This window comes from Podarcis muralis, chromosome 14, assembly GCF_964188315.1.
Source record: "Podarcis muralis chromosome 14, rPodMur119.hap1.1, whole genome shotgun sequence".
Lineage (NCBI taxonomy): Eukaryota > Metazoa > Chordata > Lepidosauria > Squamata > Lacertidae > Podarcis > Podarcis muralis.
Genome location: NC_135668.1, coordinates 43,927,389 through 43,999,477, shown reverse-complemented (window position 1 = coordinate 43,999,477; position 72,089 = coordinate 43,927,389).

The following is a 72,089-nucleotide window of genomic DNA, read 5'->3' as shown; positions in this document are numbered from 1 at the left end:
CCCAGCCCCGGCTCAGCTGGTTCTGGAGGCGGGAAATCCTGTGCAGGCTGGGATTCCTCAGGTTCAGCCTCCGAGTCCAAATCCCAGGCCATCACAGGGGTTGGCCTGGGACATTTTGCTGCTTGGAGAAAAACAGAAAATTCTGCCCACCCCCATCACTGCCCCCTCTTCCTCCAATGCCTCACCCCCATGCTGAAGGCAGCAGCGGTACACAAGGAGACTGGAGATGAGTGAGTACATGGCATGGCAACAGGGCATGGCAGTGGGGTGGGGTGTGACACTCCCTGGAGGCTGGATCTGCCACCTGAGGTGACCACCTCACCAGATATCTTCCAGCCCTAGTGCACATCCATTATGTGTTGTGCCATGCCCCCACAAGCATCCATTTCATGGGTGGCACCTACTGCGCTTTCCCAAAATTCCAAATGTTCCCAGCTTGTCCAAAAGGCTGGTGCTCCCTCTACCATCATGGCCAACAATCCTCTTTATATGGTGGAAGAATATCAGTGTGTGAGATGTGTGTCCAGGTGTCAGGCTACGGAGAATCCGATCCCTCCTACAGTAGCAGCCAAGAAGCAGAGAAACAATAAAAGTCCTTACCAAGCAATTTATTCAATCTATTCACAGAGAGAGATGAAGGGATGCAGTCTAACCTAGATAATGGTGTTGCTCCAAGTAAAGTCCCAACCCCTCCGTCTCTCCTATTCTACATCACTCCTGTGTTGGCTAATCTGAGCTTTCTGTTCCACTACTTTCAATTCACGTCTGGTCCTGGGAGGGTGATCTTGGTTAGGAATGCTTTCAAAAAACACTGTGTCTGTCAGCTGTCTCTCCTCTGGTGCTTCTTCTTCTTCCTGCTGTTCCTCTTCCAATATTTCCCAGCTTCTGCCCTCTGCAGCCTCTGAACTATGCCCTTCTGCAAACCACTTTTCTAAATCTATACTGTCCTGTTCTTGGGAAGGTTCGGAAGAAGGGGTGGTGGTAGTCCCCACCATTCCTCCTCAATCCAGCCCATGACACCAGGCAGAGGCCCAATTCATGTTGAAACTTGATTCATTGACTTTTCCATCTTTTTTGGGGTGTGTGTGGGGGGGAAATTCATTCAACTTGAGCATACGTGATACATGTATATAGACCTCTTTGTGCAGGACCTATCTGATGTATTACTTTTCCACCTTGCAAAGGTGACTTATGGTTCTGTGTCTCCTGTTAAAGTTCTGTTGAGGCCAGTCTCCTTTCTTTGTACTTCTGAGTGGGAGTCATTGACATTCAGCTGCAAATGCAGGGCTACACTAAGCCCATATTTACAACACGATGCAAAGCAAAGATTAGGGTGAGCATCATGACAGTCTCGGTGGTGCTAAAATGAGACTTCAGAAAGGGAGTATTATGTTTTTGAAGCACTGCACGGACGCATGGTTTTATGTATTTATTATTTTTGCTGAGCTGGAGGCTTCCTAATAGAAACAATCATTATGCACATTTCACAGACATTACACCCAACGATCGAAATTAAACTTTAAGAAGTCAGTCTCTCTCTCTTTCTCACTCTCTCTTTTACATGCGTTCTCTTCATGCGGGATGTTAAGACACCAATAAATTGAAGCATAAACAGTAAGCTGCAAATGAAAATTAATTCAGCTTGCAAAGTGGATTTGAAAGGGTGTTTAAGCTAGTAAAAAAAGCCCACACATCAACAATTCAGAGGTCATTCTTAGAGAGCCTAAGAGGCAATGATGCTGAAGGGAGAGAGTATCTCAGGAGCTTGCTCTAGGCATAACTGCCCCTAGAGGTAAGCCCCATACAGCTAAATAGCATATAAAGATGTTGAACCACAATGGGCCCAGGACAGAACCCTGCGGCACCCAACATGTCACTTTTTTCCGGGATGATGTGGAACCTTAGTGAGCACTCTTTGGGTTCAGTCAGTCAACCAGCTACAAATCCATCTAACAATAACCTTATCCAGCCCACATTTTACTGGCTTCTCCATAATAATATCATGTGGGACTTTGTGAAAAGTGTTACTGATATCAAGATATACATTGTTCACAGCATTCCCTTGATCCACTAAACTTGTAACTCTTTCAAAAAAGTGAATGAGGTTCACCTAGCATGACTGCGTTTTTGAGAAACCCACACTGGGTCCTAGTAATCACAGCATCCTTTTCTAAGTCCTCACAGACCAACTCCTTAAGTAACTGTTGCGTGGCAAGTTCCTGCCTCCCCCCAGTGGAAATAAAGACACGAGACACCATTATTAAGGTTAATGGGCTAAAATTGGCCACAACTTTATTGATTACAGGTGATGAGCGGTATTGACTTAGGCATTGGTCCTAATCTAATCAACTATCCGGCTGAAGGCCGGGACGGGTTAACACCAGCAGGGGGAGCCCTGCTGATGCACATCAACTAGGCACTCCTCCGGGGTCACTGCTCGGGGGCGTGCCTTGGGCCCTGACCTCCATAGGCTTCGGACAGGGCCACACCCCAGCTGATCGGCGGCAAAGAGGAAGCTCCTCTGCCATGCTTGCCTTAAATGTGGCAAGCCACACCGATTGGCTGGCCAGGGAGATGACACGGCAGAGGATTCCCCAGATCACGCGGGGCTGGGAGCCAGCCTCCGCGCGAATGCTGGGGGTGGGAGCCCACAACAACACCACCTCCTCCTGAGGTTGGAAGTGGCTTTCTAGGACCTTACCTGGTGCTGATATCAAGCTCACCAGTCAGTAGTTACCTGGGTCTTCTCCCCGCACCGTTTGAAGATGAGGACAATATTTGCCCACCTCCAATCTTCAGGGACCTCACCAGTTCTCCACAAAATCTCAAAGATTATAGAAACAGGTTCTGATATTACATTTACAAGCTCCTTAGTGGTAGAGCACAAACTTTGCAAGCAGAAAGACCCAGGGTCGACCTCCAATTAAAACAACCAGGAAGGAGATGATGAGAAAGACTTTGAAAACCTAGAGGTCTGTTGCCAGTTAGAGTATACAATACTGATCTAGGTGGACAGTAGAATTTGACATGAAATGAGACAGTTTCTCATGCATTAGATGGATCACTGTCCTCACGCAATATCGCAGTTCTTAGTTCTTTTCTGTGCTCAGAACTGACACTGGAATTTTTGCTTTCCTCTTCAATTAAATTGGTTATATCTATAAATGATCACTGACTACATGGATGTGTATTTTAAGGTTTGGCCTTTTTGTAAGGATCTGATTGCTTTGCTGCCAATGTGCTGTTTTTCAACTGCACCATTTCATTTGCAGCAAGATCTGAATTGTACGGTTAATATAGTGCTTTTGGTTTGAAATAAAAACCAGTGTTATTATTGTTCCCGTGTTACCACATTTCGATGCTTGCATCTGATGCTGGTCAGGTAATTCTGCACAAATGAAGTAGCTACCATTTTAAACAAAATGAAAGGTGCAGGTTAATGACTAAATTCAGGGAGGAAGTACTTCAAAATGCACATTACACTTCATTTACACACACATACACAAAGATTTTTCTAAAGCAGATTTTTAAAAGTTGCCCAGGGTGGTAGACGCATCGCCCCAAGGGATCCATATTCACATATTCCGTTCTGTGCTAAAATTGTACATTTTTGTGTTTTAAAATACCGGGCTCCTTGATTGAATTGGTTGGAAACTATCTGGATTCAGAAGTCCTTTAGATCCAATCACGTATGTCACTCCACTTCACAATAGCTAAATTGCTTCGGATACAAAACGGTGCCCTTAGGGACAAGAGAGAACCTTCAGTAGTCCTCCCCCCCCCCTTTTTTTCCAAATCTCTTTAGGCCTCTGATGAAATACCAAAAAAAGAGAGCCCCTCTTTTTAGAATGACTTTTAGTCTACATTCTTATTGAAAATAGCTCAGCATTACTGGTAACCTAGCTATGCTTGAGGAATGAAAATAAAGAGTAGAAAGCTAGCTATTTTGCAGGTTGAATAGAGGAAGATACAATGGAATCATTTCAGAGGCAGCAAAGTAGTGTGATTGCAGCGTTATTGTGTCATCTGAAGATATTTATAAATTTCAAAGCTGCGGCAGGAAGCACAGAAGTGTAAGGGAGGCAAAATGTCATATGACAAAGGCTGTAATAATTGGAGATGGATTTGGGGTAGGCTGTGCCAAGAATGGTTGGGTACAGTAGAAGATAAGAGACCCCCGAGAGCCATTTCCACACCAGTGAGTGGTTCCTGTGTTGAATTGAATATCTGTAGCAAGAGTGTTGCCTTGTATAGTTTCAAACTGCCAAATCTTGCAATCATAGAGTGGTATTCAATGGACTATTACTCAGAGCAGACTGAGTAATACTGAAATTAATGGATCCAACTTGGTAATGCTTATTAAATTCAATGGGTCTACTCTGCATAAAACTTAGTCAGATACCCCTCATAGACTAGGAAAGGTTGGCTCAGCCTGTTAATAATAATAATAATAATAATAATAATAATAATAATAATAATAATAATAATAATTTATTTTTTATACCCCACCCATCTGGCTGGGCTTCCCCAGCCACTCTGGGTGGCTTTCAACTGAATATTAAAAACAATACAGCATCAGACATTAAAATCTTCCCTAAACAGGGCCACCTTCAGTTTTCTTTTAAAAGTAAAATAGTTGTTTATTGCCTTGACATCTGCTGGGAGGGCATTCCAAAGGGCAGGTGCCATTACTGAAAAGGCCCTCTGCCTGGTTCCCTGTAACCTCACTTCTCGCAGCGAGGGAACCACCAAAAGGCTCTTGGCGCTGGACCTCAGTGTATGGGCAGAACGATGGGGGTGGAGACGCTTCTTCAGGTATTCAGGACTGAGGCTGTTTAGGGCTTTAAAGGTCAGCACCAACACTTTGAATTGTACTCAGAAATGTACTGGGAGCCAATGAAGATCTTTCAGGACTGGTGTTATATGGTCTTGGCAGCCACTCCCAGTCATCAGTTTAGCTGCCGCATTATGGATTAATTGTAGTTTCCGGGTCACCTTCAAAGGTAGCCCCATGCAGAGCGCATTGCAGTAGTCCAAGCAGGAGATAACTAGAGTATGCACCACTCTGGCGAGACAGTCTGCGGGCAGGTAGGGTCTCAGCCTGTGTACCAGATGTAGCTGGTAAACAGCTGCCCAGGACAGAGAATTAATCTGCGCCTCAATGACTCCCAGGCTGTGCACCTGGTCCTTCAGGGGCACAGTTTCCATTCCATGTCAGTTTCACAGTGCCAAGTCCATTCCAAGTTTTTGGGGACCTTGGTCAAATGTCCTACTGCCTTGTCAGTGGATTTACATAGACCTGGTGATGGGCAGCAGCTTTGTGATCAGCCAGGTGGCTTAGAACTGCATTTTTTATTTCCCACAACCCCCCTGGCATATCAGCAGAAACAGAGGAAGCTGCCTTTTACTAAGTCAAACTGTTGGGACCATCTAGCTCAGTATTGTCTACATGGACTGGAAGCAACTCTCCAGGGCTTCAGAAAAGGAATCAGGTCTACCTGGAAAGGTCAGAGATTGAAACTGGGACCTTCTGCATGCAAGACAGACACTCAACTGCTGAATGACTATCCTTTTCTGTCATGGACTGACTGGATGCAGAGCAGTTGTGGGAGGCAGAAACTGGGGAACCCCCTAAGAAACCCCTCCCCCCAGGTGAAGAAGGCTCAGAGCCAGGAGACTGGTGATGAGTGGCCAGAGGGAGAAGAGGCAGCAGACTGGCAGGAGGAAGTGTTGGAAGCTGAAGAGACAACAGGGTTTAGTGAGCAGGAAGAGGCTGTGGTAGAGGGCAGTCCAGACTCAGAGACAGGAGAGGAGGGGGGAGAGGAGATAGAGATGAGGCAGGCTGCTGAAGAAGCCAGGGAATTGCCTGCTCCTGCTGAGGCCAGCTTCCCTCACCCTGGTCTCCCAGAAAACACAGAGAAATGAAGAGGGCGGATAAAAGAGAAGCAAGACCATGAAGCCTTAGGCTGCTGGGGAAGGAAATGGGAGGGGAGCCTTAGGGAGTGGGAAGGCAGAGAACTTCAGTCCTTGCAACTGCTTCATTGGGGCAAGACCCACAGGGAAGGATTGCTGTGACCACTAGGACTGAGCTGTTTTGTTTCTTTGAATAAAGAGTTAATTTCACGGACATCGCGTGCTTTGTTGTTTTATTGGTGACCTATGCCTGACTCCAGCTCCTGACATTCTCTCAGGGACTTCCTATGGTGCCACCATAACCTCCAACATGTCCCAGTACAAAACTGGGACATACATCTTCTGGGCCACACGCTCACATGAGTGACGTAACCCATGCAAGAGCACAGCGCTCCAAAATGGGATGTCCTGGATAGCTGACATGGACCCCTGGGTGGGTTATGCAGACTTCTTGGGGTCTGCGGACCACCAATTGGGAACCCCTGCTCTAGAGTGCTGGGAGGGACTTCAGTGGTGGCTCCAAGCCATCTGGTGAATGGAGATTGGAATAGAATGTTTGCTTCTAAGTTTGAGAACAGGGAAGTGTTTTCACTGTGCTAGGCCCTGTGGGAGATAAGGGGAGTGTGGATCACCCCTGTTGCTAGGAAGAGAGAAACCCAGATTGTAAGATTATTCAAGTAATGACAACAACTTGCAGTTTAACATGTTGCATTAAGGGTTTTATCTGCTTATACAAACTCCAAAGTGCTGGGAAATTACAACTGCCAGGGGTCATGCCCTTTGCAGACGTGATCTTTAGGACTGTGGGCAATTGCACATACTTATTTAAGGAGCAAGTATTTCTCTGCCTAAACTCTCACTGCAATCCTGATCTCCATCTTAATATCACCCTCAGTGGGAGAAGGAAAAAACGAACTTGAGGAAGAAGCTTTAAGATGACATATATCTATATAGTAATGTGTGGAAACGTAACTGATGATACTTATTGTATTATAATGTATTCCCTACACTTCTCTCTCTCTCTTCTCTCTTCTCTTTTTTGTCACTCTGTCATCTTATAAATGAAACTCTTCTAATAAAATATAATATATACATTTTTTTGCTGAGATTGAAAGCAACAACAGTTGAATGCACTATCCATGTAAAGACTCCCACACTGAACAATCTTGGGAATCCTATTTACCCCTCACAGAACTACAGTTCCCAGCACCCTTAAACTAGAGTTCCCAGGGATCTTGAAGAGGGAGATGTTCTTTAAATGTGCTTTAAATGTATGGTGTGCACACTGACACCAACAATCCAAGTCCTTGTCTGTCAGAATTTGCCTGACCTTCAGTTGCAAATGCGAGAACCTATTTTGTTTTGTTTGGAGTCTGCCATATGCTTTATATTAAATAAAAGATTCTTTTACCATCTGTTTGATGGCTGCCTTTGAGTTACAGCGTGGCAGAACACGGGGCAGCTGTGAACCAAAAACATCTGAGCACCAACGAAGCAGCTTTTAGGGAAACTTGGGAGGTTAGCACAGCCATTTAGGCTTTTAAGGAGGGAGATGTAAAAAGATGTGGCAGGTGTAATGTGGATCTAAAACAGGCAGTTTTGGAAGCTTAAATTATAAAGAAGACTAGTTTCGTGGGAGAGGAAGGAGGTGGCAAACTGTCTTCTTTGCCTGTGTTTCCTCCTGTTGGAGAATCTGCCTTGAAGCTTCCCTCAGCAATCAAGGCTCTACACAATTTTGTTTGGTGACTGTTTCCTTGGTCAATGTGCTGTTTCTCCACCTGGCCATGATTGGTTACAGGGTCTCCCGGAGGATGACCCAAGTTTTGTCTGTCACAAAGGCCCCTGGGAGACCAGCACCTTTCGCCTCCTCCTCTCCCTCCCGTTTTCATCCTAGTTAGCCTAGGGCTGCCATACGTCCAGCCCTTGGAAACAGTGTCCGGGTGGGAAATCGCTGAAATGTCTGGGGAAATCCAGATGTTTGGCAACCCATGTTGGAAGAGTAGATTTTGGTGAATTTCCTTAAAATTAGCTCAAAACTACTTCTTCTTTTAGATTTTGCAAAAATAAAAAATAAAAAAGCGCAACAACTTTGCTCCACCCCAAATGCAGCTCAACCACTTTGCCAAAAAAAGCTAGACATCTGAATACAGTAGACCCTCGGGTTACGTTACTCTCGAGTAACATAAACTTCAGGTTGCGAAAGTGGCAAAGCAGGAAGTCTTTTTCCGGGTTTTGCAGCTTGAGTCTCTGGATACGGATTTTTCAGGGTGCGCACGGACCCCAGGAATGAATTAAATTAATATCCAGAGGGTCCACTGTCTCTCTGTAACCTTAAGAGCGTGTGTCAATAGTTTTGTTTTCTTCCTCCCATCTCCTCCCCTTTGACTTTTGTGTTGTAAGCCTGAGGGCAGGGGCTTTATAATATTATTCTTATTGACATGTAAGCTGTTCTGAAAGCCTTTTCAGCTGAAGAGCAATGTAAAGACACTATAACTAGCTAACTAGCAGATACTGGTAAATCCTTTCGCCATGCCTCAGTATGCCAAGAATAAGAAGCTGACTGCCTTGTTCCACAGAAGAAAAACTGCCTGCTCTTCCACCCCCTTCCAGAGCTCCTTTTGGGTCTTAGAAAAACAAACCAATTGAACTCTCCCTATCTATCCTGCTCTTGTTATAAATGTAGGTCTTCTTCTCACTTGGTCTGGGTTGCTAAGGAATATGCATTGCCTTTGTTGTTTTTCTGAATTATAGTTGTTCAGACTTATCTTTTCCCCCAGCAAACAGTATTCATAGCAAGTTCTTTGAAAGCTACTCCGTCATTTGTACTTGAGACAGAAACTACGGAGGCAGCGGAGACAATTACGGAAGACAGTCCACTTCTACAAAGACGCCTCCTTTCCCGTTTCCTTCTCTTTATTTAATCCTGCAATTTTAGCACACTCTTTCCGCAGTTCAGGGTTGAACAAAACACAATGCAGTCTTAACCGGGAGAAGCTCACAGTGCCCAAAAGTTTATTGCTTATTTGAAATTAACACACGGATTCCAGCCTTCTTAATCTCTGTCTTGCTAATGACATTGTACAAATATGTGGTGCAACTGCACTTGAAATGCTGTTTATAGTTCTGATTGCCTCACCTAAAAAAAAAAAAGGATATTGGGCTGGAAAGAGTCCAGCATAGGGCAACCAAAATGATGAAGGGAATGGGGTGACTCCCCTATGAGGAAAGGTTACAACATCTGGTTCAGAGAAAAGACATTTTTAAAAGGTTTAAAAAGGTAAAGAACCCCTGGATGGTTAAGTCCAGTCAAAGGCGGGTTGCAGCGCTCATCTCGCTTTCAGGCCGAGGGAGACAGCATTTGTCCACAGACAGCTTTCTGGGTCATGTGGCCAGCATGACTAAACCGCTTCTGGTGCAACAGAACACTGTGACGGAAACCAGAGCACACGGAAATGCCGTTTACCTTCCTGCCACCTATTTATCTACTTGCACTGGCATGCTTTCAAACTGCTAGGTTGGCAGGAGCTGGGACAGAGCAACCGGAGCTCCCCCTGTTGTGCGGATTTGAACCGCCAAGCTTCTGATCAGCAAGCCCAAGAGGCTCAGTGGTTTAGACCACAGCTCCACCCGCCTAAAGGCATAAAACCATGAGAAGAACCTACTGGATCAGTCCAATGGCTCATCTCATCCAGCATCCTGTTCTCACAGTGGTCCACCAGATGAAAGAAAGCAGTTTTTCATGGAGGGTCTAGTTTCCAGCGACTGGTATTCAGAGGCGTTGCTGCCTCCAACTATGGATGCAGAGCATCATGGCTAATAGCTATCAATAGTCCTTTCTGTTACGATATTCCGTTCCACCTGAACAGATGTGTGGATTTATTGTATGTCACATGTCTGTTTACATTCCAGCACAGCTTGCTGGGAACTTCCATTGTGTGTATAGCTTTTGCTTATGCTGCTTGCTTAGATACGAAGGGGAGAAGACATGTTTTCCCCTTTGTCCTGATGCTGGAAAAAATACCTGTAAATACTCTTTACACAGCCTCTATCTGCCCTTCTGTTGCAAAGAGTTTTATTCTCTTCTGGCTTGCGTGCTCAGCTTCCGAAGGTTTCTGAAGCTTGAGTTGCACTTACATGCTGATCCAAGGACCAGAGATCGCTCGGCTGCTGGCCAGTGGGCTGGAGCCAGCTGGGGGGCTGCCAATTGCCCCCATTCATTTCCTTGTACGCATCCCAACACTCTCCTCCATGAATTTGTTCAATCATCTTTTAAAGCCATCTAGGTTGGTGGCTATCACTGCCTCCTCTGGGGGGTGAGTGCTGTTGTTTAACTTTGTGCTGGTGAAGAAGGCCTTTCTGCAGGATCTTGTGAGGTGCAATGTGGAAAGCTTGAAGGACCCAGCTCCCCAGAGCCTCTGTTCCACCTGTCAAAGGTGCTCTGCTTGCTGGGGAATGCATAGCAGAATTAAACTGAACTATCTCCTTTCAAGCGGTTCGAATCCCTGCGGCGGGGTGCGCTCCCGTTGCTCGGTCCCAGCGCCTGCCAACCTAGCAGTTCGAAAGCACTCCCGGGTGCAAGTAGATAAATAGGGACCGCTTTCTAGCGGGAAGGTAAACGGCGTTTCCGTGTGTGGCTCTGGCTCGCCAGAGCAGCGATGTCACGCTGGCCACGTGACCCGGAAGTGTCTCTGGACAGCGCTGGCCCCCGGCCTCTTGAGTGAGATGGGCGCACAACCCCAGAGTCTGGCAAGACTGGCCCATATGGGCAGGGGTACCTTTACCTTTATCTCCTTTCAAATACTGCACCAATATCAGTGGAGGATCCCATGAAGATATTGCTGGTTTGGATTCAGCCTAAAAGAGGCTGCATGAACTAGAGAAAGCATTGTCATTTTAAGCCATCACCAGTGGTGTGCTATAGTCTTGCATCTCAATTTACAGCTTTCAAATAATGAACAGATGCATCAGGTCAGGATAGGTGAGATGAATTACCCAGCTCGCCTCCCTCCTTCTCCCCGCTCACTCTCATATCAGTATCACTTCCCTGAGAACCAGTGTGCTTTTGACTTGTTAATTTGTCTCTTTACCATAGTTTCTCCCAGGCATCAACAATAATTAAAAATTCTTCAAGAACTGATGCGATGGAAAGAAGAGTTATAGCCAACAGTCTTTGGGAAAGAGTTAAACTTCATTTGGAAACAGGGTTTAAGAAATAACAATAATAATAATATGTGTCTCAGAAATGAGAAGGGGAAAAATGGGAAGGGAAATGAGGGTGACTGAATCAATTATTTCAAACTGGCTAAATGCCATAGGCACCTTCTAGATTCTTTGTTGGTGAGACAGATGAAATGCAGGGACAATTAAGGAGATACAGATAAAAGGAAGCGGTTCCCTTGTTGGTCTGCCGCCTCTCCCATCACACTTGCAAAGTTGCTTATTTCACCATATTACAAGACTAGGGGTGTGTGTGTGTGTGTGTGTGTGTGTAATAGAATTGTAGTGTTGGATGAGGTACCCCAAGAATCGTCTAGTTGAACCCCCTGCAATGCAGGAATCACAGCTAAAGAATTCCTGACAGATGGCATAAAAGCCACCAATGATGGAGAGTCCACCATTTTCTGATGTAGTCCATTCCACAACTGGACATCTCTTACCATCAGAAAGTTCTTCCTTAATGTTTAGTTGGAATCTCCTTTACACACACACACACAGGCTAATAACCATACCTGTGTTCTACCTCCACTGTTGGAAACAGTATGTCTATAAATACCAGCTGCTGGCAATCCAAGTGGGGAGGCTGCTGCTGCATTCAGTTCCTGCTTGCCAGCTTCCCATGGGCATCTGGTTGGACACTGTGAAAACATGATGCTGGACCACATAGGCCTTTGCCCTGATCCAGCAGGGATCTTCTTATGTCCTTAGATCTTGGCATGGTGAATGTATGACACCGGTTGGATTCAGGAGAAATAAAGTCTCCTGGGGAAACACCCTTCTGCATGTGGGGTTATTGTCAGAACATGGACAAGTTAGACCAGGACCAGTGGTCAGGGATGATGGGAATTGTAGTCTCAAAACATCTGGAGGGCTGAGATTGAGGAAGCCTGAGTTAGACTGTGCTCCACTCCTCACACTGTTTCAATAGATGCACTGTGAAACTGCTGGAGCCAAAATTAGACCCTGTCCTCCTTCATATAGGCTCTGGACAACTGGCACTTCATTTATCAATGGACTCTTCACCAAGGAATAATTCCTCTGCCATGAGATATGCAAATGAAATGGGTTCTCGCTAGTCAGCGTCTCGTTGCTTCAGGCTGCCTACGTGTGCAATCATTCACGTTAACTATGTTCCCACTGCTCACACGGCTCTGGCCTCCTCCAGAACCTCATCATTCTTTTCTTCTTCAATGAACTCTGGTCCTCCACAAGGGAGTCTTGTTTAATCAGGGCAGTACTGATGAGCTTGTGTTTAACAAAATATTTGCACAACAGTAAGAGTAATGAGCGACGCGGGTGGCGCTGTGGGTTAAACCACAGAGCCTGGGACTTGCCGATCAGAAGGTGGGTGGTTCGAATTCCTGTGACGGGGTGAGTTCCCGTTGCTCAGTCCCTGCTCCTGCCCACCTAGCAGTTCGAAAGCATGTCAAAGTGCAAGTAGATAAATAGGTACCGCTCCAGCGGGAAGGTAAACGGTGTTTCTGTGTGCTGCTCTGGTTCGCCAGAAGCGGCTTAGTCATGCTGGCCACATGACCCGGAAGCTGTACGCCGGCTCCCTCAGCCAATAAAGCGAGATGAGCGCCGCAACTCCAGAGTTGGTCACAACTGGACCTAATGATCAGGGGTCCCTTTATCTTTACCTAAGAGTAATGCAGTCAGGGGGTTGTAAAACTCTAGGCTATTGTCCCTCTTTGCATCAGTTCCCGTGCTTGGGATTAGGAACGTGCTATGAGTTGGGGCTCCTCCGCTGAACGGCCTTATTGACTGGGAAAGCTCTGTCACTCTCTGGACCTGGGGTAGTGCTAAGAATGTGAGGGAGCACTGGATTGGCAGTCACCATGCCAGCTGCCCACGGTGCCCACCTGCCCTTGCTGCTACCCTGCCCAGATCCATCCTGGCCCCGGCAAGAGGCAGCAGTGCTGTTGCAACCAGGAGGGTGACACCGTAGCTGCAGGTCAACTGCAACAATGGGAATTTGCATGTTAAATATTTCTATGAAAACGCTTAGATCACACAATGTGCTCATTTTTATGGGGTTTTGCCAAGTCTGAAGAAGAATTGTGGACATGCTTCTTCTCATAAGGACATCAGACAAGCCTGTTGGGTTAGATCAACAGCACATCTGGCTCAGCATCTGGATCCTACAGTGGCCAACCAGATGCCCCAATGGGAAGTCCACAAGCAGGACATGCGTGTAACAGCACCCTCCCCAACTGGACCTCACAGCAACTTGTTTTTAGAGGCATGATGCCTCTGGCAGTGGAGTTAGCATAGTGTGGGTTGCCAGTGATCGGGGCTACTATTTGGGTTGTAGTTCAGCAACTTCTGTGCACCACAGGTTCCCCACCTTTAATCTAAGAAGTGAACAAAATTTGAGTCCTCTGGTGATGGAGCTGAGGCTGCAGTTCTAATCATGCTTGCTCAAAGGCAAGTCCTGTTGGATTCAGTGGTGCTTATTCCCATGTGAGTGGGGTTAAGATTGCAGACTGACATCTCTTCTACCTTTCCTTCGGGGAACAGAAATAATCCCTCAGCCCCACCCACCTTCCTTCCTGCCTGCCTGCCTCCAGTTGACATTTTCTGCATTCCATGAGATAAAATATACCAAACTGGCCTTGGGATTTTTCATTTTTGATGTTACTCCACAATGAACAGTGGTGCATTTTATAAAGTAATGCCTTGCAGCTTGGAGAAGGTATATATGGAAATCGGATAATGGACATTTTGCTAGGCTTACCATTTTAAAGCATCTTAAGCCACTGTGACTTGCTGGGAGCCATTTGTGGTTGGCATGGCTTACAATTAATTTGGGATGGGGGGTTATTGAGAAATAATGGACCAGAACTGCATTAGTAACCATTGTAGCTGAGGCTATAAGCAGTGTATAATATGTTCTATCCCATCCCGGATCATTCCTGTGTATCTCTATAACCCAAAGCAAAGGCTATACTGAACATTCTCCCACAGCAACATTTGCTTTGGAAATTAGCATGGCTGACATAGCTGAACTTAACTTGCTGAACATTCATGATGGTTCACTGCTGTATAGAAAATGTTGATGCCCTGGCTGCTGCTTCTCAGCACAATTTTTCTTTTTCCCTTTCTTTATCTCACAGCCCTTCAAAGGAGAAGAGACTTAGCTCAGTGGGAGTGCATCTGCTTTGCAAGCAGAAAGTTCCAGGTTCAACCCCAGGCAATTAGGAAAGGCTCCCAGTCTGAAGCCTTGGAGACTAACTGCTGTCAGTCAGTGCAGACAATACTGAACTATATAGACCAGCTATGGCCAAACTTGGCCCTCCAGCTGTTTTGGGACTACAGTTCCCATCATCCCTGACCACTGGTCCTGTTAGGTAGAGATGATGGGAGTTGTTGTCCCAAAACAGCTGGAGGGCCAAGTTTGGCCATGCCTGATATAGACCAATGGCCTGACTTGGTCTAAGGCACTTTCCTGTAGGTAATCTGCTTGGCTGTGGCAACCCATAGGTTGACTCCAATGCTACTCATAATAGATCCATTGAAGTTAATGGGTTGTAACCAATGCTAGATCTACTCAGAGTAGACTTCTTAAAAATGAATGGGTATAATCAATTCAGGCTCATTAATGTCAATGGATCTACTCTGAGTAGGACTAGCATTGGCTCTCACCCCATGTGCATACCTGAAGGAACGTCTCCACCTGCATTGTTCAGCTCAGACCCTGACATCCAGCTCCAAGGGCCTTCTGGTGGTTTCCTCACTGTGAGAAGTGAGGTTGCAGGGAACCAGGCAGAGGGCCTTCTCAGTAGTGTGGAATGTCCTCCTACCAGATGTCAAGGAGATAAACAACTATCTGACTTTAGAAGACAACGAAGGCCATCCTATATAGGAAAGTTTTTTTTAATGTTTTAATGATGTTTTAATATTTATTTATTGTGTTTTTATATTTTGCTAGAAGCCTCCCAGAGTGGCTGGGGCAACCACTATTATGTTTCTTACAGAAGCCTGTGATATGATAGCATCAGACCACAGTGGTGTGACGTCATTGTTTGTCAGACTCCCCAGGTTCAGGAGATGGGGTCATGGGCCTAAGTGAAAACCCATCCACACCAGGAGCCTGGCTCACTGCAACCTCTGTTTTTGACATCCTCTGAGCCAGAGCACTCTGGCCTGAAAGCCCCAGCTGAGCCACAAATGCCCTTGTACTGTTGGAGCCAATCAGCTCTGCTGTGACAGACCAACTCTATCAAACCTCCTCTCCCTCAACGGTCTTCTGATGACAGCCATTCCAGCAGTGGGAGAGCTGGGAAGCAGAGCTTACTCCATCAGTTCTGCTGTGACAGGGCAGCTCCTTCAGGCCACATCTCCCCTCACTTGTCATCTAGGGGAAGCCATTTCATCAGACTACCTCTGGAGGAGAGATAGGAAGTGGGGCTCACTTCATCAGCATTGCTGGAGGCCAAGTTCCACCAGGAACCCCCTGCCCCTGAACTGTGCCAGCTGGTCATTGTAGGAACAACTGTTTAGAATTTGATGCCCGAGCTTTGATTTTTATCTTCTTCTTCCCTCCCTGTCTTTCTTTCCTTGTGTGTCATGCTTTCCCCCCTTTTTCTTTAGATTGTAAGTGCACATGGAAGATGTATGTAAGCCACTCCGGGAGCAGGGCACAAATACTCTGAATAAATAGAAAAATGAACAAATAAGGAAGCAAAGCTCCTCTTCCTGGAAGAGGCTGCTCCCAGCTCAACAGGCAACCTAGATAGAACTGAATCTCTATTCAGGACTCAGCTGAAGCAACATCTGAGTTTGCTTGCCAGGCTGAGCTCCACACGAACTGTCCATGGTGCTACAAGGAATATGGACCTCACTTTGCCTTGCTCTGCTCATGGCTGCTTTTCCAGAGCCTAAAGTCTTGCCTAGTAATAATAATAATAAATAATAAATTTTTATTTATACCCTGCCCTTCCCAGCCAAGACCGGGCTCAGGGCGGCTAACACCAAATATAAATACAGGAAAAAACATTAAAAACAAAAGAAAACAACAACAATAGCAAAAACACACACCAAACAAACAGTTGATTAAAATATAAGTTAGAATATGGTTTAAAATGCAGCTTAAAATGCAGCCTCGTTTTAGAGGTAGCCTATAGATTAAAGCCATAAGGGGAGAAAACGTCAAATATTTACCGGGGCCAACTATCCATGCTGGTCCTACATGGGCCAGCAAAAAGAGCTGAGGGAAAATTTATATACAAAATCCCATATAAGGGGTTCCATCAAAAAAATAATAATGGGGGAGGGGGTTAGACTGAGTCCAGCTCAAAGGCCAGGTGGAACAGCTCCATCTTGCAGGCCCTGCAGAAAGATGTCAAATCCTGCAGGGCCTAGTCTCTTGTGACAGAGCGTTCCACCAGGCCGGGGCCAGAACTGAAAAGGCCCTGGCCCTGGTTGAGGCCAATCTAAACTCCTTGGGGCTCAGGACTTCCAAAGTGTTGTTATTTATGGACCCTAAGGTCCTCTGCGGGGCATACTAAGAGAGGCGGTCCCGTAGGCCACATAGGGCTTTAAAGGTCAAAACCAGCACCTTAAACCTACGCCGTACTCCACCTAGAATCCATCAATGGGGCTAGAACTCTGTCTGGCTGAGGCTACTTGGGGCAGAACAGGAAACGCTTGGGACAGAACAAGAATAAAACAAAGCTACAGCAAATGGAGACCGAATGCCATTGAAACAACTCAAACCTGTTCCCAGAGAGCATTGGCTACCACTGATGCCCATCAGCTCCTCCAGCATGACAGCAGAGAAGTGCAGCTCCCCCCTGCTCAAAGTTGCAGAGCTAAACACAGTTCCCAGACATGGTTGAAGATTAAAGGATGACTGCATGGGCAATGCTGGTGCTGTGGAACCGTTAACAGATCTAGGCTCGAAATAAATAAATAAATGTCAACGCTTTAATTAATCTGCGGCATTTCTTGGCAAGGCCAATGCATAATCTGACAGAGGAAGGTCAGAATGATGTAGCTTAACAAGAATCCACATTAGGAAAGGAAAGGAAATAATCGGACATCTGTGCTAAGGCAAAAAGGCTGCTGGTATCGAAACTGGCCAGCGGCCAGCACTCTCCCACTGGACTTGCCCCAGTTCGAGAGGCAGAGCCACTTCCCCGTCTCCTTTCTTTTACCCTGTGCTGGCAGGAGTTTCTGTGCCTGATATCCATCAGGACTAGCAGCAACCCACTCAGCCATCGCAGCTGATTATATAAGGGCACATTGTTCATAGCTCCATGACCACAGCCCAAGGGGGTGGACGGACAGAAATTAAGGTAAAGGTAAAGGTACCCCTGCCCGTACGGGCCAGTCTTGACAGACTCTAGGGTTGTGCGCCCATCTCACTCAAGAGGCCGGGGGCCAGCGCTGTCCGGAGACACTTCCGGGTCACGTGGCCAGCGTGACATCGCTGCTCTGGCGAGCCAGAGCCGCACACGGAAACGCCGTTTACCTTCCCGCTAGTAAGCGGTCCCTTTTTATCTACTTGCACCCGGGGGTGCTTTCGAACTGCTAGGTTGGCAGGTGCTGGGACCGAACAACGGGAGCGCACCCCGCCACGGGGATTCGAACCGCCGACCTTTCGATCGGCAAGCCCTAGGCGCTGAGGCTTTTACCCACAGTGCCACCCGCAGACAGAAATTAGTGAGGATCAAAACAGCTAAGTGGACCATATCACTATGGTTTGTCCTGGACTCTGCACTGTAGATCTGGGCCTGGTCCTACCTGTGCGGTAGACTGGAGTGATGAGGTGGAGTTGTGTGGCAGTAGACCGGACTGCATCGCTTCATGCTACAAAGGGATGTGGACGTCAAGGTTTTGAATGCTCTCCTGCATTAAACACTCTCATAAAAATCAAAGGAATCCAGAAAGGACTGAGGCACTGTTAGCGGGTGGTTTCCTAGACCGGGTGGATGAGAGGTTGCCTGCTCTTGATGAGGTTACACTCCCTCAGAAAGAGTGGGTACACAGCTTGGGGGTACTTCTGGACCCATTGCTGTCATTTGATGCTCAGGTGGCCTTGGTAGCTTGGAATGCCTTCCATGGAAAGCTTTGGCTGGTGGTCTAGCTTTACCCCCTATCTGGACAGGATTAGCCTAACATTTGTTGTCTACACTCTGCTAAGCTCTAGGTTAGATTACTGCAGCATGTTTTGTGGGGGGCTGCCACTGATGACAGCTTGGAAACTTCAGCTGGTGTAGAATTCAGTGGCTATGTTGTTCAAGAAAGTTTGAGCATATAACGCCAAGCCTGACCCAACTGCACTCGCTGCCAATTAGTTTCTGGGCCCAATGAAGACTGCTGCTTTTGACATACATCCTGGGGCAAATTAATTGAAACAAACAGTGAATTTCGTACAGTAGTTGTCAGGGAACTGCCATCAGAGCTAGAGGCGGAGGGAGGGCTCCAGATGGATGCTGGAGAGGGTCCTAGTAGGGAGAGAGGCAGCCCATCTACGGGGGAAGAAAATCAGCGTAACACCAGTGGAGAAGGGGGGCAGATGAGGGAATCGGAGGGGAGGCTCCAGGACTCTTCACCGGAGACCAGTGGAGAGAGTACGGGTACTCCGCTGGCCACACCCTCCCTGCGCAGGAGACTTCCGCGCAGGGAGAGTAGGAGGAGACTTGGCGTCAAACAGCTTTTATGCTGGAAAAGGTTCAAGAGACGCCCACTGACGGATTCTGCCAGCGACTGAGACAGCCATGAAACTTGAGGCTGTCCAGACAGAGAGGGTTCAACCAGGCAACCTAGCCAGGAGTGGCAGCAACTTACGCACGAGCAACCCCTAGAACCATTACAGTAGTTTATTGTACAAAACTCACATATACATCTACAAAACTCACATATACGTACATTAGTACGTAATGACCTCCACTATTTTTAAGCAGCATTTGAACATGGTTTGGCATGGAGTCTACTAGTTTCGAACAGTCACTGTTGATTTTTGGTTCCCTGTACCACACTTGAAGCAGCGCCTGAATGGGCTTCTCCATAGTCATACGGTCTACAGCACGGAGGTGACTTTTGCATATAGCCCACAAATTCTCAATGACATTTACGTCCGGGGAATTCCCTGGCCAATCAAGTACCTGTATTTGCTGCTCTGTCATGAATGTCTTCACCACTTTTGATGTGTAACAGGGGGCTAGCTCCTGCTGCAATATCCCGGTACCGTCAGGATACCTCTTTTCCAGCTCTGGCATAACTCTCTTTTGTAGAACTTCAATATATTGTGGCGAGTGCATCATTCCTTCTATTGGCTGCAGGCTTCTGATACCATAATAACTGAAGCATCCCGAAAACATCTTCTTTTGTGGGTGCTTGACAGACTGATCGATGTGGCATAGAAAACATGCTTTGTTTCAATTAATTTGCACAAGGCTATATTAAGCCTTAAATGGCTAAGGACTACAATACCTCAAGCACTGACTATCCCCATATCAACTGCTTAGACCCTGCATTCATCATCAGAGGCCTTTGTTCATGTGCCCCCTCCACAAGAAGTCCAGAATGTGGCAACAGAAGAGGCCTTTCCTGTAGTGGCCCCTGGTTTGTGGAATGCTCTCCCCAGGGAGGCTCATTTAGTACCATCATTACATATCTTTAGGCACTAGGCAAGAACTTTCCTCTATAATCATGCCGTTGGCCTTTAACTCTGTGTGGCCTTTTATTTTTTTAAAAATATTTTTTATTGAGTTTCTTTTCTTAGGGTCATAGACACAAAGTTAAAGCAAGAAAATACAAGAAACAAAAACAAAGAAAAATGATAAAAAGATTATTACAATCCAACTTTCAATAGTTTTTCCAATATTCCAAATGGACTTCCCCACATCCTCACGACTCTGTGTTCTTTGCAATAAAAGTTTCAGCAATTTGTTACCTTGTTTCTTAACTTACTGTATCTTTCAGTTATTATGTTTCTAATTTCACAATATTGTATCCCAACTTTGTACATTTAAAGTTAACATAATAAAATTGTTTCATATTTACCACCTCTTTTTTCCTGTCTTAATTTTCAGTTTACCTAATCAAGTTGCTAGAAGCAAAAGTTTCCTAATCGTGCGTATTTCTTAACATTCATACAACTTATAATGTTTTTGCAAATAGTCCTTAATTTTTTTCCAGTCCTCTTCCATTGTTTCCTCCCCCAAATCTTGGATTCTGCCAGTCATTTCAGCCAGTTCCATGTAGTCCATCAACTGCGTCTGCCACTCCTCCAGCGTGGGTAGATCTTGAGTCTTCCAGTGCTTTGCAATAAGGATTCTTGCTGCTGTGGTAGCATACATAAACAAAGTTCTATCCTTCTTTGACACCTTCTGGTCCACCATGCCCAATAGGAAGGCCTCTGGTTTCTTGGGAAAGGTATACCTAAATACCTTTTTTAACTCGTTGTAAATCATTTCCCAGTAGGCCTTCACTTTTGGGCAGGTCCACCAGAGATGGAAGAATGAATGTCCCTTCTGCCTCCTTACATTTCCAACATTTATTATCAGACAGGTGATATATCTTAGCAAGCTTGACTGGGGTCATGTATCACCGGTATATCATTTTCATAATGTTTTCCTTCAAGGCATTACATGCCGTGAACTTCATTCCGGTGTTCCATAGCCTTTCCCAGTCTTCAAACATAATGTTGTGTCCAATATCCTGTGCCCATTTTATCATGGCAGATTTGACTGTCTCGTCCTGTGTATTCCATTTAAGCAGCAAGTTATACATTTTCGAAAGTGTCTTAGTTTTTGGTTCTAACAATTCCGTCTCTAATTTCGATTTTTCCACCTGGAAACCAACTTTTTTATCCATTTTAAAAACCTCTTGGATTTGAGCATAATGTAACCAATCCCGCACCTTATTTTTTAATTTGTCTTGGCTCTGCAGCCTCCAATTGTCTCCAATTTTTTCAATTATTTCCCAGTATTTTGGCCAGTAGGCCTCCATGTTGGGTCTTTTCCTGGCCTTGGCCTCCACCGGTGATAGCCACCTCGGGGTAACTCTGTGTGGCCTTTTAGAAGTGGGTGGAGTGTTTTTAATGCCATCTTGGTTTTGACGTATCAACGTGGGGTTTATTGCCAATTTGTTTGGTTGTAAGTCGCTTGTTCTCGAAGCTACAAGCATGAGTCTGACCAAACTGTGGGAGGCAGTGGAAGACAGGAGTGCCTGGCGTGCTCTGGTCCATGGGGTCACGAAGAGTCGGACACGACTAAACAACAACAACAAAGTCGCTTTGGGTTGCCCTGGGCAAAATAAAGCGACTGACAAATTTAAGAGATAGAAAAATAAATAAAACCAAAGTGGCAAGCCTCCACTGACAGCCTGATCCTCACATTTTAAATGCGAATATTGGGGATTTTGCTGGCTTTTGTGTGTGCTTTCCATTTTGGAAGGAGCTCAAGCTGACATCTGTAGCACACTATGCCCTGCGAGGCCCTTAGCTACTTCTGGCTTGGCTCAGCTTCAGTATGCTTCAATAAGCTTAGATTAGTGGATGTTCTCTTTGAAACGACAGCCATTATACAGCCTGGAGAGAGAAAGGCCTGGGGGTAGGGGAGCAGGAATGAAACAAACATTGATAATCTAATTTTAATGACACTATTATTGGTATCACCATAGCTCAGGAGTGGGGAACCTCAGGTCCGAGGCCAAATGTGGCCCTCCAAGCTTCTCTATCCAGCCCTTGAAACTCTCCCCTGGATACAACCCCAACTGGCCCTCCTTGTGTGCTTTTCCTTGGGTGAGATGTGACCTTGAACTCTGATAATGCCTAGTGAGGGGTATGTGAGAGCGTGTAGACACTAGTAAACCATTGCTCTGACTACGGCCTCGGCCTAGTATATCTGAAGGAGCGTCTCCACCCCCATCGTTCAGCCCAGACACTGAGGTCCTCCTCTGAGGGCCGTCTGGCAGTTCCCTCACTGTGAGAAGCGAAGTTACAGGGAACCAGGTAGAGGGCCTTCTCTGTAGTGGCGCCTGCCCTGTGGAACGCCTTCCCATCAGATGTCAAAGAAATAAACAACTATCTGACTTTTAGAAGACATCTGAAGGCAGCCCTGTTGATGAATTATTGTATTTTAATACAGTGGTACCTCGGGTTAAGAACTTAATTTATTCCGGAGGTCCGTTAACCTGAAACTGTTATTAACCTGAGGTACCACTTTAGCTAATGGAGCCTCCCACTGCTGCTGTGCCACCGCCACTCAATTTCTGTTCTCATCCTGAAGCAAAGTTCTTAACCTGAGGTACTATTTCTGGGTTAGCGGAGTCTGTAACCTGAAGCGTCTGTAACCTGAAGCGTCTGTAACCCGAGGTACCACTGTATTTTGTTGGAAGCCGCCCAGAGTGGCTGGGGAAACCCAGCCAGATGAGTGGGGTATAAATAATAAAACAACAGCAACTTTTGCCTCTGGCCCCACTAACCACTCAGATGCACAATATAAATGGCATAACACAAAAGGAAAAATGAGTTCAGAAGGAGAAAAGTGGGGGGAACAAGCTTAGGCATTATTTCAGAGAGGTCCTGCAATCCCATCTCCACTCGCTTCCCATAGCTTGGCAGAACGGCAGCTGGTGTCCTTTACTTTGCCGTGAGTCCTCTCAAGCCTATGAAATTTGCACTTTCCAGAATTATGTAGGAACCAAAGCATAGCCACCCTTCAAAATTCACACTTATCTGAATTTTGCAATGCAGTTCTCTAATGGCATAATGTTTTCAAAAATGCATGTATTGTGAAAAAGTGTGCATTAAAAGCATATATTGATGAAAATAACATACACAAATGCAATTAAGAGAAACTGCCTGCCAAAATGTGTACATTAGACCAAACTGCATACAAAAATGTGTTTATTAGGAGAAATTCGAACTTGTGAATTGCTGCAGAAATTTGGAGAACTGAATTTAAGGTTGGAAAAATGAGGAACTGGGAGAAATGAAAGTGACAGATCTCCCTATCTGGAATTCTTGACTGGAAGTATTGATGAATGGCTATTTCAAAAATTATTGATTAGATAATTTTTTTTAAAAAAGCAGAGCTTCTAAGTTACATCCCACACCTACCTACAGAGTATTTTTGACCAAAATATGTATGCCAGATACCCCCCCCCCACCACCACAGCAAAAACATGCATGGAAAAAATGTGTCTTCTTTTTCAGTCCTACATACACATAGGATTGTGTCCACCTACTCAGAGTAGACGCACTGAATTTAATGGAGCTGAGCAAGCAATGCCCATCAGTTTCAATCAGCGCACTCCGAGTATGACTGACATTGGATACCACCCCACAAGGCTTTCATGTGGCATGCGAACAGACAATTAGTTGCACAACTTTTCTTAATTAAACTACCTCCTGCACCTTTACATTGAGAGGTTTTCTAAAACGGAAGTGGTGTGTGTGTGTGTGTGTGTGTGTGAGAGAGAGAGAGAGAGAGAGAGAGAGAAATGGAAACTCTAATTGCTTGTTGCTGCCCCATTAAGCTGCATTAGCCATCCATTTGAGAGCTAATAAAAATAAAGCACAATTTCCCCCCCCAGCCCACCAGATGTTGATGAATAAACTGGTGCTAAATCGGTGGCAATAAAGCAATAAAAGGGGTCGTGGGTCAATTATCTGCACCGGCAGGATGCTGTTGAACTAAAGGAAGGTAATCAACATCTTGAATGGTGCTCCTGGGGGTGGTTTTCCTAGCCACCCAGAAAAGCAACAGAATATTTTGGTGGGGTTTGATTTTGGAAAGGAGGGCCACTGGGGAGCAAGTATGCTCGACTGTTGCAAGGCCACATGCCATGAGTGCATGGGAGGGGGGAGAGGCAAAAGGGGGCAAAGCAATTAATGTATTTTGCCCTCTGTACAGTAGGCTAGCTACTCAAACATTCCCATCTATCCTTCATGCAGACAAGCCAGAGGCATGATCAGAGTTCGAGGACACATTCCAGCCAGGCAAAAACACTCACGGTGCAAAGCAGGGGCAGTGAAGGGATTGAGGAATATTATGAGGGCCAGATAGTGAGGTGTGGAAGGCTGGAGATCACCATGCCTCACAACTGTCCCGATTTTCCTGGACATCCCATCATTACAGAAGTCATCCCATTTGCACTTGCCAGGAGTCCAGGTTCCCAGCAGTAAGCATAGGTAATTAAAAAGGAGGATTTATTGCAAAAACAAACAGATAGCTCTGATTGGCTCTGACAACGCCTCCGGCATCATTACTCAAGATGACCCTTCTGAAGACTCCTTCCGGTATCGACAGAAGATATTGAACTTATGACCCTTACGTCTCTTGTTTTGCTTCCTATCCAGCAGCCCTCCCATTCGCTGACTCTTCGGACTTAGTGGATCAGCTCCACCCTCTTCCTGCTCTGAGAGGCTGTATTTGTGCTTCCAGCGAGCTTTGGCTGTGTTCTAGCCTGCTCTCAGCTACTGCCTTATCAGCCTGCCTGCCAAGGTCAGGAAGAGCTGAAGTCTGCAGCTGCCGGCTCTCCCCTGCCTGACTAACATCTAAGCCTCTCTGTTCCTAGCTGCTTTCTGCAGTTGGCAGCAAACCTTCGCTTGGAGCTGGCTCATTCCTGACAGCACTCTATTATATGTCTGGAAGTACCTTTCATGTCGTATGAAAGCGCCAATATGTTGTAGAACTTAACAGCTAACAAAACAATGGGAACGTGGAATACACTGCCATGTGGCTACAGAATTGTACTATATATTCTGCTTTATTGCTGGAAGCGGTTTTTACATTACATGAATGCTCAGACCTAATGCAGAAATGAACAGTTAGGAAAATGTGGAAATGGGGCAACGCTGCTGTGTGGACGCAGCCTAAAGTGGAAACTTGCCTCCACTTTCCAACATTCTGGCCAATGGGAGCAAAGGGAGCTCTGGCCACCAGCCCTAGGCCCTTCTCTGTCAGTGTAATGAATGAACATTCTACGGATTGAATTAACATGAAAGACAATTCGATACAACTGTGAGGAAATCAGGCTACTTGTTCCGGTTCTTCTGTAATGTTTCCCTCCCCACTTAGGTCACAAAATTGGGCCACAAATCAGAAATAAAGTTTGTCTGTCGGTTTCCCCTAGGAATGGCGGTTGGATAAAGCACCTCTTCCCCGAAAAACTCAGCTTGAGTAATCTCTGCTATATTTGTATTTGTATTCAAATAGGTAAAGGGACCCCTGACTGTTCAGTCCAGTCATCAAATTAAGACCTTTAGAGGCTCGGAGAACTTGAAAGATTTTGATGCCCCCATATATCTCTAATTCAAAATGCAAACAATAATACACTGTGAAATATTGTCTTCTACATTTATTTTATAAAGTTCAGCATGACTGAATCTTGCTTTTACATTTTTTGTTGCACTGAACTTATGACACATATATTGTGTGAGTCAGTGGCTCATGTGCTTCTGCCTTGCACTTTTTATAAAAATTTGAGGAGTTAGGTTATTACCCCTCTATAATTGTCCATAGGGGATGTGGGCGGCACTGTGGTCTAAACCACTGAGCCTCTTGGGCTTGCCGATCAGAAGGTTGGTGGTTCGAATCTTCACAACGGGGTGAGCTCCTGTTGCTCTGGCCCAGCTCCTGCCTACCTAGCAGTTTGAAAGCACGCCAGTGCAAGTAGATAAATAGGTACTGCTGTGGCGGGAAGGAAACGGTGTTTCCACGCACTCTGGTTTCCATCACCGTGTTCTGTTGCGCCAAAAGCAGTTTAGTCCTGCTGACCACATGACCCGGAAAGCTGTCTGTGGACAAATGCCGGCTCCCTCGGCCTGAAAACGAGATGAGCGCCACAACCCCATATGCCAGGTCGCTCAACCATTGCTACTGTGTTTTTTCTTTTAGCAGATCAAGATGACCAGGTGACAGCAAAAAATGCAAGGTTCTTAACGGGGCAATTAGAATAAGATCTATTATTTGAGTATTGATGTAACGCCCCCAAATATATTTTGCATAGCTAAGTTTTTACCTCTTTCTTCAGTGCATTTTGTTTTGTGATTTGTTTTGTTTTGTTGCTATGGCTAGTGGCTGATGCAAATAAAAATTCTTCTGTGGGAGCCTTTTCTCGTTGAACCTAGTTCAGCTGCACCATATGGTCCATCGTTAATCCGACAATGGGAAATTTCAGTGGTGTCTCCCTTCTCTTGATGCCCTAAGCATGTTTTGCTTAATGGTTAAACTGGCCCTGCATGCAAAACATCCCGCATTCGATCCCTGGCATCTCCAAGTAGGGATGGGAAAAGTCCTCTCTTTGAAATCCTGGAAAGTTGCTGTTGGTCAGAGTCGACATTGCTGAGCTAATTGGACCAATGGTCTGATTCAGCTTCCTATGTTTTGGAGAAGGGTTGTAGCTCAGTGGCAGAGTACCTGCTTTGCATTCAGAAGGTCCCGGGTTCAAATCCCCAGCACCTCCGGCTAGAAGAGACTCTTGCCTGAAATTCTTAGAAGCTGCTGTCAATCAGAGTAGACAGATGGAGCGATGGTTTGATTTTGCACAAAGGTACCTGCTGCCTGATATAATTATCCTTTCCAGGCCTTCAGATTCTCAAGTTTTAATTAAAGTCCACGGAGCAAAACATGGTGTTAGATGCGGCATTTGGAAGATTTTCTTTCTTCATTGACCTTTCAGGAGAAAAAATGCTATCAAAGAATTTCACGGATTTGCTTCTCTTTTTCTGACATCTCGTGTCAGGCTCTGGGATGCTGCTTTTAGGGGAGGGGGGCGAACATAACCAAGGCACATAAATATTTGATACCGAGGCTAATTTGTGTTCTCCTTTCCCGTCTCTTTCCTTTCAAAGGAACAAAACACCATAAAAATGTTTCCTGACATGTCCTCTGTCATCTCTTTTCCTCTTTCAGAAACATGAGACAGAGATGAGAGTTCAAGTTGACTCAGCGGTTTATTAGCATCATTTTTGGAGTGCATATGTAACAGCGACATTAATTAATTCTAAGTACCCTTGTATCAACAGTTTAAAATTCAGAGTTGAACTTGGACTTCTTAATTCAGAATTATGTTCGCCGTTTGCAAAATATTTAATGGGGATTAAAAAAAAGAAAAAAGCCTGTGCAGGAATTTGAATCTAGTCCAGATCGTATTAGAAAAAGACAGGCACACTTAACAGCAGGGATTTGATCCTGTTCACACCCTACAATCTCCAGTTGTACATGTGACATTGTAGAAGTATTGTGGATTAGGGACGAGTGAATCTGTTTTGTTTTGTTTTTTGAAGTTCCTCGTTGTTTTTTTCAGTTTTACGTTCAATTCTTCACAGTTCACATCAGTTAGCGATTTTAAAAACCTCATCAGCATTTTCATGCAAATGCCTCTAAATTTACGCATGTAATTTTGCCTACTGTGCATAATTTTGCATAGCAAATTTCACCAACATTATGCATCCTTATATGTTATGTCCTTTAATTTATGCATTTCAATGCAAACTCTGTCCTAGTACATGCATTTTTTGCGCACGTTACTTGGCATTGCAAAATCTGGAGAAGTGTAATTTTCAAAAGATGGCTGTGCTGCAGTCCTTGCACTGCTTCAGAAAGTGCAAACGAGGTTGGTTCACCTTGAAATGCCAACTCAGTTAAATTTCTTCCCCACCCCTAGCCTGGATAGAGCAAATTTAAGCTCTGCAGCCCTGGCCAAGTCACTCCAGCATCAACACAGAACCTCTAGTTCAAACACCTGAATGCTGCTCTATTCAGCATTATATCTTACAGGCTACTTGAAACCTATGCTACTATCATTGCAGTGTATAATGCACCAAGGAGAGAGGGAGGCGCACTAGCCTGGACTAAAAATTTGAACCTGCGAAGAACATTCTGGGCCGACCAGTGCATCCAACTCCTAGCACAAGGTTGTCTTCTCATATAGGTCATTGCAAATTTTGATGGCATCACCAGGCCATGAAGGTTTCTTTGCCGGTAGAGCAGCCCTCCTTTGGCTATACAGTGGTACAGTGGGTTACAGACGCTTCAGTTTACAGACTCAGCTAACCCAGAAATAGTACCTTGGGTTAAGAACTTTGCTTCAGGATGAGAACAGAAATCATGCGGCAGCAGCAGGAGGCCCCATTAGCTAAAGTGGTACCTCAGGTTAAGAACAGTTTCAGGTTAAAAATGGACCTCCAGAACGAAATAAGTTCTTAACCCGAGGTACCACTGTATGCTAAAAAGGTAAAGGTAAAGGGACCCCTGGCCATTAGGTCTAGCAGTGGCCGACTCTGGGGTTGCGGTGCTCATCTCGCTTTACTGGCCGAGGGAGCCGGCGTACAGCTTCCAGGTCATGTGGCCAGCATGACTAAGCCGTTTCTGGCGAATCAGAGCAGTGCACGGAAACGCCGTTTACCTTCCCGCCAGAGCGGTACCTTTTATCTACTTGCACTTTGACGTGCTTTCGAACTGCTAGGTTGGCAGGAGCAGGGACTGAGCAACGGGAGCTCACCCCGTCGCGGGGATTCGAACTGCTGACCTTCTGATCGGCAAGTCCTAGGCTCTGTGGTTTAACCCACAGTGCCACCCGCGTCCCCTACTGTATGCTAAATCCACATAAATCCACACACAACATATCTCAGGTTTCCACTTCAACCCCCCCCCCCCCGCCAGGGTCTGGGGGTGGTTTCCCATTAACATCCTTGTGCCAGCACAAACGCTACAGCCCCCAAGGCAAAACGTATATACTTTCCTCCCTGTGCAGCTCTCTAATTTGAACTTGGGCAAACAGACCCAAGGCAAATCAAAAGGACTTGTTATTGCTGGAAGGCTCGGAATTGCTAAGCATATATATATGGCGGCAGGGGGGAAAGCAAGCCAGTGACTTTGACTCCTGTCATTATTCTTCCTCTGTTTAAGATGAATTGAGAACCCATGTAAGCATTTCTGAAAAGGCAGCCTTCGGCTGGGATGCGCACAGTCACAAATGAATGGCACTGTGCTGCCTCTGGATGGGAAAGTGTGTTTTGGAAAGGCCAGGGGTTCTGTATCGTGTCTCTCGGCAAGCGCCCTCTGAGCTTTCTCCATGCAGTTTCTAAACTCCCCTGGCAGTCCACTTATACAGTCCTGTCAATTATTATCTGTCAGAACGGCAGGCCCGGAAAGAATAGTGGCGTGGGTGTGTTGCGTCTCTGTGACGGTGTCCTTTGTGTTCCCCTTGAACTTCAACTCAAGGGTCGCCCAACGCAGGCGATCCAAGCTGCTCATTTAACCGTCGTGCCATTAAATGGCAGAAGGCAGGGGGGACAGAATTAAACTGCAGTCATTCGTGGGATGGGAGCTTTCCCTTCCTCTGTTGTTTGATTTTTCAAGAGCATAAAAGGAGCTGGACTCAACTTCTGGAAAGCCACAGATTCTCCATGTCTGTTCTGTAAGATCAACACTACCCCACATTTCTGACACCAGTATTCGTAGTCCTCAGAACCTTCCAATATTTCCTTGACAAAAAGAAGGTGAATTCTACATCCAACATTTATTTACTGCAGAGGTGTGTTGATGTTGTGGGCTGTACAGACTACATTAGTCTTGCCCGCACCTGTTCGCAGAGAATCTATGTTTTAAAAATCCCATTAAGATTCCAAATAATCTCCTATCTTTTCCGAAGAAATAGAAAAGAGGGGAGGGAGGGAGTCAATTGAGCCTGCCTGTGTGTTCCTTTCAGCAGGCATCACCACATGTTGAAATTAAATCTATCTCGTTGCAGGCGCTGAATAACTTCTGTGGGGCCTCTAATAATTTCTCATCATGTTTCTTTAATGGTTTGGCTTCACAGACCAGAAATCTCTTATGTTGTCACTCAGCAGGGCGAGCATTCATATCTGTGCCAGGCTGCTGTTTATACCAGTTTTACTCCCTGCAGGGTATAATTCCATGTCGTTCTGCAGTACAGTAAACATCCAGACTGATGGAGATGAAGGCATCTAAGAGAGGATTGTTTTCAAGTAATGCTTTCTGCGCTATGTGACCAAGGGAGATGAAAGCACCTGGTGATCTTTGTTTTCTCATGGAACAGCAAGCTGGTCTCAGCACTGGGGCGGCAACTGGGGCATCGCCAAAAGGGAGGATGCAGATTTGCATGCAATTTGCATATGCCTGTATGGACGTCTAGATGCACATTTAGAAAAGAATTACTATAATGGAAATGGAAATGCAGTACATCTCACCATAGGTGGGAGGACTGTGGCTGCATACCTGTTTGATCTATTGCTCAGCTGCTGTTAATAGGCAAGTTCAAGGTCCCTCCTGCTTTCTCATTTTGTCACTTTCATAGTCACAGCTTCCGCCGAGCATCCTGGGAACTGTAGTTTGCTAAGGGTGCTGAAAGTTAGGAGACCCCTGTTTCCTTCACAGAGTTCTAACTGTCAGAAGGTTATTCCTGATGTTTAGTTAGAATCTCCTTTCTTGTAACTTGAAGCCATTGGTTCAAGTCTAATCCTCCAGATCAGAAGAAAACAAGCTTGCTCCATCTTCCAGGTGACAGCTCTGGGACTTTATATCACAGCAGGAGTGATGACATCATCTACTGAACAGGCAGTGCAATTCATGATTTTCCTTGATCTGGCAAGTGAGTGAGTTGATAATGAGGCTTTCTAATGTGTTTTCTAGCCAGTTAGTACAGCTAGTTGGAGAATGAGAAAAACAATCAGGCAGAGGCTAGATACTTCTTTCCTTTCCTTGGATGAGGTTCCTATTGTGGGATAAATCCAGCCTCATATAACCAACATGCTTAACTCTAATTAATGCATGAAGGGGTTAAGACCATAGACTAAGCTGCCATGCCAGGCTTAGCTAGGTCATGCCTCATCACCTTGAGGTGAAGAGTTACCAAACTCTTTGTTTTCTCATCCCTCCCCCCTCCATCATCTCAACCGACCAGTAAGAATGACTGGGCTGGTTGTTCTAAAACCAGACCATGTGGCTTTAGTGAGTCATTTTTGTGTTTCTATACAAATAATTTAGAAACATTTACCAATTTTGAAACTAAGTTGTACTGCTGGTCCCCCCCCCTTTTTTTTTTTTTGCTGCTATATGGAAAAGCACATGAATCTGACATTGTAAGAGTTTGTAAGTAAAACATTTTTAACTAACCAAATGTTTGGTTTCTTTCTATGCTAAATGGGGAGATATGAAAGAAACTTAAGAGGGAGGGCCTAAAAGGCCCAACAGCCTATACAGTGGTACCTCGGGTTACATACGCTTCAGGTTACAGACGCTTCAGGTTACAGACTCCGCTAACCCAGAAATATTATCTCAGGTTAAGAACTTTGCTTCAGGATGAGAACAGAAATTGTGCTCTGGCGGCGCGGCGGCAGCAGGAGGCCCCATTAGCTAAAGTGGTGCTTCAGGTTAAAAACAGTTTCCGGTTAAGTACAGACCTCTGGAACGAATTAAGTACTTAACCTGAGGTACCACTGTATTTCCTTGCTTTACTTTGTTGCATGTTTTGTGATTTTAAATTTCTGCTGGAGCTCTGTCACCGAAGAGTACTTGCCCCAAACTTAGATCTAGGCATCCAGGGGATTTTTTAACCAAATTATCCAAAAGCAACACCTACTTCACACTTGTAATTCAAATGTTCACACTTCTTTGTAGCATTGTTTGAGTTAAAAGCTAAAGGCTGCATTTCAGCCTCTGGAATAACTTTCATTAAGGCCCAATATGTCTCACAGGCTGAAACTATGCAGTCAGAGGCAAGCAGGTAAAAGGTAAAAGTAAAGGACCCCTAGATGGTTAAGTCCAGTCAAAGGCGACTATGGGGTTGTGGTTCTCATCTCATTTTCAGGCTGAGGGATCCAGCGTTTGTCCACAGACAGCTTTCCGGATCATGTGGCCAGCAGGACTAAAGCGCTTATGGTGCAACGGAACACCGTGATGGAAACCAGAGCGCACGGAAACGCTGTTTACCTTCCCACAGCAGGGGAACCTATTTATCTACTTGCACTGGCGTGCTTTCGAACTGCTAGGTTGGCAGGAGCCTGGCAGAGCAATGGGAGCTCACCCCGTTGCGGGGATTCGAACCACCAACCTTCTGATCAGCTAGCCCAAGAGGCTTAGTGGTTTAGACCACAGTGCCACCCGCGCCACTTTACCTTTAGAAGCAAGCACTGTTGCCTTGATTAGACCTTACTCCCTGGTAACTACTCCCTGGTAACTATGCATGGAGTTGCAGTGCTACCGATCCTAATTACAGACTAAAGCTCCTCTGTTGGCCAGCAGTGCTGATCTTACACCTTAATAACCATTGATACATACTATTGTTGGACTGTGTGCTTGGGTCTAGGGTCCACAATAAAGCTCTCTCTCTCTCTGTGTGTGTGTGTGTGTGTGTGTGTGTGTGTTAAAAATAAAATAAATAAATAAATAGGGTGTCATGCACTGCTGTTCTATGGCGTGAGTGTGAGTGTTTATATATAATAATGAATCAAAACAGCTGACTTGGGGGGGGTGTCAAGAGGAACACCAGCACTTCAAATTGCACCCTTTGAGAAGGATTCACTAGGTATGCATACTGTACCTCCTGAAATGTATCACACACACACACACCCTTCAACTTGGGTGAATCATGCTTAAAATGTTATATTCTGGATTGTACCTATTATTTCAGAAGCAAGAGGATACTGGATGGGTCCTCTCTTTTCTCTTACCTTGCCTCCAGTCTGTCTATATTTGTTTAAAAAATGTTTCAAAGGGATGGATTCTCAGATCAATGCAAGATATAATGCAGGTCCAGCCCCTGTTCCGCCGCTCTCATCTCCTGTCAGGGGGACCTTCGCATCAATCCACGACCCCAGTCAAATTAAATATAAAGAGTGTTGTCAGGTCCGGAAATGTAGTTATTTCACTTGTCATTTCTCGTTAGCTCTGCCTTTCACCCGTGTTCAGTGAGTGGATAAAATATTTAAAAGAACGTGGTGTGCTCGATCAGATGCAATTGAGATGAGCAACTGGCGTTGTCAGCCAAAGAGGTCATTGGGCAATTTCTACTCTTTGCTTTCTTACAAGGACTTTCTGGGCCAAATATCACAAAAGCGAGCCGGGCACACGCAAGGACCTGTGGTTTGCTGATGAGCACAATGCATGCTTTCAATAAGAGACTTTGGCCCCGGTCACAGAGATCATGGGGACATATTTAGGAAGCATTTGACTTTCATCAGACACGGTACAACATCAGACGCTCTTTAGAATTCCGGGCTGGTTCAATGCTTTTAAAGGAACTCTTTAAATTTCAAGGTTGGCTGGCACCGACACATTCAAGGGGTGGGGAACATTTTTAGCCGGAGGGCCACATTCCTTTCTAGGTAACCTACTGGGGGCCACAAGACATTGGATGGTGGGGCCAGAGGTAAAAGGGGGTAGAGCAACACATGTTAGATTCCGACATATTAGGCAACTGGGCGTATAAGACGACCCCCAACTTTTGCTGTTCAGTTTTAGAGTTTTAGAGTTATAGAGTTTGAGCGCCACCAGAGGCAGAGCATGGTCCCCTCTGCTGCCTCTGCCGTCGCAGCAGCAGCAGCCCGAGGTGAGGCGTTTGGCAGGCGGGTGAGCGGGTGAGCTCCGCACTAGGAAGGAGTTTCCACGTCCCCTTCTGTGGGGAGGGAGGAGGAGCGATGGCAGAAGGGGCTCCTCTGCTCACCGGCTCCCTCTCCTCCTTCCCAACGTGTATACCCGGCATATAAGACGGCCCCCGACTTTTGGGGTGATTTTCCAGGGATAAAAAGTCATCTTGTACGCCAGAACATACGGTAATTTTACTTTTGTGCAATTGCCTAGCTTCTGCACACCCTCACGCATGACTCTCCATCATCCAGCCAGGAAAATAAGAACGGGCATCAGAGTTCAATGACACATTACAGTGGTACCTCGGGTTACATACACTTCAGGTTACAGACGCTTCAGGTTACAGACTCTGCTAACCCAGAAATAGTACCTCGGGTTAAGAATTTTGCTTCAGGATGAGAACAGAAATCGTGCTCCGGCGGTGCGGCAGCAGCAGGAGGCCCCATTAGCTAAAGTGGTGCTTCAGGTTTAGAACAGTTTCAGGTTAAGAACGGACCTCCGGAACGAATTAAGTACTTAACCTGAGGTACCACTGTTATAGCCAGGCCAAAACACTCAAGAAGTGGTCTGGGGGGAGTTCTGAGGGTCAGAGAGAGAAAGAGAGACCTGGAGGGTGATGTCACACAGACACAGGTCCTGAGGTTCCCTGCCCCTGTTTTAAAGAAGGAGCCATGCATTTTGGATGTAAATGGAGACTTCCTGCAGTGGAGGCAAACAGGACATGGCCCCACAAATCTCTGTTTGCCTTCAGCCAGTCCCTGCTGGCCTTCGTACAACCAGCCCCTGGCTGTGGGGGATGCCCATGGCTGCCTGCTTCCTCTTCTTTAGTGTCAGTTTTGCTATTGAAGAACTCAGCAGGGAAGAGGCAGGGGACAAAACTGCAGTGAGTTGGGTCTGCCTGTCAGCCTCATAATTTCCCCCAGGACATTTCCTGTATACATGAAGGAGCGTCTCCACCCCCATCATTCAGCCCGGACACTGAGGTCCAGCGCTGAGGACCTTCTGGCAGTTCCCTTCCTGCGAGAAGCGAAGTTACAATGAACCAGGCAGAGGGCCTTCTCGGTGGTGGCGCCTGCCTTGTGGAATGCCCTCCCACCAGATGTCAAGGCAATAACCAACTTTTTTACTTTTAAAGACAACTGAAGGCGGCCCTGTTTAGGGAAGTTTTTAATGTCTGACGCTGTATTGTTTTTAATTTTCGGTTGGAAGCCACCCAGAGTGGCTGGGGAAACCCAGCCAGATGGGCGGGGTATAAATAATAAATTATCATCATCATCATCATCATCATCATCATGCTTCAGTAATCACAGGTTCTGTCTTTATAATGGAAAATCCCAGATTAAGAGATCTCTATACTGTACTTTTGTATCTCTAGGGTGCCTCATCCCCCACCCCCATAGAGATTCAACTCCCAATTATGACCTCTCTAAAAGTCCCTAGCTCTATGGTACTCCATAGTCCCTCCCACCCTGATGCTCACCCAATCGCCATTCTTCCCTTCCCACTCTGCTTCATGGGTAAGGAAGCGGATGTTGCTACTGTTCCCCTGTGCTGAGTCCCCCTGCTGTAGCAGCCCCCAACAATGTCTCCTGCTGACCTTGTCCTCCTCATCCAGCCACCCTGTCCCAATTTTCTTTGCCCAAAGGTTGGAAGGTATGACAAGGACTTGCCGATCAGATGGTTGGCGGTTCGAATCCCCGCCATGGGGTGAGTTCCCGTTGCTCAGTCCCAGCTCCTGCCAACCTAGCAGTTCGAAAGCACGTCAAAGTGCAAGTAGATAAATAGGTACCACTCCAGCAGGAAGGTAAACGGCATTTCCGTGCGCTTCTCTGGTTCACCAGAAGCAGCTTAGTCAAGCTGGCCACATGACCCGGCCAATAAAGCAAGATGAGCGCTGCAACCCCAGAGTCGGCCATGACTGGATCTAATGGTCAGGGGTCCCTTTACCTTTATTGTTGCCCTCCTAGCCTTCCACCCTACTGGTCCCAATGAGCATTGCACTCCCAGAAGCTGAAGAGATCATGGTAGCCTCCTGGTGTTTGTCCTCCTAGCTTTTGTTTGAGTTAAGAACCCACCAAGGAATGCTTCATGCAGCATAGCCCCAAACATATCTATAAAGGCAACCTTCCCCTCATCCTTGTGCAGGACTTTATCCAGGGAGGATGAAATTTGATATAAAATAGCCTTTGGATTCCTTTCAAGGTTGCTACGCTGAAGCAAACCTCTGTATGGTCCTTGGAAGGTTGCTGATCTCTCTGGTTCTTTGTATCTCCCTCTCTCCGACTTTAATGAACACCAATAAAATGTGAGCTTTTATGACCCTTTCAGTCTGGAGTTGTCAGCTTTGCCAATTTGCTGTCTGTAAATCCACAGGAATATCAAAAGTGGCAGCTTTGGTAACACATTGACAATGGTGTCAACACCCTCCATCTTGCACAGAGCTATGAAATGCAATGGAGAGTGATTAGACACATCCAGTGCAGGAATCAATCATTTTAATAAGAGGAGGGCCCTGAATTGTACTTTATCTGCAAGAGTTGCCAGTTGGAGATGGGGCTGGCTCTCTTCCCTGCGAAGGCTCCAACCTGGCAGCTGGAACTGGAGGTGCTGTTTCAGAATCCAGACTACACAGCACAGGTGGCCGCTGATGTAGAGAAGCAGAAGTCAAAACAAACCTAATCTGCCATGAATTCACTGCATCGCCTTTGGCAAGCCACTTGGACATAGTCTGCCTTGCAGGGGTGTTGTAAATTCTAATTGAAATAAAGAAACATGATATATGCAATTGTTTTAACTGGTGTGGCCACACCTGTCCTCTGCAACTGCCTGCCTATTGATATTAGGCAAGTGCCTTCATTGCACTGTTTCTGGTGCCTGCTAAAGCCCTTTTTGTTTAGCCGAGCCTTCCCAGATATGCAATTTTGTTACACACATTTGTTTTTAAAATCTGTTGACTTCATCTATTTTAACTGTTCTTAATTAAAATGTTATATTCTTTTATGTAAACTGCTGAATAATAATAATAATAATAATAATAATAATAATAATAATAATAATAATATCTTTAATTTATATACTGTCCTATACCCAGGGGTCTCACAGAATAAAATCAGGATATAAAACCACAAAATACGTATAATAAAAACAAAAATAAAAACAACCCAATAGCCCCCCCCCATAGAACACATTTTAAAAGGGCATAGGATGTAAATAAGATCAACCTAAGTCCTGGTTAAAAAGGAACGTTTTTGCCTGGAGCCTAAAGGTGTGTAATGAAGGCGCCAGGCGAACCTCCCTAGGGAGAGCATTCCACAGATGGGGAGCCACTGCTGAGAAGGCCCCGTTCTCGTGTTGTCACCCTCCAGACCTCTCAAGGAGGAGGCACACGAAGGAGGACATCATAAGTTGATTACAGGGTCTGGGCAGGTTCATATGAATGAATTGGCAGCAGCAGCAAGTAAACAGCGTATAAATATTGCTAAATAAATAAATGGTGCTTGTTATTATTTTAAGGAAATATAATTGTAGGCACTGTTGAGGGTTTTTCCTCCATTTGTCTTCTGGGGGATGGGTGGGTACATTTGTGCCCCATCCCACCTTACACGGAATTCTTCAGTTTCTTCAGTCATGTGTATGGCCAGCTCTCCCTTCCATCCTGTGGGGCATTTAAAGGTAACTTCTTAGTGTGAACCAGGAAATGACCTATCCAGAACCACTGAGATTTTTCTTTCTGTACTGTTTCTCTGTTCTCCTGTTTCACCTACTCTATGTTGGTTTCTATTTCCCTCACTGAGCAGCAACTGCAGTCACAAGACATTGTTTTGCATTCCACAGTCAGAGTTACTGTTGGATTCCCACGGGAATGGGAGACTGGATGTGACGTACACTGGTTTCCTGTTTTACACTGTTCTCTCCGTTTCTTTGTTAGAGAGACAGTTGCTTCTCTGCTCTCACAGAGGCAAGATGCATGTTTGTATTCTCTCAGCATAGAGTGGAAATAAAGTTAAGAATGTGGCACATACTGCTTATCCTTCTGCTGTGTGGACTACTCTGCTTGGGCTCAAGATAAGACGAGCCTGTATCAGCTTCAGATGGGCCGAAGCTGGTCAAAATCTCACACTCTATTCCATTGAATTATTATGGGTCCAGTTTGCTGGACAGGATGAGCCATTGGTTTAATCCAGCAGGATCCTCCTGTGTCCTTATGGTGTCCTTCTCATTGCACAGCGATGGCAATTTGTGCTGATAATGTGATCAGGGTGGTGATATGCAATCACGCTTTCAATACTGTTTGTGCCTGCAAAAAGTTTTGGGGGTAACCACAGCGCTTCATTTCCAGTTGGTGCATATCACACAACTTCTTGCTGAAATCCTCCCCCCCTTTTTTTACCACAAATGTTCTGCTCTATTTTTATCCTAATTTTGATGTGTTATAGCCCAATTTCTTCTCCTTCTATTTGCCAGGAGGCCACTGGTCCCATCACCTCCTGGCAAATAGAAGGGGAAGAAATGGAGGCAGTGAGAGATTTTATTTTCTTGGGCTCCATGATCACTGCAGATGGTGACAGCAGTCACAAAATTAAAAGACATCTGCTTCTTGGGAGAAAAACAATGACAAACCTAGACAGCATCTTAAAAAGCAGAGACATCACCTTGCCAACAAAGGTCTGTATAGTTAAAACTATGGTATTCCCAGTAGTGATGTATGGAAGTGAGAGCTGGACCATAAAGAAGGCTGATCGCTGGAGAATTGATGCTTTTGAATTATGGTGCTGGAGGAGACACTTGAGAGTCCCATGGACTGCAAGAAGATCAAACCTATCCATTCTTAAGGAAATTAGCCCTGAATGCTCACTGGAAGGACAGATCCTGAAGCTGAGGCTCCAATACTTTGGCTACCTCATGAGAAGAGAAGACTCCCTGGAAAAGACCCTTATGTTGGGAAAGATTGAGGGCACAAAGAGAAGGGGACGATAGAGGACGAGATGGTTGGAGTGTTCTCAAAGCTACCAGCATGAGTTTGACCAAACTGCGGGAGGCAGTGGAAGACAGGAGTGCCTGGTGTGCTCTGTTCCATGGGGTCACGAAGAGTCGGACACGACTAAATGACTAAACAACAACAAGCCCCTTTGGCCAGTAACAATGTTGTCACGTTGAGGAAGCATCACAGAACAAACTAAAGCAGAATAAATCCACTGCTTATCCACTATTATCGTGCAAAGAACATGTTGCAACGTATGCTCACAATAAAACACCAGTCTACCAGTCGGGGGGGGGGGGGCAGGCCCTCCATTATTCCTCTGCAGCCACAGCTTCACGTGCTCAATACCTGATGTCATATGACACCAGCTTTGGGACATGGAATCATAGAGTTGAAAGGGACCACATGGGTCATCCAGTCCAACCCCTGCAATGCAGGAATCTTTTTGCCCAACATGGGGCTCGAACACACAGCCCTGAGATTCAGAGTCTCATGCTCTTACTGACTGAACTATTCCTGGAGGCAGGGGTGAGAACTTGAATAAAATATTAGAGGAAAACAACAACAACAACAAACCTATGGTTACATGAAACATACTCAATAAACACACAAGACGTAACCTGCTGTACTTTTGAATAACCACTACTATGCTATAAGATCCACTATCCTGTAATATTACATATGAGCCTGTTCTGCTGATGAGGCCTAGGATGGCGAAAGAAGGCTAATATTCCGGAAATCCTTGTCTTGGACTCTGTGAAAGGATTCTGTGGAGCTGTAACAACCCTTCATGTGGATTATTGGACTCTATGAACAGATACTTATACATGTATGGACCTTATGCATGCACTGACTAGAGAATGAGCTGATCCACTGGGTCTTCTGCTTTTTTGGTTGAACTTTATGAGACTTCCATTGAAATCTACAATTTGATACAATCAATAGTATACCTTATTTTTTCAAAAGTACAGCCAGTTACGTCTTGTGTGTTTATTGATTATAAAATATTAGAGGGGCAGGTAAGCTGCACCCTGCATAATTGATCACATGGTACAGTGCATGCACACCATTTGAATGGCAATGTCCATCAACTTAGAGGAGCAGCCCTTTCAAATATTTTATGGGGGGGGGGCAAAGACCCCTTGAAGCCCCTAGGAGTTAGCTCCTTTGCTTGGAGGAGAAAATCCTCATGAACCAAATTAGGACCCTGGTTGGCCTAACCTGACCAGAGGTTCCCCATCCCTGGTCTAACTCAGCTCCTCAAATTTATTGGATGGCTTCCCTAAGGAATGAATCCTCAAAAATTTATTTGAACCTTGCTGTAACCAAAAATGTTGGCCCCATACCTACTCCTAAATTCCCCACTCACCCCACCCATTCCTCAGGATCCAAATAAAACCTAAAAAATATCAAGTTATGTCGGGGATAATATGTGAAATGGTATGCCCGTAAAATGTAATCATGCACACATTTATAAACATGTGCATTTATTCAAATGTGCATTGATTTATTTTAGCTCATTTTTTTATATAAAAAAGTCAGTTTTCTGGGCAGAAAACTGAATAATACAACAAATGTTGATGTGATTTCATCTATCAAAGATGGATAAAATTATATCTATATACTTATACATATGTTAGGCTCATATCCAATCAATGAATCCACAGAAACAAACTGGTTCCTTCCAACACTTTACTCTGAACTGTTTGTTCAACCTGTGGTCTTCCTTTGATTTGCAACATTAATCCCAATCAGTTCCTTCTGTGTCATCCAGAAAAAGCTGGCACATGCAAATTTTGCATAATGTAGCAGATCTAAACATTAAAATGAGGCAGGAATAACATTTGGAATAAGCCAACATTCCTGGAATGTCCCTCACTCCTCCCCTGCCTCTGTTCCATTCACGTGTGCCTTCTTTTTGAAAAGTATCTCTGTCTACAGTGTTAAAAAGTTTCATCCACTTCACCAGCTGATATCTGTAGGATGTAATCCATTGGAGCAATCAAATACAACATTCCTTATTTCCCTAGAGCGGACACAGGCAGGGGGGATGTTACGCCAGTCAATGTAACTTCCTGTTCCACTGGTCTGGAGCGTCCTCTTCCTGCATTTGATCTGGGAGATGGGCGTGACCCTGGCTGACTCCATAAAAGAGCCGAGTCATGCAGCCATTTTCTCTCTCTTGGTCTCTCTCTTGCTCTCCTCTCTTGCTTGCTGCTCTCTCGTGAACTGAAATGTGAGTAAACTTCTTGTTACTTTTAAGGAAATATTCCTGTGTCTTTACAGTGGTACCTCTGGTTGTGAACAGGATCCGTTCCGGAGGCCCATTCGCAACATGAAAAGAACGCAACCAGCAGCGGCGCATATGCACATGCGCGAGTTGCAATTCACTGCTTCTGCGCCTGCACGGGACGTCATTTTGCGTGTCTGCGCATGCGCGAGCGGCGAAACCCAGAAGTAACCCTTTCCGGTACTTCCGGGTTGCCTCGGAATGTAACCTGAAAGAACGTAACATGAAGCGGACGTAACATGAGGTATGACTGTATTCTTTTAAGAGGGATAAAAGGGGACATCCATCTGCACAAGCCAGATTGGATTACTTAACTAAAGAGATTCAAATGAATCTGCAAACTAGCTTCCTGCTATATTGAGGGGAATCTACTCTGCTGCATCACTCACTAGTGTGAGTGAAGGAAGGATAATACTTATTCAATATATCCTTTCCTACTATCCTTAACATTCCCACAATATCTGCATTACATATTACAGCCTCATCAGGAGATATTTTTTTTTTTAAAAAAAAACATTTTTAAACCTAGACACAGGAGCTCTCTCCCCTCCCCCTTTGTTCAATTTATGAGTCACCTAATAAAAAAATATCCTCTAGGCAACTTTCACAGTGAAATCAACAGATTTAAAACGTACCATACAACAACTCAATAAAGCCATAAATCAATCAAACCAACCCAGCAATAGCGCAACAATAAAACCGAGGCATAAAAATCCAATATAGACAGACACAAATCAAGACCCTGGCAACCGATTGAACAAAACTCAGCTCAGCTACAAGAGGTAACGCTGGTCAAATTGCTACTATTCAGCAAATGATGAAGTGAAATAATATCAGGGATGTTAAAAGATGTTAGAGATGTTAAAAGATCTTAAGAGGCCTTTGAGATTTTTCCTTCTTCCAGGAATTTGCTGAGTGCTAAAAGGAAATCACGGAAGGTTCCTGACAAGCCTTTTTAATCAGAATGTTGCATGGACAAGGAGCTATTCTCCCACAAGGCAGGGGAAATTTGGGGATTCCGAACACAACGAGCACCCAGATGGGTTGAAGGCTAAAGGTTCAGCTATTTGATGAAACGATAAAGAATTGCAATTATGCTCACATCAGCACAGAAGCAAGAAGGAATTTTTTGGGATGTCCTTGACTGCCCATTGCGGCTCCCACACTTTTTACCTAATCTTTTTACCTGGACTTCCTCTGCAGGCTCCGGCAGATGAGACCAACTGCGTGCTCAATGGTCAACAATGTGGTTTCTCCAAGTGCTGTAGAATGAACTGAGGGACGGATGGGGCTTGGCAACCTGGGAAGGTAGCCCATCAAGGAGAAGGGGAAGTCTGGTCCTAAATCTCTGCTGCCTTGCGGAATATCTTTGGGGGAAGAAAAGGCTAAGGCGTCAACCCTACACAAATCCAGAGGGAAGTCACTAAGACAGTTGGATGGTGCTGTATATGCCCCCTTCAGGCAACTTCAGCAGCCAAGGTGGTGCCAAATGTACTGCTCTGCTTTCCTTTGGACCACACCAGCGTGGCCAAAAAGAGGGTATTGTCATCTTGGCAGGACCTCCAGACACATTGCCCAGGCTTACACCAGGGAAGCAGTGGCGGAGGAACCCTCTCCAGCTCCCGGGGTGGGGTGAACCTCCCGGAGGCGCACACACAGCAACCGTATGGACTGCGCACGTGCAGCAGCCTGTACAGTCACTGTGTGAGATGCAGCCTGTACAGATGCCCGCATGGATGGTGCGCGAGTGGCAGCCTGCATGGCGCCCATACTGACTGCACGTGCGCCCTCGGCCGCTCTACAGCTGGGGGGAGGCAACGGGCCATCTTGTCACCCCCCTCCGCCCCCCTTCATATGCCGCTGCTGGGGAGGTCACTTTGGTGCTGCTAATGCGGCAGTTTGACTCCACCCCTGGAGGCTCACTCCATTGCCTCTCAAGACAGACAGATGCCAACACGCATGCAATGTTGCCTGGAATTCTAAGTAGATTTCTGGGGGTGATATTTCACTGGGTGCATTCACACAAGTGTTAGTTTTTCTGACAGGGCTGGTCCACCCATGAGACAAAGTGAGGAAATGGCCTCAGGTGGTAGGATCCACAGGGACAGCAGATCCCGATATAGATCTTTATTCCCACCTTGTTCCTGATGTCGGTCATCATTCTTCCTTAGAAGGGGGGAGTAGGGACTGGGTGCCATTTTGTGCTTTACCTCAGATGCCAAAGTGTCTTGAACTGGCCTGTTCCCTGTTTATAATAATAGTGCTTGCCCTTTCCTGATGTCGAGAACTGAACCTAAGATTTTGGATTGGATTGGATTGATCTTTATTACGGCCATTGGCCCGTTACACGACAGTTTCCCATACCAACATATTATACTTAAACCTCCAAATTTAAAATCGCCAAAACTTACAAAAGACAAACGATAATCAAAGCAAAACAAAAACAGAAACCACCATCATACAAAAACAGAAACCACCATCATACATTACAATAAATTGGTAACCTATACATCGCCCTCTGCACATAAATTAATCAGGGATATCAATGATGATATCGCCTAAAACATAGATCATGGTTTAAAACAATGGTGATATCACCTAAAACATAGGTCATGGTTTAAAGGGGTTATCCGAATCACACAGGAGACCATTTCTCTTCTTTAGGGATAGGACGCTGATCAGGAATCTGGCAACCATGAGTGATTTTAGGGGGTCATCATCAATTAGTAGATATCTCAGTTTGGCATCAATCGTATCATCGGCAATTCCCTTAAGATATTGAGCAAGGAACTTGCTCCTGGCCGGTAAGATTGGAAAACTGAGAAACAGAGATAAGCCAGAATCAACACTCCTGCATGTCTGCTCCACCCAGGGGCCAGCAAACTTATTCATTAGGGAGCCGGCCCACTGTACCTCAGACCTTGTGAGGGGCTGAACTATATTTTGAAAAAATAAATAAATGAACGAATTCCTATGCCCCACAAATAACCCAGAGATTCATTTTAAATAAAAGGACACATTCTACTCATGTAAAAACACACTGATTCCCGGACCGTCTGTGGGTCGGATTGAGAAGGCGATTGGGCCGGATTTGGCCCCCGGGGCCTTAGTTTGCCTACGCATGCTCCTCCCCCAGCGGCTGGTCCACACTGCTGAGGGTGGGTCCCCTAAAAGAAGAGGGAGAGGGAAAAGCTTGCTTTAATAGCCAGCTACCTCCCCTCCTCTGATGTGGAGGACGAAACTTAAAACTGGAAAGATCTGAACTTGAGAACAACCAAAACTGACAGGTTAGTGCATCCCTGTTCCACACCCTCCCCCAGCAATAACCAAAACGCCCCCAACTTTGCAACCTGAAAATAGGTTGGTAAGGGGGGAAGGTACAAATTTAGGCTCCAAACTAGTTCCCTCTGCAAATTGGCAGTGTGGATCAGCAGCTGTTTGAAAGCAGCGACTGTCATTTTATATTAGCTGAGGATCTGGCCCAGAAGACACAAACACAATTTGAGGGAAACTGCAGAGACTTCCCTCCACCCCGTTGTGTGAATTTTTTCCCATTCACTTAACATTAGCAGCAGCTGCTCTGTGAACTACTTTCATGAGACTCTCCTCAGAGTCTCTGCTTTTCAAGCCGTTACAGCCTTTTGAGCTGAAAGTGTCCTTTCGTCAGCCAGGCAGAAAGATATATTTAAAAATCACTAGTCTGTTTGCTAATTACCTCAGGGAGCAGAAGAAAAGTGAAGCTTTTATAGTGTAATCAGCAGAAAAGTTTAGCGTTCTCATGGAATTTTGCTGACACTGGAAGATCTCTCTTCTCCCCCCGTAACACACACAAAAAAACACCCCTTCAACCAACAGTATTTCTCAATGCAGATTCCCTGAATTCCTAAATAATGCAATACACACACATACATGATTTCTCAGGCCCGAATTTCTACACTGTCATATGTTCCTTGGTATAAAAGGTATAAAAGGAAGACCCCTGTCCCTATGAACCTCAGGGAAGGGCTGTAGCTCAGAGACAGAGCAGATACTTTGCATACAGAAGGTCTCCGACTCAATCTCCAGTGTCTCCAGATTGGGGTAGGAAAGACTACAAAATGCTGAATTTTCACCAATGAGAGAAGACAACCCTGAGCTAGATGGAGCAGTGATCTGAGTGGTTATAAAGCATCTTCATTATATAGGAAGCTGCACTGGAGGTCCCTCTCCAGGTGCCCTTGTCTTCAGGGTTCAGGTGGGGATGATTGGTGAAAGAGCCTTTTCAGTGGTGGCACCCTGACTACATAATGTCAAAATGTCACCTCCACTTGACGGATACTCTTTTATCCTAGACACAGCAGACATGCTGAGGCTGCAATCCTTTATGCACTTACCTGGGCATAGGTCTCATTGAACTGAGTTGACATGTATAGGGTAGCTGAGTAAAAAAAGAAAGGTATAATAATAATAATAATAATAATAATAATATCATCAAATGCTTTTTAGGGGAAATATGGTCTCTTCCTTTTCTGAATTTGCTCTCTTTGTTTCTGTTTTTAAATGATTTCAAATAAATAAGTCTTTCAGCCATTTTCTGTCTTGTTTTTACTTGCAAAATTTGGCCTGCAAAATGGTTGTGTTTTTTTGCTTTAAAGGCTTTTACACACAGGAAAGTTAAAAGTACAGGGAGATGTTTTGCTCAGGTTGTTTTGCACATGGGGTGTGTGTGTTGTGCACAGGAAGGTCAAAAGTTCATCCTAACAACCAGCCAATTAAGGGGCACAAACCTAACATGGAGTATACTCTCCTTCTGATGGGCTAAAGCGTAGGGAGGTGTGCCAAGACTGTATAGAAGTCAAACTGGAAAATAGGGTACTTAAAATTCAGAGAGCTGGAAAGCAACAAAAGGGGAAGGAACCAGGAAAGAACCATGAATGGACAGCTGGAGGATGCAAATTGATAAATATTGGCTTGATTATAGTTGAATTAGAGTTGGATGCAGTTATCACTGCCCCCCCCAAAAAACACGTTTCCTCTTAACAACTCAAATGGTAAAATCTGCTTTCCCCCTCTAAAACCATCTCCTCAAAAATGGTTTAATTTGTTACCTTCCAACATGTGTAAGTAAAAGCATAACTTGTTTTTGAAAAGGAGAAGAAAAAAGGTTTGGTGCTTTGTTATTTACCCCATGCTGAAGGGCCATACCACTCAACCCATACCACAGGTTGGGTCACCTGTGCAGAAGGTTAAAGTGCTGTTTCGCTGAAGCAGCCGGGGGGGGGGAGAGATATCCACTAGGTGGCAGCAGGGAAGTTAAGGAGAAGAAGGCATTGTTTGCTTGCTTCCCTTCCCTTGGATAGTGCAGGCAGCAGCCTGTGCTGTCACCATCCTTTTAGAATGCTATAAAAACATAATTTTAAAAACATGCCACTTGGTATAACTCAAAGGAAAGCTCTCCTTAAAAGATTTTTGTTTGCAAACTTTGGTACAGTGGTACCTCAGGTTGGCAGGTTGGTTCCTGCCAACCTAGCAGTTCGAAAGCACATGAAAGTGCAAGTAGATAAATAGGTACCACTCTGGTGAGAAGGTAAACGGCGTTTCCGTGCGCTGCTCTGGTTCACCAGAAATGGGTTAGTCATGCTGGCCAATAAAGCGAGATGAGTGCCGCAACCCCAAAGTCAGCCACAACTGGACCTAATGGTCAGGGGTCCCTTTACCCTTTACCTTTTACCTCAGGTTACAGACGCTTCAGGTTAGACTCCACTAACCAAGAAATAGTACCTCGGGTTAAGAACTTTGCTTCAGGATGAGAACAGAAATCTCGCGGTGGCGGCAGCGGGAGGCCCCATTAGCTAAAGTGGTACTTCAGGTTAAGAAAAGTTTCAGGTTAAGAACGGACCTCCAGAACAAATTAAGTACGTAACCACAGGTACCACTGTACTGAACACTCCCCAAATAATTTCTGCATGTGCAAATGTGTGTGTGTGTGTGTGTGTGTGTGTGAGAGAGAGAGAGAGAGAGAGAGAGAGAGAGAGAGATCTTCAGTATCAGCATTTGACTTCTGATGATTCAATGACTGGAGTTAACATTTTACAATATGTGACATATCGACAGTCAATATTTGGTGGCATCCCCGCACTGCCACCTGAAATGTTGCAATCCATATGTTTAAATAGAGGATGCTAAAAATGATTCATGAGTTAGCCCTTCAAAAATGCATTAGGGGGCCTTAGGCAAACCACTCCCTCTTAGACTCAGTTACCCCATCTGAAATAAGGGGATACTAATTGTATTTCTGGGTTGCAGTGTTGTTGTGTGGACAAGATATGCGAAGTTATTAAACACCCCAAAACGCTATATAAGGTAAAGGTACCCCTGCCCGTACGGGCCAGTCTTGACAGACTCTAGGGTTGTGCACCCATCTCACTCAAGAGGCCGAGGGCCAGCACTGTCTGCAGACACTTCCGGGTCACGTGGCCAGCGTGACAAAGCTGCATCTGGCGAGCCAGAGCCACACATGGAAACGCCGTTTACCTTCCCGCTAGTAAGCAGTCCCTATTTATCTACTTGCACCCGGGGGTGCTTTCGAACTGCTAGGTTGGCAGGCGCTGGGACCGAGCAACGGGAGCGCACCCCCCCGCGGGGATTCGAACCGCCGACCTTTCGATCGGCAAGCCCTAGGCGCTGAGGCTTTAACCCACAGCGCCACCCGCGTCCCAAAACGCTATATACATGCTACTGAATTTAGATTTATTATTAGCAGGAGGGAAGGTTCACTCTTGAAGGTAATACATGTGGGGTTCCATTGTGCAAGCAATATCATGGGCAGGCTTAAAGTAGGAACTGGATTCGGGCCATATTTTTATGAAGCATTGGCTGCAGCCCATGAAGCCAGAATACTTAGATTTATCTACCATAGTGCTGAATAAATTATCTCATTCATAGATAAGTTTGCTGGCTCAAATCCACGTGCTTCGCTCTTCCTGTGTATTGGTTTGTTAAAGAGGCCATTTGAGTATGACCACGGTCTGGAGAACATTAACAGATTGTGAGTTGGGTCCACAGGACTCCTAGCTTTTTTTCAGAAACTGAGAAGGAAAGAAGACTGGTACTCATTCCCTAAATACATTAACTTGGCAGCCAGAACCATGGATTTCAATGTGTCTTCTTTTCAAGCACGTATGGTTAGGACTGCTTTTTTAAGAGCATAAGATGACCAATAGCCTATTTACTCCAGCATCCAGTTCTCACAGTGGTAAACCAGGTGTCTTTCAGAAACCTGCAAACAGGACATGAGTGCAACATCCCTCTCCCATCCTGTGCTTTTCCAGCAACTGGTATTCAGAGACATAATGCACTTGACAGTGAAGGTAGAATATAGCCATTGCGGCTAGTAGATGTTTATATCCTTGTCCTCAGTTTGTCTAATCCTCTTTTAATGCCATCTGCAATACAAGGACTCTCTCTGCCCATATGGACCAATCTGGACCCTGCAATCATAATTTGAGACCCTTCTTCATTTCCCTACTCTATGAATGGTCCAGAGGGTGGCAACACAAGAATGGGCCTTTTCTGTGGTGGCTCCCTGTTTGTGGAATGCTCTCCTCAGGGAGGCTCGCTGGGCACCTTCATTATAGACCCCTAGGCACCAGGCTAAAACGTTCCTCTTCAACTAGGCTTTTGGCTAATTAAACTATCTGTGGCCTTTTAAACTGTGGGATGGGTATTGTTTTGTTTGTTATTATGGTATGTGCTTTTGTTACGTTCTTATGTGTCGGAAGCCGCCCAGAGTGGTTGGGGCAACCCAGACAGATGGGTGGGGTATAAATAACAATATTATTATTATTATTATTATTATTATTATTATTATTATTATTTGTAAACTGCCCTGTGATCCTGAAATGCAGGGCAGTATAAAATTTAACAACAACAACAACAACAACAACGCATGTCAATGCATGTGGGTGTGTCCGCTGTTAGCATCATTGTTTAATGCAGAGTTGGGCCTAAGGGAAGAGGGAGATGGAACCCCCTCCACAAACTTCTCTCTTCATCTAAAATGTGATTGTTAATTAGTTCCAAGCCACTGCTTCAGAAGCTCCCAACCCTCTCTGTTCATCTTGAACATGGCTTAGTGCTTATTCATTTCTTAATAAAGTTTTGCTCTTAAATGATTCATGATGCTGCTCGTCAGTGTGATTGCACCTTACAGGAACTTGGCATAGTCTTATGGACCTTTGCTCTATCCAGCTTGTCATTCCAGATGGCTGCGAGCTCTCCCAGCAGATGAGATACTCTGGTCACGGTTGCAGAAATCCATGTATTTACTGATCTGTGCTGTCACCAGCCTGTGTGCATTTCTCCAGTGCCTTTCAGGAGCTTAAATGCTGAGCGACTCCAAACAACAAAATAATAATATATGAAGCAGACTTATACCGAGTCAGGGAACCCAGACCAAGGACGGTCTCTCCTGACTAACAACACGTAAGAACATAAGCGTTGCTGGATCAGGCCAGTGACCCATCTTGCATCCTGATATCACAGTGGCCAACCAGGTGCCACTAGGAAGCATAACAACATTCTCCCCTTCTGCTGTTTTCAGCAGCATATTTGACTTTCCCCAGCCACTCTGGGCAGCTTCCAACAGAGATTAAAGATACAGTCAAACCTCTTCTTACATCTGCCTCCACTCACATCCATTAAGCCCAACATCTGCAGCAAACCCAGAAGTAACCGACGGGTTTGCCGCCATTCACATATGCGCAGGAGCGGCAATCGCCGTTCGTGCATGCACTGAAGTGGCAATCGCTGTTCTCACATGCGCAGAAGCAGGTAATCGCCGCCCGCACCTGCACACAATGGTGCCTCTCCCAGTGACCCATTCTGACTTCCAGGCGGGCCTCCAGAACATATTGTGGTCATGAGTAGAGGTTCTACTGTACATTAAAACATCAGTCATTTAAAACTTCCTAACAGGGCTGCCTTCAGATGTCTTCTAAATGTCAGGGAGTTGTTTATCTCTTTGACAACTGATGGGAGAGCGTTCCACAGGGTGGGCACCACTACCGAGAAGGCCTCTGCCTGGTTCCCTGTAACTTGGCTTCTCACAGTGAGGGAACCACCAGAAGGCCCTTGGTGCTGGATCTCAGTGTCCAGGCCGAACAATGGGTCTCTGCTCCCCCATGTGATCTTTCTAGGGCATGCCCATAAATTACATATCGTAAGCTAGAGTCCTGTTTAACAAACAGCTTTGAATTATCAACACAAAAGTTTCTTTATCAGAGTCTATCATCTGAGGCATCACCTTTCTGTTAAACTTTCATAAAGCCACAGTCTTGTCAGAATAGCATCAACACCCACATTTCCAGTAGCTCAGATAAATGCGCACAACTCTAAAAATGCCTGAAATAGTAACTAACACATATTTATACAGCAGAAGGCTGAAGATCATCATCGTCTTGTCAATCACTGCTTGATAGACCAAACCTTCAGCTCACTCGTAAATAATACGACCATTAGCTTCCCATATGTTTCCACATTAGCACTCAAATTCGAAATGACAAGTAAATGCCAGGAGCCAACTTCAAGTCATATACACCTACCAAGAGAGGACAAGGTGAGGCAGGAGGAAGGTGCTTGTTAGAATTCCCCCTCCATGATTGCAGTCATGGGATTGTTGTCTATCACATGATGGTATATGTTTTGACTCCATAGAGTGGGAAGTGTTGGAGACAGGATGCTTGTGTTACTGTGTTCCGTGAAGTGGGACTATTGCCCTTTGTTCATTCTCTTTGCTGCCTGATGCTAGAGAGAGAGGAAGCCACGTTGCAGTGCTCTGTGTGTATTTATATGTAGATTAGCCAAAATGCTGAGTTGCTGAGGTCTGTTACGCAAGATGCACAGATATATGGAGAAACGTGACTCAAAGAAGTAGGAGGCCCAGGGTTCGCTCTGATTGTTTAGAAATACGCAATCGCTTTGAGGTCCTTTCCCCTAGCATGGAAGACGAAGAGCAGACTCCATTTGAGGATCTCTCCCTCATTACAGTCGATCAGGTATATGAAGACGAGGAGCAAAGGCAGTCCTCTGGGAATGTCCAGGCGACCTTGGAACCGACAGCTCACAGAAGAACCCCGACCAGACCTAAGAGGAGGCGTGTAGTGGTGATAGGGGATTCCCTACTGAGGGGAACAGAAGCAGTGATCTGTGGGCCTGACAAGATGTCTCGGGAAGTGTGCTGTCTCCCCGGGGCTAAGATCCAAGATGTAACTGAACGACTGCAAGGAATCATAAAACCCACTGACAAATACCCCTTCCTCTTGGTTCATGTGGGAACCAATGACACTGCAAGCAATAGCCTCCAGAAGATCAAAAGAGATTACGAGGCTCTGGGCAGGAAATTGAAGCAATTAAATGCACAAATTGTCATCTCATCTGTCCTCCCAGTTGAACGACGTGGCCCAGGGAGAGAGGGAAAAATAGTGGAAGTGAACAACTGGCTTCACAAATGGTGCAAACAGGAACGGTTTGGATTCTTAGATCACGGAATGCAGTTTCTTGAAGATGGACTTCTGGCAAGCGATGGGCTGCACCTCACAACGGTTGGGAGGAATGTTTTTGCAAAAAATCTCAGAAACCTCATCAGGAGGGCTTTAAACTGACTAATGTGGGGGAGGGAGACAGTGCTCCTGAAGTAGGAGTCTATCAATTGATGAAGATGGTCATCCAAATGTCATAGACCGAATGGAGCAAAGAGCATGCAGACCTAGTGGTGGGAGGAGAAAATCCTTAAATAAGAGACACGGGGGAATGATTAATGGACTTCAATGTCTGTACACTAATGCGCAAAGCATGGGAAATAAACAAGATGAGCTTGAGCTCCTGGTACAGCAAACTAAATATGACATAATAGGAATCACTGAAACCTGGTGGGATAAATCCCACGATTGGAATGTAATAATGGAGGGATACAATCTATTTCAAAGAAACAGACCAGACAAGAAAGGAGGAGGAGTGGCGTTATATGTCAGGGATGTGTATACCTGTGAAGAGATCCAAGATTTAGAACCTCAAAGCCAAAGTGAGAGCATTTGGGTCAAAATTAAGGGAGAGAAGAATAACAGTGACCTCATTGTGGGAGTTTACTACAGATCCCCAAGCCAAACGGAGGACATAGATGATGCCTTCCTGGAACAGATGGCCAAGCATGCAAAAGGAAGGGAGATAGTAGTAATGGGGGACTTCAATTACCCGGATATTTGTTGGATGTCAAACTCAGCCAAGAGCATAAGGTCAAACAGATTCCTCACTGCCCTTGCAGACAACTTCATTGTCCAGAAAGTGGGAGAAGCAACAAGAGGAACAGCCATTTTAGATCTGGTCCTAACCAATGTTGATGACCTGGTTAGTGGGGTAGAAGTGGAAGGATCATTAGGCGCGAGTGATCATGCTCTTCTGAAGTTTACTATACAGCGGAAAGGAGCAGCCAAGCATACTAGGACTCAATTTCTCGACTTTAAGAAAGCCGACTTCATAAAGCTTAGGGAAGTGCTGGGTGAGATCCCATGGACAGTAATACTAAAAGGAAAGGGAGTTCAAGATGGCTGGGAGTTTGTTAAGAGGGAGATAGTAAAAGCACAACTTCAGGCAATACCAATGAGACGGAAACATGGAAGGTGCCTAAAGAAGCCAGGGTGGCTATCTAAAGAACTTTTAACTGAGTTAAGATTAAAAAAGGATGTGTACAAAAAATGGAAAAGGGGGGAAACCACCAAAGAGGAATTCAAACAAATAGCCAGCACGTGTAGACACAAAGTCAGAAAAGCTAAAGCACAAAATGAACTCAGGCTTGCTAGAGAGGTTAAAAGCAACAAAAAAGGCTTTTATGGGTATGTTCGTAGCAAAAGGAAGAACAAAGAAACCGTGGGGTCACTCAGAGGAGAAGATGGTGAAATGCAAACAGGGGACACAGAAAGGGCTGAACTCCTCAATGCCTTCTTTGCCTCAGTCTTCTCCGATAAAGAAAACAATGCCCGACCTGAAGAATTTGGAGCAAATGATTCAGCAGAGGTAACACAGCCCAGAATAACTAAGGAGATAGTACAAGAATACTTGGCTAGTCTAGATGTATTCAAGTCTCCAGGGCCAGATGAACTGCATCCAAGAGTATTAAAAGAACTGGCAGATGTGATTTCAGAACCACTGGCAGTCATCTTTGAGAATTCCTGGAGAACAGGCGAAGTCCCGGCAGACTGGAGGAGGGCAAATGTTGTCCCTATTTTCAAAAAGGGGAAAAGAGAGGACCCAAATAATTACCGCCCAGTCAGTCTGACATCAATACCAGGGAAGATTCTGGAGCAGATCATTAAGCAAACAGTCTGTGAGCACCTAGAAAGGAATGCTGTGATCACCAATAGTCAGCATGGATTTCTGAAAAATAAGTCATGTCAGACTAACCTGATCTCGTTTTTTGACAGAATTACAAGCCTGGTAGATGAAGGGAACGCAGTGGATGTAGTCTACCTTGATTTCAGCAAGGCATTTGACAAGGTGCCCCATGATATTCTTGTAAAGAAGCTGGTAAAATGCGGTCTTGACTATGCTACCACTCAGTGGATTTGTAACTGGCTGACTGACCGAACCCAAAGGGTGCTCATCAATGGTTCCTCTTCATCCTGGAGAAGAGTGACTAGTGGGGTGCCACAGGGTTCTGTCTTGGGCCCGGTCTTATTCAACATCTTTATCAACGACTTGGATGATGGACTCAAGGGCATCCTGATCAAATTTGCAGATGACACCAAACTGGGAGGGGTGGCTAACACCCCAGAAGACAGGATCACACTTCAAAACGACCTTGACAGATTAGAGAACTGGGCCAAAACAAACAAGATGAATTTTAACAGGGAGAAATGTAAAGTATTGCACTTGGGCAAAAAAAATGAGAGGCACAAATACAAGATGGGTGACACCTGGCTTGAGAGCAGTACATGTGAAAAGGATCTAGGAGTCTTGGTTGACCACAAACTTGACATGAGCCAACAGTGTGAGGCGGCAGCTAAAAAAGCCAATGCAATTCTGGGCCTCATCAATAGGAGTATAGCATCTAGATCAAGGGAAGTAATAGAGGAGGGAGAAAGGCTATTTTCTGCTGCTCCAGAGAAGCGGACACGGAGCAATGGATCCAAACTACAAGAAAGAAGATTCCACCCAAACATTAGGAAGAACTTCCTGACAGTAAGAGCTGTTCGACAGTGGAATTTGCTGCCAAGGAGTGTGGTGGAGTCTCCTTCTTTGGAGGTCTTTAAGCAGAGGCTTGACAACCATATGTCAGGAGTGCTCTGATGGTGTTTCCTGCTTGGCAGGGGGTTGGACTCGATGGCCCTTGTGGTCTCTTCCAACTCTATGATTCTATGATTCTATGATCCCTAAGCGTGCCGATGTCTGTTGGCATTGGTCGCTGTGATGTTCGGGCTGAAGAAAGCTTTTGAAGCTCCCGAATGATCGACCAGGAGGGAGAGAACATGCCAGTTGGGCATGTGTCTCTGCCAGGGTCCTACTCGAGTGTAGGACGAGCTCCTGACACTGCTATCATTGGTGATGATGCTCAACCGTTCCTCATAAGGCTTGGTTTCCAAACCCTTAATCATCTTGGTCCCGTCCTCTGCACACATTCCAGCTTGTCAATAACCTTCTTAAATTAAATCCTTCATAGCATTGCCAAACATGTCCATGGCAAAACAAGAGATGAGCCAAATCTTGGGGGGGGTGGGGAGATTACAGATTTGAATTAACTTGCTCATTTTCGTTTCTGCCCATAAAATTAAAGACACCGTTCAGAATTTCTTGTCAGCTGCTGCTGTGGCATTGCCAATTCCCAAACAACATCTTCTGGAACTGGGAACTGGGCAGGTTCAGTGGTTTGCTAAATCTGATGGCAGAAGGCTGAGCTGCTCCTCAACAGGACTGGTAACCCACAAACACTCTACAATGTGCAGCATATCATTATCTTCTCCTACAACTATTTTAAAAACAAACTTTTAGAGCTTTAGCATGCACTCTAAACAAAAAGAAATATTTAAAAGTAAAATCAATGGCCCATCTAATTCAGCATCTTGTTCTCACAGTGGCCAACCAGACGCCTGTGGGAAATCTGTAAGCAGGATTCATGCACAAGAGCACTCTTCCCTCCTGTGGTTCCCAGCTACTCTGCACTGGGTAAAAAGGTATTTCTTTTGTCTGTCCTGAAACTTCCAATGTTTGGCTTCAGTCTAGTCTTATGAGATCTCAGGCCTTTGATTGTCTGCTCTCCAAAATGTGGAGCAGAGGGAACCATGAACTAAGACCTGGCAGTGGTCAGGACCAAAGTGCAAGTCAGATGTAAAGCAGCAAGTCAGGACCTAAGAATGACCACCCCTTCAGTAGCACATCAAAACTCAGAATACCTTGTTGCCCAAGTAAAGTTCTGGTGGACCAGGAAACCCATTGTTAAGGCACTTTTCACCCATAGCCAGCTGTGGGGTGGGACGGGACAGAAGGCATTTTGTTCACTGTGCAATTCAGTGGCCAACTATACAGGGCAGCCACTCATGGATACTGCAAATCTTGACAAACCTGACACAGGGATTCTGTGGTCCAGATGGCAGACATACTCCCCCACTGATGGCCTCCCCCAGCTGAATAATCTGTGTGTCAGGGCTAGGATGAGATGATGAAGAAGAAAATAACAACAACAACAATTTATTGTTCACCCACCCACCCATCTGACTGGGTTTCCCTAGCAACTCTGGGTTGCTTCCAACAAAATATTTAAAATACAATAAAACATCAGACATTAAAAACTTCCCTAAACAGGGCTGCCTTCAGATGCCTTCTAAACGTCAGATAGTTCAGGCACCCCCAACCTGTGGCCCTCCAGATGTTTTGGCCTACAACTCCCATGATCCCTAGCTAACAGGACCAGTGGTAAAGGACGATGGGAATTGCAGTTCAAAACATCTGGAGAGCCGAAGGTTGGGGATGCCTGAGATGGTTGTTTCTTTCCATGACTTCTGATGGGAGGGTGTTCCACAGGGTGGGCACCACCACCAAGAAGGCCATCTGCCTGGTTCGCTGTAACTTCGCTTCTTGCAGTGAGGGAACCGCCAGAAGGCCCTTGGCGCTGGACCTCAGTGTCCTGGCTGAACAATGGGGATGGATACACTCCTTCAGATCACCAGTGGCAAACTTAGCACCTTGCTGGCTACTATTGGAAACAGAAATACTGGATGAGAAGATGATCTCTGTCTGACCCAGCAAGGCAGGTCTCACCTGCTCTCAGAGAGGTTGCTTCTTCACCCTCAGCATACTCATGCCTTGAGGGATGTGCCTTTCTGTTTGCAAGGACAGTGACAGTGATTAAATGCATGGCTGCTCACGTTCTCAAGGGTACCCAACACCTCAGTGGGAGGATGGAAGTGTTTCCATGGTACACGTGCAGATCGTTTAACTCCACAGGAGTTGGTGAAAATGAACAGTGACCTTGATGGAACGTCTGCCATGCAGTTGGGTTGAACATGAGCACGCAGCCAAATTAGCATGCTTCCTCGCTCCTTTTTGTGTGCCTGAGCTGGCCTGTCACTTGGGCACTTTCCCAGGGTGCTTGAAGTGTCGATTAAGGCAGCCAACCATAAATCACCACAGCACATGTCAATAAAGCTGCTAGAGAACCACCAGGGATGGAGGAATCATATCCACTTATCACTTTAATCATGATGCCGGAGTCTATTAAAAAAAATCTATTCAGATCTCTGAACCAGTACTGGATGCTTAACTGCTCTTCAGATATTTGCTGCTGTTATTTATATGTGAGCAGTCTCAAGGCACACAGTGGAAATGAAAATAAGGCTTATGGGCTTTCTTTCCAGTTGAGCACACTGGCCAGGCACAGAGATGGTCAGATCTGAAGTTCTTTGGGTCGTTCTTAAATCATTTTTGTATCATTTCTTTGTTTTAGTATTTTAAAATCGGGTGCCTGTTCTGCTCAAAGGCACTTGTTCTTTGTGATTCAGAGGCAATGTGCATGCTTTTGGGTGAAGTTTTGCAAGGTTGATTAGCTACACAGCAAATGTTGGACATAAAGTGCACATATATAATCGCTAAGCCAAACTGCTAAGCAGTTCAAGCACTATCAGAGTGTGACCCTTCACAGACTGATTCATTCTTACATTTTATCTGCTGTCAGAGGTTCTATCCAGATTGGGACCTTCATCTGAGGTAAGATCTGCCTCCGTCTTTGGTCTCACTAATATTCCAGTCTCCCACATGTATATGATTTGAATGTGCGGCTATGCAGACACACATGTCCCTGTGGTCAGCCAGAAGAGAGGCCAATGGCATCGTCTCAGGTATATCAAAGGGCTGGCAAAGCTGCCCTCTCCTGTATTAGCGTCTCTGTCTCTTTCACTATTGCTTGTCTCTGTCATTCCCAACCTCAGTCTGCCCTCAGCCAGCCCCAATTTCCTGCCTTCTAACTTGCAACCGAAATAGGTGGTGGCCCTCCCTGCCAACCTCCTCCTGAGTTGCCCACCCTTCCTCCTAAGTTCCCAGGGTGCATGACAACATCAAAACACGAAATCACAAAAATGACGTGGGTCCTAAAAATCGAACCTCAAGTGTCAAAAGTCTTCTAGCATTTGCTAGAAGCTGTACAATGAAGGTGCCAGACACTCCTCTGTGAGGAGGGCGTTCCACAATTTAGGTGCCACAAAAGAGAATGTCTTCTGCTTGACTCAAGAGTGCCACCTCTATAGGGCCAACGTGTCTTTTCCCCTCACTCATAATCTATTGGGAGTGGGCCAGGCACCCTCAATGTTGAAGGGGCGGAAGAGGCCAACTGCGGAGCCATTGGTCATTGAAAGCCATGTCATGCTGGACTCCATGCTCAGCCTCCTCCCAACAATGTGATGCTGCCCACACGATGTGTCACACGCATGTCACACATGTGCAATGCATACCGGGCCCCCTCAATCTTGGGTGCAAGTCAGCACCTCTGGCTGGACTGCCTCTTCCCCTGAGCCTTTGAGGGTAGAGAAACTACCCAGAGGGTCCCCCTGGGCTGATCTTAGCACCCAAGAGTACCTGTAGAGAAGGAGGAAGTCTGTCTTTCAGATATTTGGGACTTAAGTCATTTAAGGCTTTAAGAACACTAATGTGAGCACCTTGACTTGCGCCCAGAAATGCACTGATGACTAGTGCAGCTGTTTTACAATGGAGTTACATGAGATCTAAGTGGAACCACAGCCAGAAATCTGGCTGTTGCATTTTTTGGATCAATTGAAGCTTCCAAGTCATCTTCAAGGGCAGCCCTACATAGAGCGCATTGCAGTAATCCAGTCTGGAAGTTACCAGAGCATGGAATACATGGACCAAATAATATCTGTCCAAAAGGGGTCATAATTGGTGAACCAGCTATAGCTGGAAAGGGGCACTCCTAGCCTCCGAGGCCACCTGACCATGTTGAATCCATTCTCAGTGCTGTCCTTGTTGACTCAGCAGGGAGGATGGGGACGGGGACAAAAAAATTAGTTGGCTCTCCCTGTCATTGGCTCTGGCTCTGCCCACTGCTGGGCTCCCTGCCTTCTGTCCTACCAGTCCCAGTTTGCACTAGCCACCTCCACCCACAGCTTATCTGCACCTATGTTGCCTGTTTGCCCATTAGCACACAGATAAAGCTACAGCAAGTACAGAAATGTAGTGACTCCTTTTACGACCATCTCGCTCCCTACCCTCCAGAAATCCTGTTGCAATTTATAAAAACAACAAACAAACAAAAAGAACCAACCCTGATGGCATTATTCCCTGATATTAAATGATGAATACTGAAAGGGGGGATCTTCTAATCCAATAACTACTTTAGTTCCCTGGATGACTGATGATATAAATGACCTGCGATGATCATGTGCAGGCTTGTTCTAGGAGCACAGTGTAATTTCCATCATTTTCTGAGGATACATCATCCATCAACATTAAAAGTTATTGTCCGGATCAAAGCTTCTTACAAAAGGTCCTCATTGGGAGGGCGGGGGAGAGGCCTTTGAAATAAGCCTGCTTTGGCTCACAGGAAGTTCTCCAACTGGATTTCTACTTATTCTGCTCCCAATATATTGTCTGGGTTGAGGAAGCAGGGGCAACTCAACACCCTGATGGGTAGGTTAGGAAGAAGTAATAGGTTATCTATTTATTTAAGATATTTCTTGCCCAGCCTTCTCCATAGGGTCCTTGGGTGGGTTACAGGTAAAGGTAAAGGCAAAGGACACCTGGACAGTTAGGTCCAGTCAAAGGTGACTATAGGGTTGCAGTACTCATCTCACTTTTCGGGCTGAGGGACCTGGCGTTTGTCCACAGACAGTTTTCCTGGGCATATGGCCAGCATGACTAAACCGCTTCTGGTGCACGGAAGACTGTGACAAGTGCCAGAGCGCACAGAAACACCGTTGACCTTCTCACCGTGGCGGTACCTATTTATCTATTTGCATTGGTGTGCTTTTGAACTGCTAGGTTGGCAGGAGCTGGAGACCAAGCAACAGGAGCTCACCCCATTGAAAGGATTTGAACCGCTAACCTTCCAATTGGCAAGCCCAAGAGGCTCAGTGGTTTATACCTCAGCGCCACCTGCGTTACAACCATTCAATAATATAACATTAAAATCCAATAAGACAATGCAAAACTGAGAGAGGAAGAGAGATCAATAGATCCCACAAAAAGTTCTCACCTTGTGTTTCCAAGGGTGCTGGAAATATCTAGAGGGCCTTCTCTGCCACGTTTAACTCCCTGAAAGGGTGTGTAGGGGAAACAGAGAATATACTAAGAAGCATGTGCTTTTATAATTTAAAAAACTGCAAAGTGATAAGGAAAATGGGATGAACTTAATTTAAGATCAGGGCCATAGTTCAGGTTGCCATACTTCCAAGTGATCAGGGATCATCTGATGGGGTACCTGCCCACCACCCAGGAGAACCTCAGGCATGTTCAGATCCAGTCTGTAGGTAAGCTAGACTTGTTCTCTCTCTCTCTCTCTCTCTCTCTCTCTCTCTCTCTCTCTCTCTCTCGTTCACTGTTACAATTTTGAGCTGGTAACATTTTGCTGAGGACTGCTGCCCCATGGAACTTGTCACCGACTTCTGAGTAAGCCAGCCTTAGGGATCATGTAGGAAAAGAAGCGATGTAAACAAGGTTGGGTTTTGGGACAAATTTAGCTCAGTTGGTAGAGCATGAGGCTCTGAATCTCAGGGTTTGTGGGCTTGAGCCCCACACTGGGCAAAAGATTCCTTCATTGCAGGGGGTTGGACTAGATGACCATCAGAGTCCTTTCCACCTTTACAATGCTGTGATTCTGTGAAGATTGGGAAAGGGAAGGACAGAGAGCAATTGAACTTGGCAGGTTAGATTTAGGGATGTGACATCAGTGCATCATGTATATGCAAAATGGCTCAAAGTCCTGCCTCTGAAGTCTCCCAAATATGATCCAGCCCCTATATCACCAGTGTCCTAATCTTACATCACTTTCCCAATCAGAATTTGGGCTACCATCTCCTTCCTTCCCATCTGCTCCCATTTTTCTACCTGACTTCCCATGGTGTGACCAACTGGCTTGCCAGAAAATCACAGGTGCGCATCTAGTGAAGGAAGAGAAAATGAGGCTCAGGAGGCAAAGCAGAGTTACATATTCATGGTGTGCTCCTTCTGTTACATCCCTCTCATGAGTAGCATTAGCATCCTACCCAAGAGAAGGAAAACGAAGGAAGAGGAAAATGAAGCAGAGGGGAGAAAGAGCTGGCGCAAGAGCAGTGATGAGATCAACCCAGAGAAAGAGAGAGAGAGAGAGAGAGAGAGGGGGGGGGGGTTGGATTGGATTGGCAGAATCATCAAATTGGAGGAGGGGGGTCAACTAGGACCTGGGAGACCAGGGTTCAAATCCCCACTTGGCCATGAAGCTCACCTTGAACCTGTCACTCACTCTCAGCCTAACCTACCCCAGAGGGTTGTTGTGAGGACTGAGCAAGACGTAGGGGAATAACCATGTACAGTGGTACCTCGGGTTACAAACACTTCGGGCTACAAATGCTTTGGGTTACAGACTCCGCTAACCCAGAAGTAGTACCTCGGGTTAAGAACTTTACCTCAGGATGAGAACAGAAATTGTGTGTCGGTGGCATGGCAGCAGGAGGAGGCCCCATTAGCTAAAGTGGTACCTCAGGTTAAGAACAATTTCAGGTTAAGAACGGACCTCCGGAATGAATTAAGTTCTTAACCCGAGGTACCACTGTACTTGGGTTCGTTGCCATTTGTCTCGCCACTCAGCCCTCGAGGTACCACTGTATGCCACCTTGAGCTCCTTGGAGAAAAAGGTGGATCATAGATGCACATGCAAATAATAATAGTGAATGCTTAAACACTGTCTAACCTCCCCACAAACTTTGTGCAAAAAATTCACGCTCAGTGCCCAATGAATAGGTTGTCTGCAAGTGAGCTGGAACAGTGCAATGAGGAAAAACAATGTATTAAAAAATCATATTAATGATTCCTGGAAATCAACCCAACCAACCGCCGTGGCTTTCTGTAGCCGCATCCAAGCAGAGGAACCACCACTCCCTAGATAATGCAGATGTCTTCTTCCCAGAACATCTGTTGCTGTTTAACAGTATATCCCTTTCATTTTTGGCTTCAAAGCCCTGATGTCAAGTTCAAAAATTGCACTTCAACAGAAATTTGCATCCCCTATTCACTTTGCTTGTGGTTGCCAGCATGCCTGGTTTATTGGCACAACAGACAGAATAACAATGTTTGAGCATGGTTGCCAAGGAAAGAAATATATATATATACATGGCAACAATATGTGTTTGTATTGCTTATATATTGGAGGAAAATAAACTTGGTCAAAATGCTCACCCATGTTTTGAGCTACTGTGTGCTTCTGTAATATCCACAGACTGAAGGCCAGTTCACCTATAATCTGTAGGATCAGGGCTGGCTTCAGTGTTGAGGGGCGTGCAAGACTCTGTGTTGGCTATGTGTCCTGTTTTATAGTAGAAAGTCTTCCTTCAGGGAGAACTCTATTAAAATCTGCAAGTAAAAGCTGTGATTATAATGCAACCTTTAAATTGGAATTGAACCAGACAGTTCTTCAAGATTGCATATAAACTCAGCCTTTACATGCAGATAAAGCTAACATCTCTCAAGCCCTATTCAATGTATCCATGATTACCCTGCAGGAGATCCAGCTTGGCCCTGCGACTGTGGGTGCCTGGGACCCTGGGTACCATGCAGCATGCAAGGCCCTGGCTCTGAAATTTGTGGGTGCCCAGCCCCTTAATGGGGAATTTTGTGGGTGCTCAGGCACCCAGGGCCCCAGGGAGTTGGCACCTATGGTACCCAGATTGCATGGGCTAGCCCTGTCCCCTATTCACTGACACATACACTGGTCATATCCTCTAGGCAACATGTGACTGGTATCAGTCTAAAGGGGGCCTGCTCTCAGAAGGATGTGACAGATGTAGGGCTCCCTCTATGGATAGCTCAGGTGGTACAGCATGAGACCCTTATCCTTAGGGCCATGGGTTCAAGCCCCTTGTTGGGCCAAAGATTTGTGCACTGCATGGGGTTGGACTAGATGAACTCCAGATTCCTTCCCAAATCTATGGCTCTGTGAAATCTTGGTCCATCATCCATACATAGATTCCATTCAGATTGATGCCAATTATGCCTATAATTCCCTATTAGAGCCTATGGGGCAAGGCAGAAAGGCAGGTTGGGTGTTTCAGCACCATGGAGAGCTCCTAATCCACAAAGATTGGTAGTGAACTGTGTGCCTTTTGAGCATTTGGCTGCATTCACACAACAGTTTCTTCCATTTCTTGATGTTTTCCTAACTGTTAATTTTCACATTTTATTTGAGCTTTCACATGGCATAGAAGCCACTTCCAGAAAACTAATTGAATATAGTGCATGCTTAACACTCATTTCCATGTTAATTGATTCCCGAAAAAGTCTGTTTGCAATCCCCTTAGCTTGGAAAATCATGGCAGTGAAGTGACTAAATTTGGGGCAGTATTGCAGGATACAATTTTTTCTGCTGTTTTCATGGGTGAATCATGGGAGAACAGAAGGAGGCATGTGCAGAAAGCATGGGAGAGTGATGATGTTGTCCAATGGTGTTGGTTCTGGTGTCACACCATGGCCACTGGTGTGAATTGAAATTTAGTGTGACATGCTGGTATAACAGTCCAAAAGCCACAGCACAACAGGTACAGCACTAGGAAATAGGAAATAAACACCAGCTTTATAATCAGGAAAGCTAACACAATATTACCCACATCTGAATGTACCCTTTGCCTCCTGTACATTTCTCCTATGCTCTGCCCCTTTTAGAAACCTGAGTATCTTTAAGGGTCAGTGCATTGTCCAGAAGATGTTATCCATGGGTTGGTCAGGTGGCATGGGAGGCCCTTGGTCCAAGCTTCAGTTCTATGAGCCTTGGAGCTGTAGGATCTGATTTAGCAGGCTCTTGCATCCCAGCTTCAGGTTCAATGGTCTCCTGATCAGCAGCATCAGGTTCTGACTCAGAACTTCTGAGGCTGGAATGTGGTCCAGCTCCTCAGCCAATGACACTGTAGCTTCCAACTTGGTGTGCTGGTCACTGCTAGAGTTTGGGGTCATGACACCCCTGGAGTAGAGCTAGATTGTACATTCAGCACATCTCTTCTATGCATCTGGTACCAGCAGGTGCCAAATACATGACTAGAGCTCCAAATGAAAACTATTAAACCTTTACTGGCTGCACACAAGCTCTTTACAAGTTTTCATCAGGCTCCAGTATAATTCAGTTGGCTTCTGTGGCAGTAGCTTCTTCTTCCTCCTCCTCTCCTGCAATCATCACCCCCCCCCAGCCTTTTACACGAGTCTCTTTTGTGAAGCAACAATGTCCATTGAGTGCGATTCCAAGCATCTTGGTAATGACCCTCTAAAGTCAGCAACACTGGTGGGCATAAGAAGAGAATTTTGGGTCTCAGCCAGTTCTTAAATGAACCCACAGCACAGCTCTGTTTCATAGACAGTTCCAAAACTGCAGTGAAGGTTTTTGCGTGTGTGTTTTTTTAATGTGCTATCTTGGGACGATGAACCTTTTTGATATGCCATGTCTGAATTCCTGTGGCAGTTCAGAAGTGATTAGATGAGCCCTGTCGAAGTGGTGTCAGTGGGGTGGTGCTGTAAGCGCTGTCAAAGGGTGCCATCAACTATTCCTGTTCAACCCTGGTCACGTCTGGCTCTCATCACTTTATCTTTGTAGTACCAGAATCAGGCTTGATGCCTCTGTAGCGTTGGATGACTGCTTAAATCAGTGTGAAGGACAACTACATTAGCAGCCTGCATCATGCAAGCACAGGAACAAGGACCATCTTGCTCTAAACTTAGCAGTCTGATCCTCTAATCTGCAGCACTCACTAAATATCAAGAGTCTTCCATGGGTACACCAGGAGCATTTCCCCCCATCCCCCCCCCAAGCAGCAAGACTTGCAGCATATTCAGATCTCATTGAGCTGTCGTCCCCCCCCCCCACCCCATTTCTGCACAGGAAGTTTATGTTTTCGTATTTCTGAAACCCTCTGGGTTTAACTTATGGGATTCGCTGGCATAAGGTGCGGAGATGGGGGCTTTTATTTTTAGTTTTTTATACATTTTTATTGGGGTTTTTTAAACGTATCATTTCCAACAATCATATAACATAACTCCTTATCTTATACAATGTTTTAGACTTCCATCAACACCTCTGATGATTTTCCATTCTTTATCACTTATTCTGCATTTCTTAATTTCTCTATTACTCTTAATTATCATTAACTAATAATTCTCCACATAGTCTTTCTTGCAATATTTCAAATAGTCCTCCTTACAAAACTTCTTGCAGTCCTACTAGCGTAATCTGTTCATTACAATTACTTTTCAAATGGCTCATATATTTACTCCAGTCTTCTAAGAATCTCTGGTCCCGCAGGTTTCGAATCCTTCCTGTTAATTTACCTAATTCTGCATAGTCCATCAGTTTCATCCGCCATTCTTCTTTTGTCGGGGGCTTTTCGGTGGTGGCTTTTAAAGAGGGTTGAGCATCAACAGAAGTACCATAGTATTTCCGTGTATTAGACACCTCCATTCATAAGATGACTATTTTTTTGAGCCCAAAATTAAAGATTTTGGGTTAAAAACCCAAACCAGAACCAGAACAGAACCTGAGCCTGGGCTGCCTGGGTCAGAGCTCAAACCCAAACCCAAGCCTGGGACACCCATGCTCACACCAAAACCAGAACCCACATTGCCCATGCCAGAGCCAAAGCCCAAATCGCTGTGCATTCACCATCTGTTTATAATCAACCTCCCATTTTTGACTAACTTTTTAATAGCAAAAAACCATTGTCTTATACACAGAAAAATATGGTATAATCAAGGGAAGCAATAGTACTGCTCTATTCTGCATTGGTCAGATCACACCTGGAGCACTGTGTCCAGTTCTGGGCACCACAATTTAAGAAGGATGTTGACAAGCAGGAATGTGTGCAGTGGAGGGCGACCAAGATGATCAAGGGTCTGGTAATCAAGCCTTGTGAGGAACAGTTGAATGAGCTGGGAATGTTTAGCTTGGAAAAGAGGAGACTGAGAGATGTCAAGGCTTGTCACATGGAAGTTGGAGCAAGCTTGTTTTCTCCTGCTCTGGGGGGTAGGATACAAACCAATGGATTCAAGTTGCAAGAAAGGAGATTCCCACTAAACATCAGGAAGAACTTTCTGACAGTAAGCTGCTTGACAGTGGAACAGACTCCCTTGGAAGGTGGTGGACTCTCCTTCCTTGGAAGTTGTTAAGCAGAGGTTGGATGGCCATCTGTCACAGATGCTTTAGTTGAGATTCCTGCATTGCAGCGGGTTGAACTAGATGGCCCTTGGTGTAGCCTTCCAATTCTCCATCTATGATTCTAATAGCTTAACATAACAGGTAGTGTATGCCAGTAGCAGGGAACCTCAGGCCCTCAAGCCTTTCCCATCTCTAACTTGTGATGCTGGGGTTTGAACCTGAGATGGTCAGGGACTGGCTAGATGATGAGGAGTGATGGGAGGCTTCAGTCAAGGGACTTCCTAGTCAAGCCACAGAGGAGGAAGGCTCAGATCCAGGCGACTAGTGGTGAGACATGGAAGATAGAGCAGAGGAGGGAGAAAGCCATGGAAGTGGAAGAAACAGGAGGCTTCAGTGGACAAGAAGACCCAGAGGCAGGAAGACCTCCAAGGACAGGACTGAGTGCAGATGGACACACTTTGAGCTCAGGCTCTGAAGGAGGGGACGAGGAAGAGACAGATGCTACAGCAGCTTCACAGCAGCTGCCTGCTTCCTCTGCATTGAGCTCCTTTCCCCCTTTGACTCCAAGGTCACACAGAGTTTTACACATAGCTGAACAGAAAGCTAGGAAAGCCCAAAGGGCACCCTCCTCCCTGTGTCTGCTTGCAAGACGTCTGGAAGAGGAGGTGTAGAAGGAGGAGTTGTCAAGAGCCAGTCTTGGCAATGTCTTCACTGAGGACAGCCATGTGTTGTGTACTGTACTTATTTCCTGAATAGAACAGCTGACTTTACTTTGAGTCTCTGAGTCTCCCTTCTGACCTGTTGATGACCTTGCTCCCTGACACCCCCCTGACAGAGACCACTGAGCTATGGACCTTGTTGGGTAGCATCAGGAGTATTACCTTCATGCCATGCTCATGGGCACATGGTTGACCACCATAGGATGCCTGAATGCCATAGACAAGCCTGGGACGTAAACCAACAAAATAGCTTTGTGCAACAAACCCAAAGCAGCACGTAATGTAATGAAATATGCCTTGTTGTGACAAGGACATGTGGGATGAATTTTAGCTCGCAAGCTGGCTGCATGGCTAAAGCAATTACATGATTGCTTTGAAGGAAGCCAAATTCTGCAGACATGCATACAATATGCATCCCCAATGTGTCCAATTTAGTAATGTGAATAGGCTCTTAATATTTATTGTTACTTTTATGGGTATACACTAGTGATATGGGAAGCCTAATTTGGGAATTCTCTTTTCAGCTCGATTTTCCAAACTTGGAGCAGCTGATTACATGGAAAATTCATCTGCTTACCATGCAGGATCCCTGATGGCTCAGTCAAAAAGGGCAGGCAGAAAGTGATAGGGAAAATCTCTCCCTGAGACCCTGAAGAGTCTCTGTCATTCAGAGGCAACTGTACTGGTCTAGATTAATACATTTTTGACCAACTTTCTGTGCTCCTAAGTCTTGTGCATGGTCCTGCCTAGGGGTGGAAAGAAAATTCAATTCAGTTAACATTTAAAGGTGAATCTATGGGCTTCACTCTTTTCAAAATAATATGAGGACCAAAACACAGCAATCCTTCAAAATTTTCACTTCTTCATATTTTGCAATGCAGTTCTCCAACCAAACAATATTTGCAAAAACACAGTATATTGGGGAAACTTTTGCAAAGCAATCTTCTCTACTATAATACATTTTTGTAAGTTATCTGCACTAATGTTATATTCATACAAAAATGTGTTTATTAGGAGAAATTTATACTAAACTGCTGAAGAATTTACATCAGGATTTTTAAAGGGGAAAAACTGCTGATTGCTGTAGAAATGTGGTAAACTGAATTTGATGATGATGATTATAAACAACAACTGCCTTTCATTTTAAGATAACAGAATGGAGACACACATATATGCACAAACTATATATATATATATATATATATATATATATATATATATATATATATTTGCTTTCGTAGATTTTCACGGGTATAGGAATGCAGGTTTTGGTGTCCTCGGGTGTCTTCCCGTGTAAAAGTTGGGGTGTCTAGGCGACGTTTCGACGAGGTCTCACTCGTCATCTTCAGGCTGGTGCTTTCGGCTTCTTGTTACTGGAACAGAGCAGGATCTCAGTGTTTGAGTTCCTATAAATACTGTTGAGGGGTGTGGTGTATAGCCTCCAATGTTCTGGGCAGAGAGGAAGTTCCCAGGCTAGTGTGCCTTTTCTTCTTTTGTTCCTTAATTGCTTGAGGGATATCTTGAGTGATTTCTTGAGTGATATCCTGAGTACCACTTAGGTGGGTCATTAGGTATGGATTAGTTGCTAAAGCCTTTGTGTCTTGATCTCTTGAACTTTGTGAAGAGTTTTTCTGAGAAGATGGCTGTACTGCATTTAGTTGTGCTCTGGCTTGGCTTCGTGTATAGGGGCGAGCTGTGGTTTTGTGGCCTGTGCCAGCCAGATCTGTGTAGGGATTGCAGGGGGGTGCAGCATCCGGAGGTGCCACCATGGTTTGGCTACTGGATGGTGTCTGTAATTTATCTGTGGAGAGGGTCTGGGTTTGGGTCTGGTGTGGTTGATTGGTGATGGCGTTCTGTGTGCCTCTGGATCTGGTGTCAGTTTTTGTGGGGAGGGCTAATTTCCAGATGTCTGGCAAGCGGGATGTGTCGTCACGCTTGTTCATGTTGTGAGGGTGTTTCTCTATCTCGATGGCTTCCATGAACATCACCACAAGAGAATAATCATGGAAGCCATCGAGATAGAGAAACACCCTCACAACATGAACAAGCGTGACGACACATCCCGCTTGCCAGACATCTGGAAATTAGCCCTCCCCACAAAAACTGACACCAGATCCAGAGGCACACAGAACGCCATCACCAATCAACCACACCAGACCCAAACCCAGACCCTCTCCACAGATAAATTACAGACACCATCCAGTAGCCAAACCATGGTGGCACCTCCGGATGCTGCACCCCCCTGCAATCCCTACACAGATCTGGCTGGCACAGGCCACAAAACCACAGCTCGCCCCTATACACGAAGCCAAGCCAGAGCACAACTAAATGCAGTACAGCCATCTTCTCAGAAAAACTCTTCACAAAGTTCAAGAGATCAAGACACAAAGGCTTTAGCAACTAATCCATACCTAATGACCCACCTAAGTGGTACTCAGGATATCACTCAAGAAATCACTCAAGATATCCCTCAAGCAATTAAGGAACAAAAGAAGAAAAGGCACACTAGCCTGGGAACTTCCTCTCTGCCCAGAACATTGGAGGCTATACACCACACCCCTCAACAGTATTTATAGGAACTCAAACACTGAGATCCTGCTCTGTTCCAGTAACAAGAAGCCGAAAGCACCAGCCTGAAGATGACGAGTGAGACCTCGTCGAAACGTCGCCTAGACACCCCAACTTTTACACGGGAAGACACCCGAGGACACCAAAACCTGCATATATATATACACACACACACACACACACACACACACACACACACACACACACTATGTATCTATATCTATATATAGATATATGAGAGAACACAAAATACTTAATAAACCCAAAACAAAAATGCCACCAAGACCACCTGAGCCTCAAGCAACAGCAATTGATACAGAAGTACCCCCAAGCTATGTACCTGCTCCTTCAGTGGGAGAGTAACCCCATCAAGAGCAGGATACCTCCCATCTATCCACTATAGGGAACAACCAACTAACAGACCCTTCATCTTATCTGGATTGAGCCTCAAATTGAGTTTGTTGGTTCTCATCCAGTTTTGAACTGAGGCAAGACAATTTAAGATTGGAAAAATTAGAAACCATGAGAACCAAAATTGATCTCTGTATCCCTAGTTCTGTCTTAGCAAACCCCCCCCTCACCAGTTCACTCCAAATACTGTTTTAAGGAGATGTTTTAAGGAGATAGTAGCAGTAACCCTAATAGTGAGCATTATCATCATCATCAGTGAACAATAAAAATTCATCAAAATAAAATAAAATAATAATAATAATAATAATAATAATAAAAAATAGATCTGTGTGTACTGCCATTATCTATTTTACTATTTAAATATATTGCATATGGAGCAGAAGTCTAGACCTCTCAATACTGGGAGCCTGAGAAATCTTAATCGAGCTCTGATGATCTGAGAGGCAATGGAGTGAATCTCTCCCAGTACAATTCATTAGCCTGGGAGCTAAGGAGATGAGGCCAAGCACATACATTAATTAAAAGGGAGCCATTTATCCTCATTCAGCTTCTCACTGGGAACGTCAACTCCACACACCACTCTCGAAGGCCTTGGGGGCGAGCCTCCAGCAGCGATACCTAATGGGATCGCAGCAGAGGCCATCATTCGAAATGCACTCACATCAGCAGGCTAACTTCTAAGTAATGGGACCCATCCAAGTCAATTGGTGTGTTGCCATTGGAAGCATTTGGATGATCTGCAACTTAAACCGGGCAAGTGCAACTAGCTTTGGCACAGAGAGACAAAGTGTACCACATAAGACTTCTTGCAAAATTGTCCTGGGTAGCAGGGAACAGGGAGGGGCAGAGAGAACAACATGAACGATGGATACAACTGAGCATGAGTCACTGGCAACCACAGGCTTTCACATAACCAATTGTCATGGTCTGGGTTACTGGCAGTTGGAGTCCCGGCTTGGTACCTCGGGACTGGGGTAGAGGGGCAGCAGGAATCAGCAGTCCAGGGTCAGCAGTCCAGGGGTCAGGAAGCCAAGAGTCCACGAATCAGGAAACCAGGAATCAGGAAGCCAAGAGTCTGAGGGTCAGGAAACCAGGAGTCAGGAAGCCAAGGGTCCAAGAGTCAGGATACTAGGAGTCAGGAAGCCAAAGCACAGCTAGATGGGTAGCATGTTGCTGTGGCAAAGAGCCAGAGGGAAATGCTGGTCTTATATACTCCTCCCAGCCCTTGCCACCAGGTGCTACGAGTCTTCTGTCAAGCCTCACCTGTGCGGCCACGCCTTGCCCTTCCAGGCCAAACTCAGGAAGGTCCCAGTCCTGCGAGGCCCTACCAGTCACAGGGCCTGGCTCCTGCACGCACTCTTGACACCAGTAGTCTGCCCCGTCCCTATCATTAGGCAGAGTGAGGTGCCTGCCCTCAGTGACAGATGCTAGGGGCAAGTTGCTGGAGGAGAGAACTGTTAATGCCCCATGGCCTGCCCTACATCACTGAAGCTAGACTGCTATCCTCAGGTGAGGTGGAAGATGTTGCCCTTTCACCAGTGTTGAAGTAGGATTCAACCATCAGCTTCTGAATGTGGAAGTGCATGGTGGGGAGGACACACCACACACCATCATGTGTTCTGTGGGGGTTTTTTTTTTGACTCAGGCAGCAGAATGTCATGATCTGGTCCTAGTTTAAAGAGATGTGCTTGACAATGCTAAGGTGAGTCTGATATTCAAAATCAGGGGTGAAATCCTTTTTCAACCAAAAGACTTCTGCTGCAAATGACCATCCAAGAAGCAAACTGGAGGGAGGTGCTATTAAATCCAATCTTTTCTGATGCAAACACCCACTCCTACTCTATGCAATGTCAATTAGGATATTCCAGTTTGTATTTAGACTTGCCTGCTGTGTAGAAAGCTGATTAGTACTGCTTAAGCTTGTAAAGCCACTGCGAGTTAATGGGCAGCATCTGAAATAAAATCCTACTTGCTTCTGTCAAAAGGAGGGAGAGGAAATGTTTATGACTATGTTTAAATTCTTCTGGAACCTTCACAACTCTGTTTAGAAACCCCAACATTTAATCAATCAATAAATCAGTCATCATCATTATTAGTCTTCATACTAGTTAGTGCTTTAGTAAGAAGTTATTCAGCCTCCTTCATCTGGATGTAGAGTCCCATCCTCTCCTCTAAATCTAGACCTTGGGTCTGCAATCAATTCTTGTGGCAGAATTTACACAGAAATAGATGAACAATGCACCACTTCTGGGACATTTTCTGGGACACAGTGGTAAAGGCCATTGTCCAATCTCAGCTGCTTACCATTACAGGGGTCATGAATGGGGTGTCCCTGCATGTGCCAATGGGGTGTCCCTGGCAGTGCTTTGGATGCTGCCCATGGAGAATCACAGTGAATATCCCCTCAAAAATCCACAATGCACAAGAGATCATTTCCTGCTCAGTTCCTGTTTGAACCAGCTAAGACTCTTCCACACTGAACACACATACCCTTAAGGATGCCTAGATTTCATTGGATGTCAGGACTGGATCCCATCCTCCCAGAGCTTGGATGGCCACCTGT